The sequence below is a fragment of the Carya illinoinensis genome, chromosome 7 (assembly GCF_018687715.1).
Source record: "Carya illinoinensis cultivar Pawnee chromosome 7, C.illinoinensisPawnee_v1, whole genome shotgun sequence".
NCBI classification, from domain to species: Eukaryota; Viridiplantae; Streptophyta; class Magnoliopsida; order Fagales; family Juglandaceae; genus Carya; species Carya illinoinensis.
Window position 1 is genome coordinate 37,308,405 of NC_056758.1, and position 68,784 is coordinate 37,377,188.

At 35.5% G+C, this 68,784-nt stretch overlaps 9 protein-coding genes across 20 annotated transcripts; 2 read left to right on the forward strand and 7 right to left on the reverse strand.

Moving 5' to 3' along the window:
* Nucleotides 1-1,825: 1,825 nt before the first annotated feature.
* LOC122316566 (pyridoxine/pyridoxamine 5'-phosphate oxidase 1, chloroplastic) lies at nt 1,826-9,798 on the reverse strand. 4 transcript variants are annotated; one of them, XM_043133188.1, is made up of 13 exons: nt 9,162-9,795; nt 8,995-9,033; nt 8,745-8,912; nt 8,550-8,655; nt 8,052-8,233; nt 7,699-7,941; nt 7,425-7,513; nt 6,729-6,779; nt 6,539-6,629; nt 5,258-5,362; nt 2,901-2,971; nt 2,544-2,664; nt 1,826-2,145 (listed from the first exon to the last, which is right to left on the reverse strand). In XM_043133188.1, exons 1-12 carry the CDS (start codon nt 9,576-9,578, stop codon nt 2,547-2,549), a joined length of 1,680 nt encoding a protein of 559 aa, XP_042989122.1. In that variant the 5' UTR covers nt 9,579-9,795; the 3' UTR covers nt 1,826-2,145; nt 2,544-2,546. The 4 variants fall into 4 exon arrangements, with proteins under 4 accessions (XP_042989122.1, XP_042989120.1, XP_042989121.1 ...); XM_043133186.1 differs by having other exon boundaries at nt 2,569-2,664; nt 9,162-9,789; XM_043133187.1 differs by having other exon boundaries at nt 2,569-2,664; nt 8,052-8,218; nt 9,162-9,786.
* A 1,099-nt stretch (nt 9,799-10,897) lies between these two features.
* On the reverse strand, nt 10,898-13,098 carry LOC122316567 (esterase AGAP003155-like). The gene is made up of 6 exons (XM_043133190.1): nt 12,638-13,098; nt 12,400-12,498; nt 12,125-12,166; nt 11,879-12,008; nt 11,353-11,454; nt 10,898-11,250 (listed from the first exon to the last, which is right to left on the reverse strand). Exons 1-6 carry the CDS (start codon nt 12,857-12,859, stop codon nt 11,171-11,173), a joined length of 675 nt encoding a protein of 224 aa, XP_042989124.1. The 5' UTR covers nt 12,860-13,098; the 3' UTR covers nt 10,898-11,170.
* Nucleotides 13,099-17,553: 4,455 nt separating this feature from the next.
* LOC122316875 (bet1-like protein At4g14600) lies at nt 17,554-20,236 on the forward strand. The gene is made up of 4 exons (XM_043133704.1): nt 17,554-17,900; nt 18,078-18,201; nt 19,185-19,241; nt 19,780-20,236. The coding sequence occupies exons 1-4, from the start codon at nt 17,845-17,847 to the stop codon at nt 19,939-19,941; spliced, it is 399 nt and encodes a 132-aa protein (XP_042989638.1). The 5' UTR covers nt 17,554-17,844; the 3' UTR covers nt 19,942-20,236.
* Nucleotides 20,237-20,520: 284 nt separating this feature from the next.
* Nucleotides 20,521-22,391, reverse strand: LOC122316874. Its single transcript, XM_043133703.1, has 2 exons — nt 21,287-22,391; nt 20,521-21,002 (listed from the first exon to the last, which is right to left on the reverse strand). The coding sequence occupies exons 1-2, from the start codon at nt 21,665-21,667 to the stop codon at nt 20,610-20,612; spliced, it is 774 nt and encodes a 257-aa protein (XP_042989637.1). The 5' UTR covers nt 21,668-22,391; the 3' UTR covers nt 20,521-20,609.
* Nucleotides 22,392-23,426: 1,035 nt separating this feature from the next.
* On the reverse strand, nt 23,427-27,259 carry LOC122316912 (serine/threonine-protein kinase PEPKR2). Its single transcript, XM_043133757.1, has 4 exons — nt 27,053-27,259; nt 25,754-26,657; nt 24,621-24,917; nt 23,427-24,185 (listed from the first exon to the last, which is right to left on the reverse strand). Exons 2-4 carry the CDS (start codon nt 26,505-26,507, stop codon nt 23,812-23,814), a joined length of 1,425 nt encoding a protein of 474 aa, XP_042989691.1. The 5' UTR covers nt 26,508-26,657; nt 27,053-27,259; the 3' UTR covers nt 23,427-23,811.
* A 6,032-nt stretch (nt 27,260-33,291) lies between these two features.
* On the reverse strand, nt 33,292-36,016 carry LOC122317143 (pentatricopeptide repeat-containing protein At5g27460). Its single transcript, XM_043134079.1, has 3 exons — nt 35,859-36,016; nt 35,531-35,777; nt 33,292-35,272 (listed from the first exon to the last, which is right to left on the reverse strand). Exons 1-3 carry the CDS (start codon nt 35,891-35,893, stop codon nt 34,037-34,039), a joined length of 1,518 nt encoding a protein of 505 aa, XP_042990013.1. The 5' UTR covers nt 35,894-36,016; the 3' UTR covers nt 33,292-34,036.
* Nucleotides 36,017-36,483: 467 nt separating this feature from the next.
* On the forward strand, nt 36,484-52,254 carry LOC122315754 (chaperone protein dnaJ 1, mitochondrial). Of its 9 annotated transcripts, none has more exons than XR_006244107.1 (20): nt 36,484-36,768; nt 36,862-36,937; nt 37,121-37,210; nt 37,312-37,403; nt 38,599-38,682; nt 38,815-38,853; nt 39,084-39,191; nt 39,267-39,308; nt 39,416-39,503; nt 39,998-40,062; nt 40,217-40,279; nt 40,375-40,447; nt 41,207-41,295; nt 46,408-46,479; nt 47,250-47,306; nt 48,059-48,107; nt 48,227-48,296; nt 49,463-49,552; nt 50,272-50,436; nt 52,005-52,254. XR_006244107.1 is itself a non-coding variant. In XM_043131889.1 (19 exons), exons 1-19 carry the CDS (start codon nt 36,742-36,744, stop codon nt 50,261-50,263), a joined length of 1,305 nt encoding a protein of 434 aa, XP_042987823.1. In that variant the 5' UTR covers nt 36,484-36,741; the 3' UTR covers nt 50,264-50,591. The 9 variants fall into 9 exon arrangements, 2 of the variants coding, with proteins under 2 accessions (XP_042987823.1, XP_042987821.1); XR_006244106.1 differs by lacking the exon at nt 52,005-52,254 and adding an exon at nt 51,068-51,738 and having other exon boundaries at nt 36,485-36,768; nt 39,081-39,191; XR_006244105.1 differs by lacking the exon at nt 52,005-52,254 and adding an exon at nt 50,847-51,055 and having other exon boundaries at nt 36,485-36,768; nt 39,081-39,191.
* Nucleotides 52,255-53,499: 1,245 nt separating this feature from the next.
* On the reverse strand, nt 53,500-56,506 carry LOC122315755 (purine permease 3-like). Its single transcript, XM_043131890.1, has 3 exons — nt 56,072-56,506; nt 54,833-55,629; nt 53,500-54,146 (listed from the first exon to the last, which is right to left on the reverse strand). Exons 1-3 carry the CDS (start codon nt 56,145-56,147, stop codon nt 53,808-53,810), a joined length of 1,212 nt encoding a protein of 403 aa, XP_042987824.1. The 5' UTR covers nt 56,148-56,506; the 3' UTR covers nt 53,500-53,807.
* Nucleotides 56,507-58,599: 2,093 nt separating this feature from the next.
* LOC122314814 (purine permease 3-like) lies at nt 58,600-60,819 on the reverse strand. Its single transcript, XM_043130423.1, has 2 exons — nt 59,947-60,819; nt 58,600-59,233 (listed from the first exon to the last, which is right to left on the reverse strand). Exons 1-2 carry the CDS (start codon nt 60,691-60,693, stop codon nt 58,895-58,897), a joined length of 1,086 nt encoding a protein of 361 aa, XP_042986357.1. The 5' UTR covers nt 60,694-60,819; the 3' UTR covers nt 58,600-58,894.
* Between the last annotated feature and the right edge of the window lie 7,965 nt (nt 60,820-68,784).

Genomic DNA, 68,784 nt, shown 5'->3' on the forward strand with positions numbered 1-68,784 from the left:
ATACGAACCATTTTCTTGCAAAAAAGTTTGAAGCAACGTATTATTCCTTTTGACCAAAGAGGTTCGAGTCTTTGAGATAAAACAAAATAAAGATAAAAATAAAAATAAAAACTTATATCTTGTAGGAGCTTTAGTATGTTTCATGTGAGAAAAAAAGGAACAACGGATAAGATTATTCATGAGGTGCTTGACTTTGAAATTTTCTCAATCAGTCAAAAGTAATATTCGTGAAAGTGATTTCATGCATAAGAATACAAAGTGCATTTAGCAATTACAACCCTCTTTAGAAGCTCCTCGAGTTGCTTGGGGAGGTGGCCACTTCCACCCCAAATTGGGCAGTTTGGTCAACATCCATTCAGTGGCTGTCAGAGATAGGCTCTTATCATTTATAGAGTAATTGGGTCAATGAACGTCAAGTAGATACATTAGATTAGATTGTGTAATCCGAAATGCAAATGGTACTAACTCGTGGGTTTGGATCAAACAGCTTTGCCCACTGGTGGAATTAATAAAGCAGAGGCTCCAAAGCGACTATGGGTCATAGGCCTTTTTAGATGCATGATTTGAAAGAGAGAGGGAGGGAATCTACTAATCATTTCTCCTTTAGAACTATAAAAATTCCGCCACATCTACTTCTTGGGATCTTTCATGGCTGATGTGTACCTGCAGTGTCTCTGATTTTTGGCTCTATTTTATTTAATTTAATTTTTAAAATTTGCCCCACACTGGGCATCTGAAATCTTTGATATTCCACTCATTAAGAAGGAAAACCACACTTTCAAAAGAAAGTGGGGTGGTCACCCACCATCAACTTGGCCTTTCAGAGCTAAAAATAAAAAACTAGTGCTTCAGGTTTCAGCTTCAGCTGGTCAAAGAACATTAAAAAGAATTTCCTGATATTTTCCATGGTGGAGCCCGTTTTGGTCATGATAGACACCCTCTTTCAACACAACCACCATTAATATTAAGAATCATCCATAAAAATGAAAAGAAACTCCAAAGCTCGAAGAGAACTACCGATACACCAGAGAGAGAGAGACAGAGAGAAGACAGAGAGAAAGAGAGAGCAAAGTTCACCTTGATTAGAGAGATGGCCTCCTTCCCAGACGGTGTTTTAATGATGAATTTTGGGTTTAACGGCAAGCGCCGAAGTAATCATCTAAACATTGAATATAACAAGTGAACTTTTGATCCACTCATAAAAGCAACCTACAGGAAATAGTGTCCCAGCCTTGTGATTAAAAAGCCTTGTCTTTTACGTAACTGCCACCAAGCCCCTAAAGAAACATGGCAGTGATCGATGGACATCCAACATCGAGAGAGAGAGAGAGAGAGAGATAGAGCTCCCACTCAAACCTTCAAGCAAGAGGATTTTCAAAAAGTCGTTATCTGACAATCATGCAAAACAAATAGTGAAATTGCTTTAGAAGCAAAGGTGCTGGATCAACAGTAAAAAGGCACGTTGGGTTGAAATACAATTGAGTTTAGCTATATTTCCAACTTTGTACAGAGGAAAAGAGGGAGATCTTGAAGAACAGATAACATGGTCGTACAATTGTAGGCACTAGGTGGAGAGGAAAGGATGGTTGGGTTACAATTCTTTGCACCTAAAAGTAAAAACTACGAGCTATTTTGTCCAACTCATATTATATGATAACTTTTTTTAAAAAAATGACAACTTGTATGTTAGATTGTTTAGATTGATGTTGTACCACAATGGTGGCTACAGAAACACTGGTACCAATGTATTTGGTTCTATTTCAACTCTTGATCCACATATATTTTACCATCCAGGAGCAGTACTGAAATATGGTACACCACTGAGTGAAGACTCAAACCATGCACCAAAGATTCTAAGCATTTCTCACCTTTAAGGTGATTCTGTATGAAAATCACAACATATGCAAGAATCAATCTGTGTGATTCACTAAATTGTTCTCCTCTACAGATTTTAGAATCAGACCATGCATTAAAATTTATCACTCTCGGATACAAATGTAGCCTCTCAATGCCCATTGATATCAGTGCAAATGCACATCGCTTACAGTTGATTCACAGCAAACATATTGAACATATAATCAGGGAGCCAGTCGCTCGATATTCCACACACGCTGTCCATCAACCTCCCTAGGAGAGTACAGCAACCTATCAAGAAGATAGAAGAATAATAACAATGAGAATCATAGTTATAATAGAAGTTTCCAAAGAATCTTTGAGACACATTCCAAAATATGTCAACGCAAATTTCTTAAATAAGTTGTGCTTGAACTTCCACAACATGAGTTCCCAATATTCAAAATAAAACAAACAAGCAGTAAACTATGTTCATCAATAAATTCCTTCATTACTTGTAAAAAGAAAAAAAAACGTAGGATATCAAACAGATGCAGAGTTCAATACAGGTAGCCTCAATCCAAAGTTTTAAGGTTCAAACCCTGCATCCATCAAGCAGACATCATACTGACTTTGGCCCAAACCAGCTTCATTCATTCATCACAGGCCAATCACTGAAATTGCAGCAAGAATAAAAGAATAAAAGCCACCTTTCATAAATGGGATGAAAACCACCTGTCATGCAAGCGGGACTGCTGCCCTTGCCAAAACTCAAACAGCTCAGGTTGAAGCCTGTATCCACCCCAGTGTTTAGGTTTTGGAATCATACTTCTGCAGAACAAAACAAGAAGATTTGTAGTTACTAGATAAAAATGGCACTAATAGACCACAGTCAAGGGTCAATCATCTGAAGGATTTAGATCAGATGTCATTAGCAGAATATGTGCATAAGCCAAATTGTCAAGAATGAAAAATTTGATATTCAAACAACTTTCCATTCTTCAGCTGCTCCCTGCCCCACCTCCTTTTCTCAACACACACAAGTACAAAGAGAAAAGAAAACTTACCCGTCAGAAAATTTTTCCTCTAGTTCCTTATATTGTTGGCGTAGAACATGCCTTCCAAGCACTACAGTACTCTGAAGAAAGCAAGAAACTGGTATCAAACGTTCGAGCACAGATGTTCAATATACTTGGAGGAAAAAGAAATTTCACAGTCAAATAATTCCAGAAGAAAATGGCAGAATAGGAAAATATCATCATTCTTAAACAATCTGAAGTTTCTCAAATGACCCCTCCACCTCCAAGTTTGATTACTCTGAAACTCTTACAAATGACCTCCTTAACCGACTGACCTACCCACCATCCCTTTTTTACTTTCTGCACATTATTATTACTTTTTCAAAATTTAGTTTGAGTCTTACTCATTTTAAGACTCCCACTTTTACCAGAACACCTTGAAGCAATAATAACAAGCATCTCTCATACCATTTTAATAACTCTAAATTTCAATTGACTTAAAAGGGAAAATGAAGAAACATGTTAATATAACAAAGAGTCACAACAGAAGGATAATGATACTAAAATTTGCGGACATCCTCTATTGCTCATAAAAGGCGTTCTCAAATGTTTCTTGATTAAAAAAAGAAAAAAACCGTTGTTGTATACAGTTTAAGTGTTTCTGAAATTATTACACCATATGTGCATCAGTCTCTTTTTTTTTGATAAGTAAACGATAGTATTAATAAGAATAGGCATAGCCCAAGTACACAAGGAGGTATACAAGAGATAACACCTATCTAGTTCGCTAAGTAGGACAAAAGGAAATCATGTACATTTAGGCCATTGAAATCTATGGCAATGGCCCATTGAAACAAAGTACTGAAAAAAAGCAGACTCAGCTCCCCTAGTGTGCGCTCCTTCTCTTCGAAGGTCCTCTCGTTACGCTCTCGCCATAAGCACCACATAATGCAGATAGGGACCATCTTCCAAATATCTTTGATTTGTGAAGTACCTCCCGGCATCACCCAACTCGCCAAAAGCCCAACCACTGAAGCCGGCATCACCCAACTTAACCCTACACGACTGAAAATTTCGCACCACAGAGACCTGGCTGTCTCACAGTGTAATAAGAGATGGTCCACTGTCTCACCGGCTTTCTTACACATACAACACCAATCTAAAATGATTATCCTTCGCTTCCTCAAGTTATCAGTGGTCAAAATTTTACCCAGGGCTGCTGTCCATGTGAAAAACAGTGCTTTAGGAGGCGCCTTGTTCCTCCACAGTCTTTTCCATGGGAATTGAGGATTCGGTGAAGCTGTAAGGGCCTTATAAAATGAGCGAACTGAAAAAATACCCTTGCCCGCTGGTATCCACCACAATTTGTCGACTTGCAGTCCATTCGGTTTCTTGGAGTATAGCAAACGAAAAAAGGCCTCAAAATTGTCTATTTCCCAATCTTGCGCTGCTCTAGTAAAGGTCACATTCCATTGAACTTGATCTCCTGAGAGTGTCATGAGATCCACCACCGCTGCTTCTTGGTCACTTGCCACTCGAAAAGCTAAAGGAAAAGAATCCTTTAGTGCCACCTCCCCACACCAAACATCCTTCCAAAATTTTATACGCGTTCCTTCCCCCACCACCAAACTAGTACAGTTAGCAAAAGCCCTCCATCCTCGTCTTATATGCCTCCAAATCCCCACACCGATCGGCCCATTGCCCTCTCTAGTACACCAACCTCCCCAAGACCGACCATATTTACAATCAACTACTAGTTTCCAAAGAGCGTCCGGTTCCACATTGTATCTCCATAACCATTTTCCCAAGAGAGCTTGATTAAACAACCTCAAGTTCTTTATCCCTAGTCCACCTGAATGAATTGGTCTACACACCTTGTCCCAACCGACTAGATGGAACTTAAATTCTTCCCCCATCCCACTCCATAGAAAGTCTCGGTATAGTTTTTCAAGCCGCGCCGCCACACCTGCTGGGATAGGAAATAGAGATAAAAAATAAGTTGGTAAGTTAGAAAGAGTGCTTTTGATAAGGGTCACTCTCCCTCCTTTTGACAAATATAATCTTTTCCATCCTGCCAATCTTCGTTCTATCTTCTCAATAACTGTGTCCCAAATCGTTAAGGCTCTTGAAGCAGCCCCCAACGGTAAGCCCAGATAAGTCATTGGGAAAGAAGCCACTTTGCACCCAAGTATGCCCGCCAACTGCCGAGTATTACTTAAACTACCAACCGGTACCATCTCTGACTTATCAAAGTTCACTCTCAGCCCTGATACTGCCTCAAAGCACAGAAGGAGCGCCTTCAGAGAACTAAGTTGGTCCTGCTCTGTCTTCATAGTAGCTCAAACCACATGCTTCATGTTTATGGTAAGCTGGTATTCAATAAATTATAAAGAGGTGAAATAAACCTGCTTGCTAACTATTGCTCCAACCTGGCTTCCTCGAGGACGACTATGAAAGTACTGCTCAGATTCCTCATCAGAAACTTTCTGCACAGAGCCTTCAACCCTCACCTAGAAATCAAAGTTGATTTTTAAATTTGGTCTTCATCCAGGAAACATGATGATGCATTATGTCTTCATAGTAGCTCAATTACCCTTTTATGGAAATTTCAGATAGGTAAATATTTAGTAGCATGGCCCCCATACAGATCAGATATAATGTTTCAAAATGCCAAAGATTTAATCCCCATAAGCATTCGTTATGTAAATTTCAAACATTATCTAATTGCAAAGGTGCAGATTTCATGATTCATAAACATTGAGACCTGGATGTATGGTGTGGCGAGGCAGTTTCCTCACAAATGCCTCAGATGCTGAGACACAAATTCCTGCGATTAAACCTTAGGTTTGTAGTTTTTGTTGTGTGTGACCAGGCGTTGGCATCATGCTACAGTTATTTGTCACTAATCACATTAAGTGAGATGATTTTTAATTATTTTAATTGAGTTTCATTACCCTCTTCAGGTGTACATAAATGTAGATTAATCGTGAGGAACATCTGCATGCAGTCTAATATAGTTAATCATGCACTGCTGCACTGTGGTTCAAAAAGATGTCACTAGCACCGCTTAAAAGCTTCTTAACATTTCTTTCAATTCTCTCTCTCTCAACAAGTATGTTACTATGATACAAATCCTCCACCCACCATCTAAGGTTAATGAACCACCAATCCACCACATTTAGAGCACTAACACCCCATTGGATTCGGAAAATGTTTCATCTCATCGTTACAACTTCTCTAAATGCTTTAGAGTTCAATGGTCTCAGCTTCCATGATTTCCTTGTATCTTTTTCTAGCTCTTAAAGCGGTGTATTCACATGTATACTCCTAGGCTTACGCCTTCTTTACATTAATAAATTTTAATATTACTTACAAAAAAAAAAAAACTTCTCCAAATTCCCACACAAAATATAATAAATAATTCAACATTTTCAAATCCCAAAATAATAATAATAATATTAAAAAAATAATATTTTAACAATATTTTATTCAATTTTCATTTTTCATCTAAAACATATAATCTCATTTCTGAATCCAAACTAGCCAAATTGAACCAATACCCACTATTTCAGGCTCATAACAACAAGAGTAGAGCCACGTGGAGAACAGGAAAGCGATCACTGTCCCATGCTCTACTATGGTGTTGCACCGAAGACCTTATTCTAACAACTGAGAGGTCAAGTTACCTGTCGATTAAGACCATCCCAATAGAAAAGCAGTGATGCATGGAAATTATCAGATAATTCGCTGGCCTTTCGACTTTCATAATTTGTGTACCTGCATTTAATAACAGCAGTAATATAAGAAAAACAAGATTTCACAGGAAACCATTGCCAGACGTATGCAGTGCCACAGCAGTAGCAGATTAACACAGACCAGACAAAACCGTCCTTATCAAATCCTTTTAGCAGTACCATTCGTGATGACCTGCAGTAGAAAGACAAAGTATAGTCCATTATAAAAGGTAGACAAAGCTCCACATATGAACTAAAAATTAAAATGAACGTTTAAAACAATAAAATTGTGCATGCCACTTGCTGATAGTCATCAAATCCTCATATCCATTTCTTTGGAAAAATCCAAGAACACTGACGATGTGTGGATGTGTGTGGGTATGTGTGGGCAGCAGCTGCACCAAATTATCAATAAACGAACTACTTTAGATTTTTCTTCAATAAATCAGTTCAGAAGCTAATTCCTTCAACTCAAAGGCCTAAAAACAAATCTCAAAGTGAAAATATTAACTGGCTGTCACACATATGAGCATAACTGGGCCACCCCTATTATCTTCAGAATGAAATATTCTGATGATGAAAAAATGGTGGAATGGTGAAAGATGATGCTAACTTGACCTACACGCATGTTATACAATATATATTACTGATATATGAGCAAGTGTGTTGAATTTGAATGGCAAGGAGCATCAAATATGACACATTTTACAACTTTGAAGTATTGAAATTTAGGTTCCCATGTGAATCAATTTCCAACAGGTGAGAAGGTGCTTGGGAAAATTATAAACACATTTGATAGCGATGAAACAAGCCAAATAGCAAAAGAAGCAAATATTACGGTTTTCCTTGCTTCCCAACAGTTGACAAAGCCATTGCATTTGGTTCTCTCAAGCCAGCAGCCACTGCATCATCAAACCATTTGCGAAACTGCAAGATAATGAACAGCTTATTTTTTATGTGACCAATGAGTTTTACAATTGATTGGGACAAAATCATCGCGAAAATGTTTGTTCTCATGTATAATCAAGTAATCATTTGGCTCAAAACCACCAAGATTAAGAAAATATATCAATACCTTACGATCAGCAATACTGCTTTTCTTGAACTATTACCTGATCAATAGGATCAGCCTCCACCTGTTCCTCGAGGAGTTCTGGAGAAATATAGTTCTCTCTGAGTGCTGATATATCAATTTTTAGAGGCTTTCCAATCCTGACGCACATTGAATTTCCAGGATATGCTGGAAGACGAAGATTATATTTGTCTACAATAGATGGTGGGACAAATCTACCACCTAGAAAGTGGTGTGGACCACAAAACTTCTTTGCACACAACTTTGGAGCAGTCAAAGAAACCTAGAAAGATACCAATTTTGCATTACAAAGTTTATTCAATATATGCGTGCAATTTACTAAAAACATTTTCACATACAATAGCACAAGTGAGTTTTCCATAAGAAACATACCAACAAATCAGGCTTAATGCCTTTGCCACCTATGTCTCCCTCTTCGACATGCCACCCAGATGGAATGTCTACAGAGACAATAGCAGGGGATTTTTGGCGTGCTTGATCATAATGTCGTAAAGAAACCAGTCTTTGGATGAGATCATCAAAAGGCGGCCTGGGCGTACCTAAAGGATTAAAAGCTACTTGTGTTCAATAATTTAAAACACTAGATGTGGAGCTTCCAAAAATGCAAAACAGCAATCGTCAGCCTGTAATCATTCGCAAAATGGAGCCTAAACTACAAAAGAAGCAATGTAACAGAAACGTGTTGAGGGCTTTTATGTAGATGAGCTATTAACTTCTCGAAGAAATAGGAGCAAGTTGAATTTATTACGATTTTCTTGTCCTAAATAACATCCATACTACAAATACGAGCCATAAAAGCTCAAATGCCTAGTACCTATAAACATTACACATAAAAGTCAGAAAACACCAAAACAGAAACGGAGAAATTACCATGGAATGAGAACCCAAACATTGCGTCTACTAGAATGTCAAAGTCCTTTGACAAGTCTGAAGGCAGATCTTCCACTGATAAGAAAGGGATTGACAGTGATTCGATCTAACAAATTACTAACATCAAATAAGATAACTTTCTGGCAAACCCACACCAAAAATTCTAAGATAGAAAAATAACGGAACTATCTGTACCTGCGTAACCAAACCAGAATAAAGAGGCTTCGGAGTACGCTTTGGATAGCAAACAACCGGTTTGTAACCAAAGTGATGCAGATGACGAGCAGCCACGAGACCATCACCACCATTGTTCCCAGGACCGCAAATAGCGAGAACACGATTGTATTCACCTGCTTTGTAAACCTGTCCAAAACGATTCGCATTTGGGTTTTTACAGAAAGAAAAGCCTCATACAAAACCTGGAGGCAGGTTCCTAAAACCTTACCTCTGCTATGGAAGTGGCCACGCTCAAACCAGCCAATTCCTAATTGCACAAACCAAAATAATTCTCAGCAAAGAACGGATATAAAGTCGAAGGCTTCAACACGAAACGAAAACATAAAATGACAGAAGAAGAAAAATTGGATAACAAATCGGTGATTAGAGAATGACCATGAGCTGATCGACGCTAAACCCGAGAGGACCCATGAGGAGCTCATCTATCTCGGCGGCTTCTCGCTGCCCCAAGTACGATATAGAGTCCGGATTTTGAATCACTCTGTCTCCCATTCTTCCACTTACCTTGGAACAGAAGGAACGAATTGCAAGACTCGAACTTGGAAGGGGAAAACCCTGAGCAGAGAGTCGGGTTAACTTGTTGGCAGTTGAATTGGCAGTTAGATATGAGGGAAGTACTAGAGAGGGAGAAAGAGAGAGAGATGGGCTGAAGGGGGAGAGTTTGGAGAGAAGACTATGGGGAGAGCCAGAAGGATTGCGAAGGTTAGAAAGGTTAAAAATGGGAGGGACTAAAGAGTGGTGAGCGATAGATAGGCATGTCATTATTCGGCTTTTGCGACCCAAATTCCACATTCTTCTTTCCTTCGTAGCTTATTATGCTTTCCTTCGTGAGGTCGAATAATGTCTCCCTCCAGCCTCCTCTACTGTCTAAATAACGATAGGTGGTTTTTTTTTGTTTTTGTTTTTTTTTTCTCGGCAAACAAACTATTTTATAGTTAAATTATGTGGTTACAATGACCCAAAATTCAGTCAGGTGGTAGTTTTTAACAATCTTCTCAAAACAAATAAAAGTAGAACTAAAAAAAAAACAACAACAAAGCAGGTTTCGACATTTTACTTAAGAAGATGAATAATTATACTTTTATCTTTTTCATTTTCACACCATATGTTATATATATTTTTATTTTTATTTTTATAATAACTATGTGATGCATAGATGATAAGTATAATAATTTAATTAGTTTAACAAAAATAAAATAAAATAAAATAATAATTTAAAATATATGAAATATGTAGTATGGAATATCGAGAAGCATCCATCTTTATTTAGTTTTTGGCTGATCTGGTTCCTTGTACTAAATCATGAGCTTCAACTTTCTATACATATTGAACAAACAATGTCCGCTTAGAGTTTGCATTGCCCGAAAATCTCTTGCCGATAGTAATAAATGTGGTTGAGTTCACACGATGCACTCTATCTATTTTCTAAAATTGGACTTTTTTCCTTTCAAAAAAAAAAATTGGACTTTTTAATTCGAATTAAACAATCGAAGCCATTCGAAGGTGTTTATTTTGGAAACATAAATAAACTTGATGAGAAAAATAAAAATAAAAAGAATTGATCATTAATAAGAGATCGAGTAATCCTACATACAGTTACTTTAAAAACAAATACAAATAGAGTCTATCATTAAAAAATTAATTTTTTTTATGTAAATTCTATATTTATTCACTTTTTTAAAAATGATTGCACGACACTTATACACTTACGACTATAACTATCATTTCTATAAAAAACCACCTAGTTTTAGTTTTAAATTACAATTATCCAAATGTTGATTAGGAATTTCAACTATCGTCTGTTATTTTCCCAGTTAATAGAGTTGCTGTCTTGGATCGTAATCATTGAGAAACATGTATTCCTTGGGGTCTTTACACAGTGGATACGAACTCTACAACCCATTTAAAACTTGGTCTTTTCTCTTCTTCTCTCTCTTTCGATTGTCATCCCTTAACCTCCATTGCAAATGCAAGGTTCGCTGTTGATCTGAAAAAAATAGAAAACACGTTGTCTTGGCTGTTGAAAAGGCACCACCGTGGGTCCGTAAGTTGTAAGAATGATGTTAATAGAGACTGATTAATAGAGCTGATGATACAGAGATATATGCATATTAACAAAACATCAGCGAGATGTTATAGCTATGATTTCACACACATGAACCTTTGTATCAATATTTTCTAACAATCTAGCGCACTTTGTAATGTTATTACCTAAAAAAAAAAGGGAAAAAAATTGAAATTTTGGGGGCCTTTTCCCTGTATACCATGAATCAATTATTTGAAGGTAAAACATGTATATGAATCAGAATTAGCCCCGAAGACATTAGAGAGCGTGTAGATTTTCTTATGCCGGCAAAGCCTCCTCGAATAAGCATATAATATATTCACGACTCTTCTTCATCCTCGGACAACATCTTTTGAATCCTCTCGAGGACAGTCTCCACGGTCTGCGCAGCCTTTTCATCTGGATTATAAAAAGAGAAGTGTTTTAGATCGCGCACACATTGCGCCAGCCTGCAGCATTGTGGGAAAGAGACAGCAAGCAGAGAGATTTAAAGCAAATTACCGAGTCTGGGTATTGTATGGCCCTTGGGATGATGAATCACTACAGGGTCTACACAGCATTCCAACAGTTCCATTCCATATTGCTTCAAGTAATCTGTCTCTCCTGCAACAACGTACTTAATTTCAGCGTCTCCGCAAGCGCGATCGTTATTGGGTACGCTCGTCCAAGAATGTCCCGGGTGAAGCATGGATAATAGATAACCCAAAAATAAAAAATAAATAAAAAGTGGTTGTAAATCGGTGGAAGTCAAAGCCTAAAACGATGTTTCCACCCACATCTATGTTCGGGATTATCAACATGCATGCTCACCTAAGTCTAACATCTTATATCATCTCGTATATCATCAGTGTTATACGCAGCACGACAGTGGTCATTGTTTGCTCTCCTATGTTATTTTTATTATTTTAAAGAGATCATATGGAGTTTACACATCTCTAATATCTACCATTATTATATGTATATATATATATTATATACACATGTTATATAGGCGGTGGGTGGGTAGAATAAGCATGAAGCAAAGTACCTAGAAAGTGGAGGGAGGGGCACTGAATAGGAGACGCATATGCTTTGTCAGACATGGATGGCGATCTAAACTTGGCTCCCCCGATAATTATGAGAAACTTTATTTTAGCAACCTTAGTCAGCGCTACGCCCTGCAATAAAAAAGTCAAAACCCACAGCCCACCTACCAAGTCAGATCTCGATTTCCATGGGTCAATGCTCAAAGGACAACATACAAACTTCCTATGAACCGCCGCTTTCCACGTACCTGCGCTTGCAGCCCTGGCAGCGCAGCCGACAGTATCGCCCCCTATAAAAAATAATGGTTGCTTCATAAGACTTTAAACGATTGAAAAAGACCTCTTATCTGTTGAATATGAAACAAATGAATTCAGATCTTCTTTTTGTTTTTAATTTGAAGAGATGAGATATGATGCAAATTGGAGAGGATCTCTGTTGGAACGGAATTCTAAGACGATAAGAATAGGAATTAAAGTTTGTTGCATTTTTATTGAGAGAGAATTTCAGTTGGGACTTTCGTACCTGAGAAAAACCGAGGAGACCATCAAATGGTCCCTGCTTAATCATCAAATCTTCGATATACGCAAGACACTCGTCGAAGTTCGTGTACTCCGTAAATTCCTGTGAGAAAGAAGTACAAGACACTTTGTTCAGGAATCATGATAGTTGCTTCTCCGACCCGGATTCGGACTACCTTACAATCAAATTTTACTAGAAAAAACAGATTAAATCAGAGAAAAAGTGGTAAAGAAAGACAGACCTTATTGAATTGGAACCACTCGTAATAAGGAGGATCGAAAATTCCTTCGACTTCGGATTTGCCTTGGGACGGGAAAGGAGCGTCGGCGAATACGAGGTCGATCTTTCGGAGCACGGAATCGGGCCACTTGTTCAGCTGTTTCTTGATAATCTCTCCGCTCGTTCTGAATCCATGGAGGCACAGAAACCTGGGCTTCCTCACCGTCTCGGTGTAGCTTCCCATCTTAATATTTCTCGATCGTTTGTTTCTCTTCTCTGACTTACCTTAAAATCAGGACAACGTTTTCTTCGTATCGGCTGGTTTGAGGGAGGGTGGTGGTAAATGTCTGGCTGTTCGGCTGAATTTAAAGCCCGACACGGCGACAAGAAGGAGCTTTGGGAGAGCTCCCATAAAAAGGGGAGCTTCGAAACGGCCGCCTTGAAAATTAAGGGGCTCGTGACGGTGGCCTACACGCAGGCTACATGGAATATTATTCAAAGTTGGCATCTACTTTCTCCCATGTTCACTCACGACAACGTTTAAATTTATCAAAAATTTCATAAAAATTGAAATTTATAAATTAATATAAATATAAATAACTTAAATTTTAAGATAAAATATTAAATATTATTATTATTTTAAAAATTAATAAAAATTGAAATTATTTATTATATTTAATATAAAAATTTAAAAAAATTATAATAATAAGATGATAATTTCTAATACCAAACCGAATCTTAATATATTAGAGCATCCCAATCGGTACCGCAAAGGGTACTTTTTTCTATAATTTGATGAAAATATCAAGAATTTTATTAAAATCACCTCTACATCCGAATTCTCATTTTAGAGGAAGTGTTTGTGGAATGTACAGTGATTCTCCATATTTGGAGAATCACTGTACATCTCTAAATTATTTTTTATCAATATTTTATTCTAATTATTTACATTTTCTATCATATTTATCTACTTCCAATCATCTACATTTTCTATCATACTCATATTTATTATAGTTTTAAATAATAATTTTAAAAATATTATCATACCCACAAAAAATAATTTAAATTTTTGTTTAAAATATTCACTAGAGTAATAGTTCAAAACATAAAAAATATATATATATATATATATATTTAGTTAAGTTTGTAAATAAAAGTAAAAGAAAAAAGTAATAAAAAAATAAAAAAAAAAAATATTATTTTAATAAAATAGAGAAATAATAAAAAATGAGATATAGGAGATTTTTAAAAGATAAGTAAAATTTAGAACAAAATTTTAAAGAATATCATTTTTAACTAAATTATATAGACTTTGATGAAGAATCCAATACAAATGGTCTTCCAGTACATTTCAGTTTATAATTTTATTTTATTAGTTATAATTAGTTATAATTATAAATTAAGCCTTTCACTTAATTTAATATTATAAAATATAATTAAAAAAAAAAAGATTAGGAGAGAGAAGTTCGCATTTCTCCAGAATCTCTACGCCCAGATAGCCACCAAGGGAGCGAAGTATTGCCCTCAGCCTCCGTACACGATCTTTTGGAAAAGGATAGGATTATTATTATTTTACTATCTATTTATTATTTATTTTATATTTAATTTTTTTATTTAATAGTTAAAGAAGTAATTATTAATAAAATTATATATTTTTAAAATTTTTCTTAATAATTAAAAATATTAAAAAGATACTTAAAAATAATAATAAAAAAATTACTAATATCTTATAAATAGTAAATAGGTAGGACTACCCGTTCTTTTATTGCCCAAACTTAACTTTCCCAGAAAATGTAGAATATTGCTAACAAACCATTGCTCAGTTGATTGCGAATTGAGTGACCTGTACCGTGGTGTTATTACGTTGATTTTGATATTATTTATTTTAATTTCAGAAAAATTTAAGATGTATCTAAGTTTTATTTAACAATCATTATTCAACTTTATTACTAAAATTCCTTGAAATCATTATAAAATTCAATTTCGCGTGATAAAAAGTAGTGAACAACTTGATATTTTATTCCTAGAGTAATTATTAAATCAGAAGCCATAAGTTCAAACTAGATAAAATACTATAAATGAAAAAAAAAAGTTTATTTCATCATAAAAATATTTTGCAAAAGTAAAATTATTTTTGTATGTTGGATTATAAAATTATTTTTTTAAAATAGATTTAATGTATCATATGAAATTATGTCAATTTATAATTTTAAGTAAATTTTAAATATTATTAGAATATAAATTTTTAATAGATTTTTATTTCAAAATTTGAAAAAGTAATATTATTTTTTATTTTTTGTTCGAAAGTTTTGTAATAATTAGTATGGGTGTAAGACTGACCGGACTGATAGTCTTATTGGTCGATCTTGAAATGTGGTTTTTTTAGATTTGACCGAATCGAGACTGATTGAATGTATATATATATAATATGGTAATTGTATAAGTTAATTATATAATTTTTATCCAATGAATTACTATTGATCATATATACAATAAAATTATTTAATATTCATTAACCATATATAAAATGTTAAAGAAATCATTTGATATTAATTTTACAAATTTAATTATTTTTTATTAATTTTTCTGTTAAAAAAAAAGAAAAAATAGGAAAAAAATGTTCATAAATCGAATTGGACTGATAGTTAACATTTCGGTCCGACAAAAATGATGGATCGAAATTTTCAGTCCATGACCTCCCTGGACTGAACCGATTACACGCCTAAGGATTAAATGAACAATTTTGAAATGAAAAATGAAAAAATATTTATATTTGAATGATGTTTAAGAAAAAAAAATTAGAAGAGATTTTGAAATTAAATTAAATGATCAAGCCATATTTACCAAACAACCCTTAATCCTACCGATGGGGAAGTCGTTGCCGTTGGGTAGGGAAGGGATCCCCAACCCATAGACGCATAGGATTTTGAGTCGAGTTACTGTGCTATCCGGCTCTTGCTACTGGCCTGCCGTGTCATGTCATCCAAACCTCTTTTTTCTTTTCACATTTTTTTAATATACTTAAATATTTTTAAAAATAAATAAAATACATTCATATACTCACAATCACTTATTTAATCATTAAATAAAAAAATATATTATAACAGTACAAGTTGGAAGGTAGACTAGCTTTTTCCCAAGATTTTTTTGAATACTGTACAATATTTAGGTTAAATGAAAATTTTAAATTTAAAAATTAAATATTAAAAAATTAAATTATTTATTATATTTTATATAAAAAATTAAAATAACTTTTAATTTAAAATAAAAATTTTCAACTGCCTAACCGAACGTTAGTGTACGCTGTTCATGTCCAAGTGCAAAGCAATCACGTCACGCGTTGATATTAACGAAGTCGCGTTCTCTACCTTCTACAGGGTATAGACACCTCGAAGTTGTTGACTTTTTCCGACGCGTCGATTCAAAAGCATAAAAATCACGTTTCTATACAAAACTTATATTGATTTAAATATTTTAAAATATAGATATATTATATTTATAACATATCATTAAGAATTCGATATTATATAAATAATTTTGATGATATAATTGAGTAATGCTATATGGATAGGATATTTGAGTTTCACAATTTTAATTAAGGGATAAAATCAAAAAGGAACTCACACTTTTATTAGGAGATAGACTCGTACTTGTAACATGAGATAGATTCACACTTTTAAAATGAAAAGGTTTCACAATATAAATTAGACTCTATCACTTTAAAGAAATAATCTCTATAAATAGTTTATGGGAGATAACAAATAGGAGACTTAAACTTGATTTACTTCATCTTCTACATACATTTATTCTCATATTATTATTTTGACTTTGGTATCGAAGTGTCTCCAAGGCAATTAATACATCTCCTTTGTTCGTTGCAAGTCATCCATATGGTTGGTGGTATGAAATACGTCCTTAACATTAATATAATAGTGAAGTATGCAAGAGTTATATAGTCATTTTGAAAAAAAGTGAGGCTCATTATTAAAAGAAAATTTATTTTATATAAATTTTGTATTTATTATTATTATTATTTAAATGATTACGTGACGCTTATATTTGATGATATTTTTAGATATTTTGTAATGAAATCTCTTACAAATACGAATGGATTAATAAAGATTTTGAGATATAATCGTTTTTTAGATTTGAAAAGGTGGAGGCATCCATTGAAAAATATTCGATGATTTTTTTAGATTTTTTGTGAGGGAATCTCTTACAAATACGAATGGATTAATAAAGATTTTGAGATATAATCTTTTTTATATTTGAAAAGGTGGTGGCATCCATTGAAAAATATTCGAGGAAACGCTTTCGTAAGTCTTAATTCATTTTCTGAAAATTATTTTGATTTTGATTTAGTACGAAAAAGACAACATATTATGATTAAATGTAAAAAGAATTATTTTATATTTTATGACTTTTAGATTCGATTTGGCAAGTGAAAATTTTGATATCAGAATTTTGACTTTTAAAATAAAATATTAAAATCTTATTATTATTGTTTTAAAATTTAAAAAAATTAAGAAAAATTTAAATTATTTATTATATTTTATAAAGAAATTTGGTAAAATTTTAATGATAAGATAAAAATTTTAAATTTAAAATAAGAATTTTTAATGACTAAACCGAACCTTAATTGCATTTGTTAATATGATAATATTTTGAATAATTTTATATATATCTAAGGGAAATGCTTATCCTATTCCTACAGTTGCATCCCTATGTAGGAGTAGTACCACCCTATATTTAAATAGACAACCACATGAATGAATCTCATTGATATAGCAAAACCTAAACTGATAATAATAATTTTTTTTTTTTTTAAAAGAAAAAACTGAGAATTCTATATTTAGTTAGGGGCTGAAATTGTATGGACTCTTGTGTGAAACTAAAGTCCTTGCGGGCTGAGTCGGCTGACCCAACCGATCCGAGTAGTCCAAGTCCGCAACCACAAGATTTGAAACGGGTGTCGTCAAATGAAAACCAACGGTGGATTACTCTTCCGACAACATCACCATTCCTCGAGCATTTCCGTAAGGTAAATTTCCAAGTCGCCCAAATCGCGTAACGTTAGCAGCGAGGCCCGCCCTCCATTATCAAAGCTTCTCCTGAATTCTTGGCGTTATTCGGTTGAATTTGACCCCCGCGATTCCATACTGCCGTCCTCTCTTCGTTTTTGGATTTCCATTTTTCGCTTCTACCTCTTCTTCTTCTTGTTCTCCTTCCATGGCGTCCAATACTGGCGGTTCTTTTCACGGCGGTGCTGCCCCTTACCGATCAAGGTGCTTTTATTTCCACTTGGTGCTTATCTACTTTCGAAATTTTGGGTCCGGTTATTTCGCAAGAGCGGAAAGTCATGTTGCAGGGTTTTCATCCTCTTTTATTTTTTTTTTCAATTGGATGATTATTGTTAACGATGACTATGTTTGTAAAAGTGCTATGTATTTTTGGGTTTGCAGAGAGGGCCTTAGCACGAGACCGGTGGCTAGTTCTGATGAAATTCAGTTGCGGATCGATCCGATGCACGCAGATTTCGACGACGAGATCACGGGTCTCCGTAGCCAAGTCAGAAAATTAAGACATGTGTGACCCTCCATTTTCAAACTTCTTAACTGTTTTTATATGCTTTTTCTGAATCATTTACGAAATTGGGTGCATAAAAGACATTGATTGAGATTGTGAAAGGAAACAAATAGTTACAACATAAATAAAAGGGTTAATAATGTTTATTAGGGGACAAGTTGGATATCTATGCGTATGTCCGAATTTTACAAGTTGTATCTGCTCTTTGTAATTGCTTGTTCCCAAGTATATTGCCACCACCAAGAGGTCCTGTTTTGTTGTGGTCCTCTAAGTGCCATGCGCACTACTATGAGGAATGAAATTTTCATTGAGAGGTACAAAGAGCACTAATTATGAACATACGCATCTTTTTAGCATTTTCACTGCACCACCTAAAAGTAAATGATGAACTCAATTCAGTTTTGTGGTTAGTTCCACGTTAGCAAGTATTTGAGGGTTTGAAATGCTTCTCTCGTGGTAGCTTCATTCTGTAGGTTGAACTCATTAACAATTATAAATATGCATATTTTTTTAAAGTGTTGTTACAGATTTCTTAGATTATGGTAATGTTGCATTAATGAGATTCTCTTTTTCTGATCTAAAAGCCCCAAAATTCTTCAATACTTCCTATGTTGGAAAACCTATCTTCTTGAATGGTAAGTCTCCATACGTTATTCATTCCATTCTTTCTCGATCAATGTTAATTTCTGACTCATCTAAATGTGGTTTTGACCACCTACCTTCTCGAATTGTGTTTGTTCAGAGATTCAACCTTAAATTGGTGTTGTGTCTAATCAGCCTGTTAGAATGAAGTATGGGATTTGTTGCCATAACTCATTATACTTCTCATTGCATGTTTTTCCTCCAATATTGTTTTGTTTGCTTGCAATTTATTGTTAGTATATACAGTTTTTTTTTTTATTAACCTCAGCAATCTGATTGTTCAGTTTTTAGATTTTATGTTGTGCCCTCGGTGTCTCTTAATTTCTAGTGTTGTGGTGCAGGTTGCTGAGGAAATAGGGACAGAAGCAAGATTTCAGCAAGATTTTCTCAATCAGCTGGTACACCATTAAATTCAAATTCCTTTTCACACAACACTTCCTTATGATTTGTGGTCAGCTCTTAGTTGTTTCTGTGAGGATATATACTGAGTTCTGTTCGGGAACTATTACTTTAATTAGTTAGTTTTTGAATTGAATGAGGCTATTAGATAATATTCTTAATATCAGCAAATCAGGATGCAAAACTGTTTAAAATAAGTGCAGGCATCTATTATCTAAGGTTTGTAACTTTGTAGACAATTGATTGGAAGAAGAAATTTAACAGTAATTATTATGATTACCAACAAGTGTGTTTTGCTATTGCGACTGTACAAAATAATCAAACTGATGAGAATTGTGTGCTATTTTACCATGTGTATTTACTCTCTATCTTCAAGAAAAACAAAAATTTTTTTGGATTAACTTGTTTCTGATACATCTTTGGAATTGCATGTTTGCTTTTGCGATTAAGTGGATGAGCATTTTGCATTCATTTTCTTCCGGACAGAAAAAAGTTAGAAAAGTGTTTCAAGTCATTCCTTAATCTTGTTTATTGCAGCAATTGACAGTAATCAAAGCGCAAGCAGGGGTCAAGAACAATCTGAGGAGACTGAACAAAAGCATCATCCAGAATGGCGGAAATCATATTGTTCATGTCGTTGTTTTTGCTCTAATTTGCTTCTTCGTGGTTTACCTATGGTCCAAGATGTCCAGAAAATGAGGATCAGCCGTCCTGCTGCGGAATTGCCCCATCAAAGAATTTTGACATGATCTTGGGACTTGAAAGGCGTGACATCTTTTAGTTGTTTTATAGAAAGCTAATTTTAGATGTAAAAAAAGGAGGGTTATATTGGTTCTTATTGAATTTGATGATAGTATGCCGTGTGCCTGGTTTTTTGAGACATGGTCTTCGTATAAAAGAAATCGTTCACTTATCCATTTGTAAGCGTTTCAGTTGTGCAATGGCAGCTGATAACAAATTATGTTTTACTGGTAAAACTTACTCTATTTTTTCTCGGTTGTGTCTAATGCTGAAAAACTATTTTTATCATTCTTTCAATCGTCTCTTGGTGTGGTATTGAATTATTGGTAGATAAGAAAACATAGCAAATAGTTCTCCTTTAGGATATTCTGGTTAGTTTTGAAGCCTTTCCACTAGTTAGTTGGCAATTACGCCTTTCAAGATTACGGTTCCAAGCCCAAATTGAGAAGGCAATAGGATCATGCAACACCAATTCAGAACTCACTGAATAACGCGGTGATAGTTTCCAAATATGCTAATGATGTATCGAATGTTTTTCGCATAGAAGGAATTGCTTGATCTCTAAATCAAAAGAAACCAATGTCACAAGTGAGTACTCTTCAAGTCTGTAAGAAGGGAAATGACAACTAGCAAAGACAAGCGCTTGATTTCAGTGGTGCAATCTTGGTGGCTTCATCCAATTTGCTTAGTCTGACTTGTTTGAGTACGGTTCTTGTCCACTCTGCAAAGAAGGTTTCGTTGTGACCAACTCGGCCATTTTTGTAGAAGTCAAAGCAGCTCGGACCTTGTTGGGGAAATGGGCATTGCTTTTCGCCTATTGGTTCCCACCAGGCACCCTGGTGTTTCATCCCAGATAGATCTGTCATCCAGTGATGTGCATACTGGCCTATGCCTGCGTGTTCCAACCATCCTTTGGGGAAAAATTCCATTATGCTGCTACTTCTATCCATGAAGAGCATATTTGTTAGCTGAGCTCCATGAGGCGATGCAACGATGTCGGTGTAACTCATAACTCTCACCTGAATAAAACATCAGTTTTTGTCATTTCTCAGAAGTCTGTTTGGTACTTGCACCAATTGCCATCTAGCTTTTGTTTATATCATTACTTCAGGTCTCTCTATGTATTGATATTATTTTGCTTAATAAGAGGATTATCACTCAAGTAGTTTCGCTATTGACATCATGATTTGTTTCTTTCTAAGTCGATCATTAGCTGAAAAGGCAGAAAACGAAACATGTAAGAGCCTACAAAAAACAGAAGACAAAACTGGGCCCAGAAGCTTAGATCTTCCGACTGAGCTACCTTCAGCAAGCATCCCTCCACCCTCGCACACTCCCTTGCAAATATGTCGATCACCGCAGTTGCATTCTTGAATGATCTCGAACCTCTCCTCATTAGGAAAGTTACCCTTATGATTGGCTCCCCTTTTTCATTGACTTCTCTTTCCCTACCAACCTGGTTTATGCTGCAAAAACCCCTTGCTTTACATCTCAATAAATCGAAACCCTGAAGCCTCTTCTCCTTCCCCATGCTCCCCAAATTATGCCTCATCACCACCGCCCTCTCGAAACAGTAAGGTCCATAATGAAACAACACCCATCTTGTTGGTCTCAAGCAGCCATTTTTTGATGGACCAACCAACAAATGGAGCCACAGTGCACACCCCATGCCATAAATTTTCATAGCAAGTGTCTGACACAAAGGTCAAGCCCTTCATGAACACTGCGGATTCCGGAAGACTTTCTGGCCATGCCAGGCCGTACGAATTTTCGGAGCCATCGGCAGAGTTGCCCGTTAATACACAGAAGCCTTCCCTTGGATGTTTGTGAAGGGAAGTATAGGTGCTCTGCTTCGTTTTTCTCGTAGGTATCATTCAAGGAGCTCATAAACCACGCGTTCCCTGTCATAGCTGTTTCAGCAAATCTGAGGTCTTTCAAGGGAAGGAAAGTAACCGAGTCTCGGAGCTTTGAGGCAAGAGTGTTCGTTATATTGGAGGGATTCCGAACTTGGTTGGTACCAAGTACCATTCCTCTCCATTTCTCGAAGAAAACCCAAGAAGCAGCAGAGGGCGAAGAAGAAGACTTGAAAGGGGAGGTTTCTGTGCGGAAAAGGACGAGAACAAAAAGCAGTAGAAAGACGCCTATAATGAGCTTGGTTGAGTAGACTGAACTCTTCCTTTTGATTAGGCTTTGCGCCTTCTTTCCCCATTCATCAGTTAGCTCAAGGTGAGTGACGAAAGAGTTGCAATCTCGAAATTGGGATTCCAAAAGAATTAAACAAAAGTAGTTGCTCTTTATCTGGTTCTTATTTTGGTGGGGAGTGAGATACATTTTCGAGTTTGCGACTTCGCATTAAGGGGTGGGTTCGACTCGCAATTGATATCGCTAGCATAAATTTATTGTTCCACGTACCTGGCATAGACAATGATAAAGTTAAAAACAAATATGATAAAACAAATAGGAATGGTACGTACAGTCGTAAAATTATAAATACTATGTAATTATTTTGAAAAAAAATAAAATTTACAATTAAAAAATTAATTTTTTTCAAAAAGATTCAACCACGACTGCAAATATCATTTCTTAAGAAAATATCGAATTCTCTACTTTGATCAATGGTTCTTATGAAGGCCAACGTTGGGAGAGAACGTTGTTTAGAGGTGTGTTGGGATCCACCATTAACGGTGGTTCACTTCCAATATATCCAGCATTAAACAAACGCAAGTGGGGGAGCAAGACACGGAGATATAGAAGCGTTGAAATTCCAAATTTCAAGAGTCACTCAGTATAACAAAAAGTAAATAATGTTGCGACACGATCGATCAGAACTTAATCTATAAGTTTTTCTTTATTTTATTTTATTTTTATTATTATTATATATATATATTTTTACAAGAGTCCGATAATTATAAAGCACTTATGAGTGGGTCTTTATTACTGTAAAAGTCTAATAAACACTGGGAATACATATATAAACTTATTGTAAGCCGCCCATTGCACAATATTATGCGCTAATCAATTTTGAGATTGATGAATTTTTTACATTTTCTAATAAATTATCTTGTCGAATAATGAAATTTGAATAATGAAATGCGATGAAATAAAATAATAATAAATGAAAGTTAAAAATTGAACCAAATATTATTAAAATATTATTTTTTAATATTATTATTATTTTGAGATTTAAAAAAATCAAATTATTTATTATATATTTTATGAAAATTTAAAAAAATTATAATAATAAGATGAAATAACTGAGATAAATTGAAAGTATTTGTGTATCCAAACCTAGCCTAAATCATATCCAAAAGCGCAACTTAAAAAATAGGCTGTTTAAAGCGTGAATCGAAACTTATTGATAATTGTGGACACAGTATTGAAAACATGTGATAATTTGTGGGTGAAAAATGTAACTTCCCACCATCAACCACCTTGAGGACATATTTAGTGCAAGAAGTACACCCATATTTTTTTTTTTCAAGGAGATAACTACTACAATTTTTAACAAAGCGGGGAATACAAACTACTGTATTTTGCCCACTCCGCGAGAACAAATCAAATAATTGAACACGACTTATCTATTTTACATACCCTGTACATTGAGTGTGTCAGTTCGTATATTAGAAACATTATTAAGTCAAATTAGAAAACAAAGAAGAATTGCTATGAATCTCAAACTAGTATGGATGAGGATCAACACCAAAGTTGTGATTTTGACCTGGTTACCTCAACTTCTATCATCTTTGACACCAAGTCATGTTAATTTGAAATCCCCACGACAAAAACATCGGAGATGGTGATATCAGTGGTGTCACTGTCTCGGCAGCATCAAAATGCTTTGCAAAGATTGTTAGCCTTAATGTTAGATGAAATCTGCTGCTCAATCGGGCCTGTAGAACTACACAGTCTAGTCCTCTTTGGTCCGGAAATCCTAACATGTGAGATTGCGGTGGCAAGGGCATCAACCAAACCAAAATCATCCTGATCCTCTGATCTGCAACTTTCAAATGATGAGGGAGAACTTGAACCCTCACAAAGAGAGCCACTACATATCCTATTTCCTTCTGACTTCAATCCAGGTGTCATTAATCCAGGTGCAACGACACGTTGCTGGCTAGATGCTCCTATATGGTTCTTTGATCTCAATTTAAGGGGTAGAGTCTTGGGCGTTGTCGCTGTGTAGAACAATAACCATGGATGCCCTGAAGCAACGCCAATTTGAATCTCAGTAAATAGAAAATTAATTTCAAAAGAATCATGACACATCCAGAAGTTGGCCATCATTCAGTCCAAAAACAGACTAGGTATTACAAATTATTTAGAAACCCATAACCAAGACCTGCTCAAGTATGTTAAAATGTTAACACTAAAAAGCAAACAAAAGAATATGGGCCAAGGCAAGCAGATCTATAACATGACCTTTGGTGATGGACTGACCAGCAATGCACATCAAAGAAGGAAACAAAAAAAGCATTTGGAGAAACTTTGTTTTACAACATTTTGCAACATAGCCAATATGTTGCAGATTATTTCCGCATACAAGGTAAAAGGGAACAGATAAATAGAGCAGTTAGCATAGACCAAATTCAAAAGTTTCCTATGATTAATGTCTAAAAAACAGTGCATCACAAACTTACTTAATACTTCATCTGCATTTATCCTCACTGAAACATCTCTTGTCAACATTCTACCAATTAGATCCCGTGCAGGTTTTGATATTGACTCCCATACCCCACTGTGGAAATCAAGGTTGTCATTCTTAATTGCTTCAAAAATCACTTCTTTGGAATGTCCACGAAACGGAAGATCACCAACCAATAGAGCATGGAGGAGGACACCAGCACTCCAAATATCGACCTTCTCAGAGTACTTTCCAAAAAGAACTTCTGGGGCAACATAAGCTGGACTTCCAGCTAATCCAGTCAAGCTCTGGCCTGCATTATTGTAATGGTCTCAATTTCATCAGCAAAGCTGACAAAGCTTTCATAGATATCCAAGCAATGTATATGAGAGGCAATTTTAATTCCAAGAAAACCAAGGAAACCTACGAATTGCTTGTGGTCACGTTTACACAAAAAAAAAATAATAATAACTACCCACAGGAGGATAGAACACAGCACCATCAATATAAGTGGTACTTAAAAAGGATTGTATAAACATATGCTTATTTTTGTAGAATATTGTTATCTTATACAAACCAATATATAACCAGGCACATCACAGAAAAAGAATCAAACCACTCTTTTTAGAATCTCAAATTAATGCCATCTGTTTTTTTTTTTTTTTGAACGTTTTTTCTTGCTTTAGTTACACAAACAGGACACAAATGATCGAAGCCACACAAAATCCTAATACTTCATTTATTCAAACAATAAGTGAAAAGTAAAAAATGGGGATAACCTTCCCTTCCTTGATTAGTATTTTATGACTTATCTATTATCGTAAACTCCTTCGCCCCACCCTCAACCTCTGTGTTTTCGTGTGCTTGGGATATCAGTTGCTGATATGGACGCATTTAGAAATTTTTTATTTGGTTAAGTAGCATAAATTTCTTATATAGGTGTCTAGCATTTAGAAAGATACTATCATTCAAACTATACGCCTGAGTTGCTACAAAGTACATAATCAGGTGAAGAATTTCTATTTTGATAAGTAAAAATCATTTCATTACAAACACTAAAATAAGGAATAAATTTACATATTCAGGTGAAGAAATTAACTAAAAGGGAACAAAATAAACAGTTCTTCAGAGCAGGTATTCAAAACTTACCGTTATAAATTCTTGTGGCCAGGCCAAAATCAGCAAGCTTTATCTTTCCTAAAGTTGTTAGAAGAATATTCTCAGGTTTTACATCTCTATGCACAACTCCCATATCATGACAATATTTGATAACCAACATCACTTCCTTGAAAATATTGGCTGCATGGTGCTCCAAATACCGAACCTCTTGGGCCATCTGATTGATCAAACATCCCCCGGAGCACAGCTCCATCACAAGATGAAAACAGTCAGACTCCTCGTACACAGCCTGCAATGTCACAACCCCAGGATGACCAGACAAGTGCTGCATTATCTCTACCTCCCTATGAACTGTTTCCTCACCCTTTCGCAAAGTCTTGCATGCATATTCTACTCCACTAAACCTAGATTGACACAAACAAACAGACCCAAACTTGCCTTGCCCGATTGTTGCACCCAAAACATAATCGTCCTCAATCTTATTCTTCCGGCCCATTTGAGTGGCAACATCTATACACCCTATCTTCCTCTTCAGACCTCTCCCTGATCGGACCAAAGAAGAAGTCCCACATGGTGGAGCAGTGGCAATACCTGCGAGCCTGCTTTTACAAGAAACAATGGATTCAATATCACCATCTTCTTTGCACCTCTTGTTCAACCTCGTAAAATCTTCTAGCGAAAAATGAGAGGTAAAATTCGATGGTTGTGAATCATGTCTTGATGTTAAAGTGGCAGGTAAGTTTGAGCTCGCATCAGTTTCGCTACCTTTCCTCTTCTTCCTCATTAAGTCGGAGTAACTGACACAATTATCTAAAACAATCCCCTTACTACATTGAAGTTCCAAAAATCAACAAAAAATCTATTTTTGTTGAACAAATACACCCTACTTTTCTTCTTCTTTCTTGTTCTGATGAGCAGATTATGGGTCCTTTCCCTGACCCAAAAAAGAAAAAAGAAAAAAATACGATAAGCGAAATCGAGTCTTAGATAATCATACCCTTTGTTTCAGAAAATGCTGAAGAAAAAGATCATAGGAACGAAAATTATATCTCCATACATCATCCAAAATTTCCATAGAAGAAAACTCAAAACACAGTGATAGGTTCTCTAGAAAATGGAAATTAAAAGAACTCGCTTTTATTTTGTTCGAATTGCACTTTTATTTGCGTTGAATTACACAATATAGTTTCTTGGCATTTATTGCGCTTTCACGGTAAACAACAGAACGTATATTAAAAAACACGCCGATTTACGATAGCTTTCCGACGAATCTGCGAATATTTGGCAAAGAAATCAAGGGTGACCAAAGTATCAGGGAAAAGAACAAACCTTGGCCCAGAGCCAATGCTCCTTGTGACTTTGAGAAACCAGAATCATGGATAGGATCCACGAGATCTAAAAGATACAGAAACCTCTGATTTATAGAGGTAATCGGAAAAGAAAAAGGCAAATCCGAAGCGGTGAAGAAAGAAACCCTAGACACATCCGACGGTGGTACAGAGGGAGTGAGGAGGGGTCTTTATTGGGGTTTGGCGCTTTCGCTGGCTATTTAGTATTTACGTAACCCACGTGTCCTTTATTAAACGCTGCTCAATATTTTTTTATTATTTTATAATTTTTTTAAATAAGAATTATATTTTCATAAAATTAAAAATTATTTATTATATTTAATTTATAAATTTATTATTTAATATCTGAGAGAATGGTGAAAAAAATATGAAAAATAAAATATATAAAAAAAATATGTAAATGTGAATAGAAATAAATTTTTTAAATAAATTTTTTCTAAGCCGAAACGCCGACGATTGGGTGCGGTAAGTTGGTAAGAACAAGAGCCGGGATCTGCCGTTGGGGGAAACCCACGCAAAGCTACTAACGCCTGTAGTTTTATGACAAGTGGGTGACAGGTTGCCGAAGATGGTTTTCGATAAGAAAAAGAAAAAATCTACACAACTTCTTCTTATTCACATAATTTTTACACACTATACTTTTTTTAATTATTATTTTTATTAAATATTTAATATATGAATAATAAATAGAAGAATTGAATTAATTTAAGAATAATAAACTAAAAAAATATTAAAAAAGATTAAAAATTAAAAAAAAAATGATGTGTAAAAATTAAGAAGTTGTATAGCATTGCTCAAAGGAACACTATTTTATAAAAAAATCTTTATTTTATTTTATGCATTGCATAAAGTATTATGCGTATATAATTACCAATTTTCCTTTCAGTAATAGACGATGTTAGGATGTTTATTAAACGTGCCCATCAAATATGTAAATTAGCATAAATTAGTTTTTTTAAATATTTTTATACATCCTTAATTATTAAAAAAAAATTAAAAAAATATATAAATTCACTAATAATCATTTTATTAATCATTACAAAAATAAAAAAATAAAAATATGTGAGTGGGCACATTTAATAGTCATAGTATCATTTTCTTTCAATAATTATTACCGGAAAATTATATTTTTATTTTATAAAGATATTATATCAATTCAAATTAGTAAAATCAAACTATTCATATCTTGTGATATTTTATAGAGATATCTTGCGATAAAGTAAAAGCAACATGTCATTCATTGTTTATCAGATCATCTACACGTTTAGGAATGCTTACTAGTTTTCTTAATGTTTACTCACGGGTTAGATCTTAGTTCGAGGTAAGTTTGCTATTTGTTATTGCTCGCTTATTTGATAAGAAATAGGATTTTAGGGTTAAACTTATCAAGTTTGCTAAATTTAACGCAAATTCCAATTGATCCGCTGGTTTAGTAACAATTTTTGAGTCAATTTGTGTTATCTGTGAGTTGACTCATTCGTTTAATATACAATTAATTTTCATACTACGTTGCTTGATTTGGTATTTTTAGAGCACTACTATTAGCTTAAAGCCTTAATCATATAATAATATTAAGTAAAATTCAGCTAATCAAATAATGAAAACCTTTGTATGGGATTATGCACAGTAATCTAATTTTATTTGGTTATAAGTTACAGTTAGACGATAATGATATAACTAAATTAAAAAATGTGTGTATGATTATTATTGAATATTATTAGATTATCATTTGTTTTTGGATCGAGCGAAGTTGTCTTTAATTTGGATAGTGATAAGCTTATTACTTTATCACTACCAATTTACTACTTACAAAGAAAAAAAAAAAAAAAAAAGTAAATGAGTAGTAGGATGGTTATAACTCTATTATTTTCCATGTAGTAATAGACTTACTATCTTATCACTACTTATTTACTACTTCTAACATATTAGTCTATTAGACATTATTTATTTTTTTATCATTTTATTTTAATTATTTTTTTAACATATTTAGCCATTAAGAAAAAATTTAGAAAATATATAATTTTACTAATAGTCATTTTCTTAATTATTAAATAAAATTAAAAATTAAAAAAATATATAAAATGAGTAATAAATAGGTAAAAAAATACTAATAATCAAATCATTTTCCTTATTTTCCCTTTAATTTACTTTGGAGAGCGGATTTGAATGGAGCCTCTTATATGTCGTACCGTATCTTCATGTTTGTCGATGTTGGTGGGCAATAATTGTTGTTTACGTTGATTTCAACTAGGTCTTTGTTAGCACGCGTGGGCAGCCGTACGTGCGTACATGGTCTTCCATCGGCGGCGAACAGGACTTGTGCTGTCAATATCCTCGTTATTCTCGAAATTGACTATTAATGCTAATCCGTTATTTTTATTGTCATGTGACATAACTTTGTGTTTTCCTTGCAATATCCAATTCGTGATGGAATTTGTTAAAAGAGAAATACTTACCGTTCAGTGTGTAATTTTTTTGTGTAATTTTTTTAAAAAAGAAATAGATAAATTGAAAATTTTATTTTTTAATACTAACCACAACCTTTTTTGAAAAAGATTATGCAGAGACTGTATATTTCATGATTGTATTTATAATTACCATGCTAAAATAAGCGGGAGAAGAAACGACAAATTCTACTCCTAAAGAAAGTGACGCACATTTGATATTGGGAAGCACTGTGAGTTGCTGATCTTGGACGGAATTTTCCATCTGTGGTGCAACGTTTTTGGACTCCGGAGGCCTGTCATTAAACTTGGATGTTTATTGTTGAATCGGAGGTATCTTTAGACTAGGAAAAAAATCATGAAAAGTGGTTGTAAGTGGATTTTGAACATCATCGTGTGGCCATAATCTTCCAGTGTATCTGTCACTATCCGATAATTACTTTCACGGATTGGACTGAAAGAAGAGTCGCTTACATTTCAGACTTTTCTTCCGGTTCGTCATTTTATAAATGGAAAATTCTTTTTATCATTCTCACACTTCACACACCACACTTATTTTAATTTTTTTTATTATTTTTTTTATAATAAATATATAGTGTGTAGATGATAAATATAATAATTTAATTAGTTTAATAAGAATAAAATGAAATAAAAAATAAAAAAAATAAAAAATATTATTTTAATATATAAAGTGTGTGGTGTGGGATGATGTGTAGCATTTCCCTTTATAAATAAGTTGTCCCACTTGGTCGATGACTAGTTGGACGATTCTTGATCTATAAGTTTGTATATATGATTGGTTTGGACGTGTCAAGTCACTGTTTCCGATCCTCCTAAAGTCCAAATAGGTGGGTATGTTGAATGCTGGGCTCAAATGACTGGGGAAATCGTGGGCATAAACATGATCGATGCAGAAACCATGCCTGTAGTTAGTGCTTGGTTCAAAGATTTTCTTGAGGTTCCTGTTATCAAGGAATGCATGCCACCTCTAGACAAATTGCTAGAGCACAACAAGGGCTTTCACAAATTTTTGACTTCTGCATCGACTTGAAGTCTTTCTATATTTGAGCACAAATATTCTTAGATATTACTTATCATATGCAATAATGTGTAATCTTGATCTCAGTATCATATGCATGTAAACGAGTTACAAAATTTGATGAATAAAATTTGCAAAATTACTTGGAAATAGTTTGATGCAGAGACCACGCCTGTACTCAGTGCTTGGTTTAAAGATTTTCTCGAGGTTCCTGTTATCAAGGAATGCATGCCACCTCAAGATAAATTGCTAGAGCACATCAAGGGCTTTCACAAATTTTGACTGCTGCATCGACTTGAAATCTTTCTATCTCAGAGCACTCTTATATATTACTTATCTAAAAATGTCTGAGCACAAGCTTTACAGGTCAGTCCCTGCATATGGCATCTGAATGATTGTCGGTAGATTGCATGCAACAATGTGCAATCTTGATCTCAGTATCACGCATGCATAAGTGGCAAAACTTGTGAATAAGATTTGTAAAATTACTTAGCAAATAATATCTTGTAACAACAAATGCAAGGCTGCAATACAACAAAATGACCACAGGCAACATATAAAACTAATAGTTAAAAATGTATTTCTGTTGATTGCCAGATTCTCCCTGTAGAAAAAGTGCCCAGGTGGCATCTGTCTTCCAAAATCTACACAAGTTTGTTGCACATATAACCAGGGCACTCTAAATGACCTTCAGCATCAAACATTTACTTCATCTAGACAATAAAGAACAAATCTCAGCAAATAGAGGGACCTCGCATGTTATTCATAAGCCGTTATGCTTTCCTCTTCCAGTGAATCTTCAGCTGTATGTCTTTTCCGCATCAAGTCTTCCTTCCTTGTATCTTCGATCCCAAAAGAGAAAAGCTTTTCGGTCCAGAAACAGTCCCAACTAGTCTTATTGTATTAATTCTGGTCAAACAAAGAGCCAAGCCGTTATTAGCGGCTGGGATATTGCTGCTTCAAAGGAAGGCAAGGCAGGCTGAACTACAAGAGCATCTGGCAACTATCACTAAAAGCGGAAGCCAAAGTCAAAAGGTAAGTTACTCAACTCACTACAACAGCTCCACCAACTGAGCTAGCATGTAATGTTGCCGGGAGGCCTGAAGTCTGGCCCAAATCTGTTCCCTCAAACTGAGCTAGCATGTAATGTTGACTATTAATGCTAATCCGTTATTTTTATTGTCATGTGACATAACTTTGTGTTTTCCTTGCAATATCCAATTCGTGATGGAATTTGTTAAAAGAGAAATACTTACCGTTCAGTGTGTAATTTTTTTGTGTAATTTTTTTAAAAAAGAAATAGATAAATTGAAAATTTTATTTTTTAATACTAACCACAACCTTTTTTGAAAAAGATTATGCAGAGACTGTATATTTCATGATTGTATTTATAATTACCATGCTAAAATAAGCGGGAGAAGAAACGACAAATTCTACTCCTAAAGAAAGTGACGCACATTTGATATTGGGAAGCACTGTGAGTTGCTGATCTTGGACGGAATTTTCCATCTGTGGTGCAACGTTTTTGGACTCCGGAGGCCTGTCATTAAACTTGGATGTTTATTGTTGAATCGGAGGTATCTTTAGACTAGGAAAAAAATCATGAAAAGTGGTTGTAAGTGGATTTTGAACATCATCGTGTGGCCATAATCTTCCAGTGTATCTGTCACTATCCGATAATTACTTTCACGGATTGGACTGAAAGAAGAGTCGCTTACATTTCAGACTTTTCTTCCGGTTCGTCATTTTATAAATGGAAAATTCTTTTTATCATTCTCACACTTCACACACCACACTTATTTTAATTTTTTTTATTATTTTTTTTATAATAAATATATAGTGTGTAGATGATAAATATAATAATTTAATTAGTTTAATAAGAATAAAATGAAATAAAAAATAAAAAAAATAAAAAATATTATTTTAATATATAAAGTGTGTGGTGTGGGATGATGTGTAGCATTTCCCTTTATAAATAAGTTGTCCCACTTGGTCGATGACTAGTTGGACGATTCTTGATCTATAAGTTTGTATATATGATTGGTTTGGACGTGTCAAGTCACTGTTTCCGATCCTCCTAAAGTCCAAATAGGTGGGTATGTTGAATGCTGGGCTCAAATGACTGGGGAAATCGTGGGCATAAACATGATCGATGCAGAAACCATGCCTGTAGTTAGTGCTTGGTTCAAAGATTTTCTTGAGGTTCCTGTTATCAAGGAATGCATGCCACCTCTAGACAAATTGCTAGAGCACAACAAGGGCTTTCACAAATTTTTGACTTCTGCATCGACTTGAAGTCTTTCTATATTTGAGCACAAATATTCTTAGATATTACTTATCATATGCAATAATGTGTAATCTTGATCTCAGTATCATATGCATGTAAACGAGTTACAAAATTTGATGAATAAAATTTGCAAAATTACTTGGAAATAGTTTGATGCAGAGACCACGCCTGTACTCAGTGCTTGGTTTAAAGATTTTCTCGAGGTTCCTGTTATCAAGGAATGCATGCCACCTCAAGATAAATTGCTAGAGCACATCAAGGGCTTTCACAAATTTTGACTGCTGCATCGACTTGAAATCTTTCTATCTCAGAGCACTCTTATATATTACTTATCTAAAAATGTCTGAGCACAAGCTTTACAGGTCAGTCCCTGCATATGGCATCTGAATGATTGTCGGTAGATTGCATGCAACAATGTGCAATCTTGATCTCAGTATCACGCATGCATAAGTGGCAAAACTTGTGAATAAGATTTGTAAAATTACTTAGCAAATAATATCTTGTAACAACAAATGCAAGGCTGCAATACAACAAAATGACCACAGGCAACATATAAAACTAATAGTTAAAAATGTATTTCTGTTGATTGCCAGATTCTCCCTGTAGAAAAAGTGCCCAGGTGGCATCTGTCTTCCAAAATCTACACAAGTTTGTTGCACATATAACCAGGGCACTCTAAATGACCTTCAGCATCAAACATTTACTTCATCTAGACAATAAAGAACAAATCTCAGCAAATAGAGGGACCTCGCATGTTATTCATAAGCCGTTATGCTTTCCTCTTCCAGTGAATCTTCAGCTGTATGTCTTTTCCGCATCAAGTCTTCCTTCCTTGTATCTTCGATCCCAAAAGAGAAAAGCTTTTCGGTCCAGAAACAGTCCCAACTAGTCTTATTGTATTAATTCTGGTCAAACAAAGAGCCAAGCCGTTATTAGCGGCTGGGATATTGCTGCTTCAAAGGAAGGCAAGGCAGGCTGAACTACAAGAGCATCTGGCAACTATCACTAAAAGCGGAAGCCAAAGTCAAAAGGTAAGTTACTCAACTCACTACAACAGCTCCACCAACTGAGCTAGCATGTAATGTTGCCGGGAGGCCTGAAGTCTGGCCCAAATCTGTTCCCTCAAAAAGAAGAAACTACATCCCGCATCTTTCCAAGAAGCCTTTAGGACTTGATCCATAAAAAGGATTTTACTTACACATTTAATGCTTGAACAAGGGCAGAAGTCTCATCATCTATCTCAATTTTGTCCTTTTCCATCATTTTAAGGATGTCAGAAGCTGGTCTCCTAGCACAAAGGTGCATTCTGAGCAATGATTTATAAGAAGGTAAACTCGCAAGACCAAAACGATGGATAAGCCTAATGAACCAATTGGCATCTTCAAGATTTCCATGCTCCTCAAAATGATCTACCATGGCCATTAGAATATCGTGTGACGGCCTCCAATCACAATGCTTCAACATGGCAAACCCTTTCTTCATGGCCTTAATGGCTTTTTCCATGTTTTGGCTTTTCACCCGTCCCTCTGTGAGTATCTCCCATGTCTTATAATTTGGACGTCCGCCTCTCTCCAATGTGCGGAGATGTAATGACTCAGCTTTGTCTATCATTCCACTCCGTACATAAGCACCTAGAAGGATATTGGAGACTCTAATGTCATAACTCTGGCAACTAGATTCCCATTCCACAAAAATTCTTTCGGCCTCTACAAGATCGCCTAGCTTTACCATACATGATAGTACACACATATAATTGGCGCATGTGATTCTCCCACCTACTGCTTTACTACCTTCCCACAACCTCATAACTCCCTCCTTATTGTTCAAAGAGGCATATTGTGTAACAAGGAAGAAATAACCAAGGCGGTTACATGTAGATAGCTTATTTTCAGCATTCTTGAGGACCAAAATAGCTTTGTCAAAAAGCCCTGCTTTTATGTACACATTAGCTAAAGTAGAAAGGGTGCTCCATCCTACTTGTACGGTCTTATCATTCGCTATTTCTTTGTAAACCATTTCCGCCGAAGAGACCCCCGATACCTCACCACACGCAACCATCCAAAGGTTGTAGGACAGAACATTTCGAGGTATATTGTTCCACTTCATTTGCTGAATCACAAGGGACACTTTCTTTCCTTGAGATGTGGCCATATACAATTTCATCATTTCATTGAAAGCATGAGGGCTCACAATGAGCCCCAATTCATTCAGCTTCACCATTAGAAGCTCTGCTTTTTCAGTGTCCCTCTCTTTGACATAACACTGAAGAAGAGGGAGACAGGAAGCTTTCCGTGAAGCAGTTTCAGTTAAACGTGTAAAATAGTCTTCAGCCTCTCTTAGACCATGCACTTTGATGATTAAATCCACTTTTACAGCATGATCGGCCGGTGACATTCGGAAACTGTTCTGTGTTTCTATCCATGTCAAGATCTGTAGTATCAAACAAACACCATCTATATTATGCCAAGAACTACCTATTGAAAACAATAACCATCATCATTATTAGTGACTTCATCACCAACTATACTTGGAATTGAAACATTATGGAATTAATTTTGAAACAAAAACCAAATCAATTCATTTTTTTCATTGACTGATAACATATAACCAAGACGTGTAAGGGCAGAACTGATTAAAATAAGGACAACAAAAAAGTTTAAGAAGTCAGTGTTAAGAGGAAGCTGGGACCTGAAGGGCGTCGTGATAGCGCTTATATTTCAGGAGTTCTCTGGTAATGCGTCGAAGTTCCGAGAGCGAGAGCTTATGGCCCTGGTCCAAATGGTTTTGAAGCAAGGAGGTGGCGTTCCCTCTGGGGAATTTCAGTTTCAAAATATCGCTCCTAAGGTCGTCCTTGCCGCTGGCACATCGTGCAAGCGGCGACGAGCGGGAGCATATCGCTCTCCACTGAATTGTTGCTCCCAATTGATGTTTGATGCTGCGTCCAATACAGTCTTTCAGAACTGAAAAGCTATTTCAGAGAGAGAGATAAAGAGAGATACGAACTGGTTGGTCTTACCGTTTAAGACTGGCGAAGAGCGAGCGGTCCGCCATAGAAAGCCAGCTATTTCAGACTTTTCACCGGTGCTCTTCCTTCCCGTCAGTTTTCGTGGAGTACGCTGTACACAGTATAGTCGAGCCTGGCACGGGATCTGGACCTTCCGCTTGTGTGGGTCTGAAGAATTTGACGGTCAGGATCTCTTCAACGAAATAAATTAGTCCAGAACATTAGGTGAAATAGAAGGGTTTATTTTGTGAAAAATTGTTATACACATATTTACATATTAGTATATGTATCAATTTATTATAATTGGTTATAAAATAAATTTTATTAAAATAATATTAATTTAATTTTTAAATATAAAAAAATTAATATTAATATATAAATTAATACATAACTTTATTTATATATAACAAAATTCTTATTTTGTAAATTATCCTAATATAAAAAGACAGGAAAATAGCACCGTTGCTTCAGTACGCAACCGTTACATAAAGGAAAATACTGTATTCCCGCTGGGATACCGCTGGAGCGGTTTTTATTTTTATTTTTTACCTTAGTGATTTAAAAAAATTATTTAATATTATTGTAAATTTTTTATATTTTTTTAAATATTTAAAAACAGTAAAAAAATATTTTTTACGGCCTAGCGGAAGCCCCACGGTGGCCGTAGCACTCCCCTTACATAAAACCCTAAACCCCAGGACCAAGGATTTCTGGGTCCACTTTGTGGAACCGGCGAATCAATTCCTTACCGTCGGTCGTCAGCTCTCCGATTATTCTTTTTTCTCGCATTGAAATGCAACGAGCTTTTTTCTCATATTTTACAGGTTTAATCAAAGACGATTACTCGAAAACTTTTGACTCTTAAATCACAATCTCGGTGTAATTTCATCTTCAAATGGGAAGATTCAGTTGGTTAAGACTGGTAAATAGTCCGTACAACTGAAAATCCCTTTATTCAATTAGAAGTTGTTACCTCTGCCGTTGTCGGTAATTAATCGGCGAATTTATTTTGAAGTATCGGCGGCATTTGCTCGCATCTGCGGCTAACGATAAAGACTTCTTTGCAAGGGTCTCTGAATTGCGCCCACAAGGTATTTCTATTCATCGCCAACATAAGCCTTGCTTACAAAAATCCTCTGTGATGAGCTTTGCTCTTGGCCTCTTTTTTCTTTGGGGTTTTTTTTGTTGTTGTCTCAGTGTCGTACTTATTGCCAGGTTACGCTTCCTTGTACGTCTAATTAATAATATCTTTGGTTTATGCGTTTTTCAATCAGCTTTGCACAGATTTGGTTTTCTTTCTGGGAGATCTGTTGAATATGCAACTGCGAGGCTGCCTTTGGGAATTCGTTATATTCATGCCACAGGTTTCCCATTCCTTCTCCTTCTCTTAATGATTTTATCCCTCGAAACTTTTTTAACCGATCGGAGCCATTTGATTTATTCCTTTGTTACCCCTTATTTCCAGGATTTTCTTCGTCGGCTGAACGAAACTACTATGAAATTCTTGGTGTTCCAGAAAATGCTAGTCGAGATGAAATCAAAAAAGCTTTCCATTCGGTGCGGACATTTTTTAATTCATGAAATGCCATATCTAACAATTTTCAATTAATTTTTGGTATTTGCAATGTGCATATCAGCTATATTGTGTGTCAAAATTGGGCCTTCACACAAATCACGTCAAGAAGCTAATTTATTTTATCATGTTCCCATCTTTACCTATCATTGCAGCAGCCTTAGTTTGACCTTGATGACTCTGCTCATATACAAAAAATTCTGTTGAGATGCCTCTAAAAAAATGCTGTTGAGATAATTAAGGTATCGTTCGCATCAATGTGCTATGTGATGCTAAATTAACAACTGTTGCTTGTGTTGTGATTTAAAACAATCCTGATTTAAAAGTGTTGTGCTGCAGTTGTGGTGGTTGCTGCCTGATATCTGGCTCGTTAGATTATGGAACAGTGTGCGGTGGTTAAAAAAGAATAGAATGGCACTTGCAAAGAAGATAGTGTGAAATTTAGTTGTTAGATGTTGGGCTATAGAATGTATTATCCCCCATACCTTTTGGCCCCAGGGGGGAGCAAAAGTGAGGTCAACCTTGTAATCTTGGAACATTTGTCACCAGGGTCAAATTTGGACCAATTTATTCTTTCAAGAGTTTTAGACGCCTTAGCATTAACTTCCTACATGGTACAATAGTGTTAATTAGGTCTGTTGTTTCTAATGAAGGGTTAACAAAGTGCAGGTCTGTGTGGTTTTTGGATTAGTTTCTCATCAGAAGTTCTGGTAATGGGGAAGAAATATTGGGGCATATATTAGTGGAATAACCATGGGATGCATTTTTTTTTTTTGTAGTTTAGCTCATGGGAGATTTTAAGGAAGATGACATGGGTTCTTTAGTAGTATGAATGTGACTAATACTTTCTTTTTTATGACATGGGACCTCTCCTTGGAATCCCTGGAGACACGACTCCACCCACTAAAACTGTGGAAAAGGTAATCCAGGGGAATTTCTGGTGTAGAATCAAACCTAGGACATTTGAGCCTACAACTGAAACCAAACCCTTCCTTTGACCACTAGGTTGTAGCCTGATGGGTATTAATATAAGTTTGACATTTGGCAGACTGAATTTTAATTTTTAACCCACATTTTTGGTCATTGTATAAGCCATTGATATTTTGGCTAATGCACCTGCTTGTAGCAATCATGGTATCATCCTCTGTTCAAGTTGCTGATTTTCATTCTACTATGCAGCTTGCAAAGAAGTACCATCCGGATGCAAATAGGAATAACCCTTCTGCAAAGAGGAAATTTCAAGAGATTAGAGAAGCCTACGAGGTTTGTAGTGGTGTTTGGGCAGCCCCCTCTACACTACTATTGAAAGTATCAAAATTTTAATGGATTTTAAATTGCGTTAGTTTTTCATATAGTTGGTAATCTCATTCACCGTTTGGTTGTGGTGAATCTCAGACTTTACAAGATCCTGAAAAGAGGGCACAATATGACAGGGTAATGGCTTACTTCTTTCGTATTTTTAGACTATTATGGTGTTTGGAGTCTATTGTTAGATTTTGTGGTTATTATCTGGGTTATGCATTCATCATCTGGCATCCATCCAGTAGTTTGTGCTAAATTTGAGTTTTGAATATTTCACATTCCTGCATTTCAAAGTATTTGTCTCCCATTTAAGCTTCTCAATCTAACCAGATTCTTCTCTCTCTTAATTTCTAATAAAGAAGCGCACCCAAGGTTCAGAAAATGTAGAATATGCTGGTGGTGGTGCAGACGGGTTCAGATATGCTTACCGAACTCATTTCTCTGATTCATTCCATAAAATATTTTCTGAGGTAGTTTCTCATAAACTTCAAAATTAATGCAGTCTATTGCCAGGAATATACTTACAGTCTTTTTTATTCCTTCAGATCTTTGAACACGAGACTGATCATTTTGCGTCTGATATCCAGGTGAACTTGTTTTGCCTTTGGTTCCAATTGTTATATAACTATATAAGAATAGTTCCCATAATACCTTGGTGAAACATGGGTGTTTTAATCTGTTTGAAATTTGTTAGGTTGAGTTGTCACTCTCCTTTTCTGAAGCTGCAAAAGGATGCACAAAAAATCTGTCCTTTGATGCATTTATGCCCTGTGATTTTTGCCGTGAGTAAATTCATATTTTCTTTTCATCATATTGTGTGTGACCCTTGCAGAAAATATGCCTTTTATAACTGTACAATTTAGTCTTTTTATGTGCTGCTAATCTAGGAACTCCTTTGCACTTGCTATGGCTTTGGCCATCAAATAAGTTGGGGTTACATCCGTTTCTTCTAGTAGCAGTAGAGGAAGCACATCAAGAGAGCGAGAAAGAAAACTCTTGGAATATATTCACCATGTCGGGCGTAATGGGCTTAACCTAAGTCAAACTATCATATTAGCTTTATTTTGGTCAATACCACCATCATCTTTGGTTATTAATGAAAAGCGAACTATTGCCTATTTTTATTATAAGACTTTTTGCCATTTATGAACAGTTGAATATGTAAATTGCTGCTTTGTTTAATTGACATATTTAAAGTAAAGCAGGCTTTGCTCTTATAATTCTCCTGGTATAGATTATTGCTTTTCTTTGTCCTTTTGTCTATCTCATGATGCAGATGGGCGTGGCTATCCACTTGATGCCAAGACAAAAGTTTGTCCAACTTGTGGTGGCATAGGGAGAGTAAGTGCTTTGAAGATCTACACTGAAGATTGTTAGTTGATAGATCATTCTGAAAGGACTCATGTTGGATAATTTCATTTGCCTGTTATTCTTGTAGTGGGTTATTAGTTTTAATATTTCTTTCATTTCTAATCAAAAATACATAATCAACCAGGTTACAATTCCTCCATTTACATCAACGTGTGGCACTTGTAAAGGGTCTGGCCAATATATTAAGGTCTGGTGTGAGCTTCACTGAATAACTTTGTCAAGATTTATTTTCTTGATATAAGCAAACGATTTAATATTTCCTTTTCTATTCATCTGGAACAGGAATACTGTATGTCATGTAAAGGATCAGGGGTAGTTGAAGGTGTTAAGGAGGTTAAAGTTACAATTCCAGCAGGTTGTTCCAAGACTTTTCTCTTGCATGAAATCACATAAAGATGTAGCTGAGTTGGCATAGGAGTGTGGTGAATCCTTCAGTCTAATTCTTACCAAACAAAAGGCAGGGAGGGGGGAGAGAAAGAGGGAGGGAGGGAGGGGGGAGAATTGCAAATAGGTTATGTTTTATGAAATCGCCTAAAGAAGTAGCTCAGTTGGCATAGGGGTGTGGTGAATCCTATGGCTAATTCGTACAAGACAAAATGTGGAAGAGAGAAGAAGAGGTTGTGAAGAGACAGTAATATATCATGTCATTAAGTAATAATCAGAAACATTTATTTTTATGAGGTTGGCCCAACACATTTTCCTGACAAGTCTACACACTACATGCTGATGTAATTGGGATAATCATTTCAAGAGGATACATGGTTTTTGGTGCAATTTTGTTTTAATTATATGTTATTTAGTATTACACGATTGAATTTTCTTTATGACCAGGGATTGATTCTGTGTTCGACATGAATGCAAGGTGTACATAACGCAAATTTTGAAAATTTGATAAGCGATATGACTGTGGACCATATAGGAGTTTGGTTTGAAACTGTATTTGAAGTAATTTCAGGGTGACAAGAAGAGAAAAACATAAAAAGTCCTTACTAAACAACTTAGTTTTTGTTCATGTAATGTATGTCTTGTGACTAGGAACTTCTGCATACATATCTTATCGGTAGATTTCCTTCTGTTTATCTATAACTGTCACTATTTTTTCAAAATGTCTTAGGTGTGGATGCCGGAGATACTATTCGTGTACCAGGAGCTGGTAGTGGAGGAAGGGGAAGTCAAGCTGGCAGCTTATTTATTAAAATAAAGGCAGAGTTTTACTTAAATTTTATATTAAAGTTTTAGCTTATTTATTATAGTTATGATTTCAATTTTACTTATAAAAAAAAGTTATGATTTCAATTTTATAAAAACATTATGTGATTTCAAATTTTTTTTTTTTTTCAATTTCTATGATGCTAAATTAGCAAAGGTTCATTAAAGTTTCTAGGTTGTGGCTGTGGTGGGAGGCAGCATATAAATTTTTCTTGAAAAAGAAAGGGGAAAAGGAAAAAAAAAAAAAAAAAAAAAAACTCATTAATCCTGCTCTACTTTTCCAGTTGGGTATCCTAACAATCTATCATATCATATAAGCCCAATATTTTGGGTTAGTGGTTATGGCATTATGCCATGGAGAGAGAGTGGCTTTGTGGAGATTGGTGGTTGAAGTCAAATATGGTAGTATGCCAGGGAGGATGCTCTTCAAATGAGGTTAGTAAACCCTTTAGGATTGGGGTGTGGATAAATATTAGGAGGGGTTAGGGGATTTCACTTGTGTTAGATTAAAGGTGGGTGATGGATCTAAGATCATATTCAAGCACAATGTGTGTTGTGGGGATTAGCTTTTAACAATAGCTTTCCCGTCATTGTTTAGCATCTCTTGGTGTAAGGAGACATCGATAGCTGAACATTTGCATATCTCTGATGATAAATCCAGTGGAATGTTACGTTGATTTGATTAGAGCATGATTGGGAGGTGGAGTTGATCTATTCATTTTTACTCTTTTAGGTTGGGAGGGGATGGTGATGCTAAAAATGTTGGATCCCTTCCAAAAGATGGGCTTTTGAGCTCAAGTCCTTCTACCGGGAAAACCCTAAGGCTCCCAAACTCGCCTTCACCCACCCTAGCCGGCGAGTGACACCTCACCATCGTCACAGACAAGGCTGACGGGCCCCGGCGACTTCATTGAGGGCCATATGGCATCGGTCCTCCCTCCGGTGACTTGGACTTTTGCAAGCTTCTCTCTCTATCGTCTTTTAGAGTGAGCCTGTGTGTAGTGGTGCTTACTACCGACGGCTCTGTTGGCCATGCTGTCAACACAGAAAGAGTCGCCGGCTTTCGGCGAGTCTGCTGGGAGTACTCTGACTTCAAGATCTGTCTGTCCCATGAGCCCTATCCTCAGCTGGGCTCCGTAGTTCTTCAACTGTGTCCTTCTCGCAAATCTTTCTTTCAACCTGCCTCAGATCTGCATCAAAGCTTGTGATCGTATCTTTGCATAAACATTCGACAAGAATGAAGCTTGGGAAGCCCCTGCATCTGAAATTGAAGGTTTGAAATTAATATGGGTCAATTGGTGCGCTTTTGGGTGGAATCGAAGGCTTTTGAGTTTTTACCAGAAGCATGAAGGTCCTCATTAAAAATTGTGTAGAGGAGCAGAAGGGTTTGGAGGTCTGTAGCTATGTGTCGTAGTGGTATAGGATGGCTGGTGGCTACTGTGGAAGTATTATTACAGGTGGGGAGACATTCAGAATTCATAAAACATTTGCGCGAAGGAAATAGAGCATTCATGGCTCAACAATGCTCCAATGTGCATGGTAGTTATCTAATTGTCACTGAATATGATGGAGGAGGCCGGCAGAGTGTTGTAGTAATTCTTGAAGGGTATGAAGGTTTAGGTTGGGAGAAGTTTGCTGTTGAATTACGTAGAGCCGTAGATATGTTTCTTTCCCTTCATGCTAATGGATCAAGGGAGGAAATCCAGAAGTGGACATCCGATCATGAGAACATCAACTTCGAGTTGAAACAAAAAGACCCAAGCACAACCATGGTGGTGAGGCGATCATATGTGGCAGCTCTAAAGGCGTCATGCTTTGTGACTCAGAGTGAGGGGAACTGTGAAAGTGGTCTACAGATCATGCAAACTCAGAACCAGCTTGTCGTGATGCACAATTCATTAAAGGAGATGGAAACCTAGCTTGTCGAGTTAAAGAAAGCGATTTTTTTTTTTAATAATATATCGGGGAACCTTTCCAAGGCAGGGCCCTTCGGACCCATCCCTGTAGAGTAAACCCCGGTCCCGTATCCCACACCCTTGGACCTTTCCAAGCGATTGCTTTCTTGTCTACAAAAATAGACTTGCTTTCAATTGGAGGCAACATGGTCGTAAGAAACAAGCCTAAGATAGGCCTAAATCCTTTAAACTCAGATAAAGGAAAACGAAAAATCGGATTCAGCCCTATCGCTATGACCACTAACTAGATCCAGGAGAGCGTGGCCAAAAGGAAAACCGGGTTATATGAAGTGGGTTCGACGTCTGTTATGGGCGTAGAGAATCAGTAATGGAATGCCCTTCAACACAGGTGACATAGGAAAGACTGATAGTCGGTGCTACACCCTTGCTCCCCTAAGAAAACTATGGCTCCTACGTCGGTGTTGAAGGAAAATGGTGTAACGCCAAGGTCTGAAGGAGATGTAGGGTCTGTCGAAGTTGCACATAAAGGGTTGCCAAAGATGAAGGGACTTGTTGCTAACCCAGAATCTCCAATGGTGACCATGACCTTACCATTGGAGAAAACCAATGGAGTTGTTGAGGAGATACGGGATTTGAATATGGGTTTGTCGTTGGTGCCTTGCGAGGATGGATGTTTAGGACCCCTGGTGTTCAGTTGGGAACTGTGGCTGGGGAAGATGTTGTTCCCTTGTTATCTCTTCCACCATTAAACAATATAGCTGGATCATCCTTGGATTGGGTTTTGCAAGAGGTTAATGAGATATAGAAGTGTGTGCGGATTACATATGGAGGATTTGACGATCAATTCACAACAATACTCACTGCAATTGAGGTGGGTCACTCGCTTGAAACAAAATCAAGATTTAAGAAGAGCAGGGAGTTAAAGTGTCTTACTTGGGCAATCAACTACGATGCAAAGGGACGTAGTATAAGTTGAGGGTGGACTAGAGGAAAGGCATAAAGCCTTCCTCAGTCCTCGTAGGATCATTCGGATGGAGTATTAATTGTGTGGGAAACATACTTATCAAAAAAAAAAAATTTAATTGTGTGGGAAACAAAGGGTTGGGGTAGTTACAGTGACTTGCTTTGCTTTGGGAAGGCATGTTTTGTCCCAATATGACTTGGTGTATATTGGATAGGTTTCTAATTTCTCCCTTTTTGGGCAACGTTCATTAGGAGCTCTCTATTATGGGCTAGGTGTTCTCTCTTGTATGCACTCAGTGTACTTTATTACGCCTGTTGATATTAATATTTTTTTACTTATAAAAAAAAAAGTCTTTCTACCGTGCTCTCTTTCCCCAAGTTGCTCTTTCCTTCCCTTAGAAGAATTTTTGGAGAAATAAGGTGCTGTTGTGAGAACCATTTTTTGTCTGGATGACTGTCTTAGGGAAGATTCTGATGGTGGATAACTTTTTTTTTTTTTTTTTATAAGTAAGAAATGTATTGAGACCATGTAATTAGGCATAGCCCAAATACACATGAAGTATATAAGAGAAAACACCTAATCACAAGCTAAAGCTGAAAAACAGCAAAGTCATTGGGACTAAACCCATCCATTACAATAACTGAAGCCCAAAGCAATAAAGAATGTAAAAAGAAAGCCCTAATCCCATCCACCAAGCGTTCTCTTTGTCGAAACAGTGAGCATTCCCCTGTTGGTGGATAACTTGAGGAGGGGAATTGTTGTGATAGAATGGTTTTGCACATGTAAGCATGACAGAAAAAGTATAGATCATCTTCTACTGCATTTCAAGGTGGCTACGAAGTTATGGGTATTAATATTCTATACTTTTTTTTGTTGAGTCGGTCTGCCCAGCAGGTGGGAGATTTGATGGCTTGTTGGGGAAGTCCACTCAGTAGTTTTAGCAATTTAGAAGTGTAGGAGATACTTCTTTTGTGTTGAATGCAGTAGTATATTTGGTAGAAACATAATGCTAGGACGTTTGAAGAAGTCTTAGTTGGTTTTTTTTTTTTTTAATTGTTAATGCATTTATTAAAAGCATTAAGGGGTTGAAGAAGTCTTTTCATAGGGTGTATACCAAGGAAACACCCAACTAACAAGAAGAAAAAGAGCAGAAGTCTTTGATGTCTTAAAAACTGAGAGATACAAAGTTGTGGTGAGCAGCCATCCAAATATAGAGGGTGTTGAAGTTAATAGCTATTTACTCATGCGCCATCCTTTCTTGGCCTCCAAAAGTTTGAGCTTTGCGTTCTTCCCAAATACACCACATTAAGTGTAGAGGGGCCATCTCCCGAACACTTGAATTTCTATGGTCTCCAAAGGTATTCTGTCAACATGCCAACAATTCCACTCGTTGGGGCATAACCCACTCAGTCCCAAAAGTACTGAATATTGCTGCCCATAACTCCTTAGCAACTCACAATGTAGCAAAAGGTGATCAATGCTTTCCCCATGTTACTTACACGTACAGAATGTACCTCTTTTTCAGATTATCAGTGGTTAGGATCTTCCCTAGTGTTTCCAACCAAACCAAAAAAGCAACCTTTGAAGGTGCATTATTTCTCCGAATACACTTCCAAGGAAATGAAGAGCCAATTGAAGGAATGAGCACATTGAATAGGATTTAACATCAAAATTACGCCTTTTAGACAGGATCCAACATATTATATCATCACCTCTGCTTCTCCATCTGAAAGAATACAACTTGTTGAAGAACATCTTGATTCCTTAATCTTGGGCTGCTTTTATAAAATTTACATTCAATTTGGGCACGCTGATTGAAATTGGCAAATGTTTTGCAACTGAAGCCTCCTTGCATTGGAATAACAGATGCAACTCCAGGAACATAGTAGGTTATTGCTTATTTCATCCTTATTGTGTTCTTGGGTTGCACCCTTTTGTGCTTCGAACAAAACTGCCTTATTTATTAAATTTAAAAAGTTATATTATATATTACACTCTCATCTCATAAGTGGTGGCTATCTTCGATGTGCAATAGCTTTTCTTTTCAAAACTTGCTTCCTTGGAATGGCTGTATACATCTATATATAAAAGCATAAGATATGAATTTACTTGAAATGGTTAAAAGAAGGCTTCTTTGTTAAATGGCTTGTGTCTATGGTAGAAGTAACAATGATTTGCTGCTTTGGGATGCTTCCTTCTGAACTTTCTGTTCTTTTGGTAAATTAGGTTACTGAAGATCCTGTCTTCACTAGAGATGGTGCAGACATTTATGTGGATTCTAATATTAGCTTTACACAAGTGAGAAATGAATCTTTACTTGAGTAGTTTGTCACAGTTATGTGGTCTGTAGTTTACAAGAAATGCTCTTTTGAAACTTTCAAGATTTTGCACTAGTGTTGTGGTCTTTATTTATTTATTAGTTCTTATGACTAATGCTTTCAATCCTTGAGTATAGGAGTAATTCCAATTTGGCCCCTAAATTTTAAAATGATTTCATCCTCTTTTTTTTTTATCGGTAATCAAGAAATTTTCTTCATAATAATAGGCAAAGCCCAAGTACAAATGATTTCATCCTTGAACTTCTTAATTATTTAGCAATCTAGTGGTTCCATCCAAATTAATGACCATCCATCATTTGATGGGCTGGCTTGTTTCAAAGTTTACCACATCATCAATTTTGTGATGGCATCATCAATTTTATGGAACTGATTTAAATATTCAACTTAAAAACTTCAGGGATGAAGAATTTGTAAAATTCAGAGACTAAATCGGAACCTACTCTGTACTTCAGGGACTAAAAATATAGTTTAGCCTTTATCTATTTAGGTTCTCGTATACTTCTTGTGTATTTGGGCTAGACCTAATTATGTGGGTTAATAAATTCTTACAAAAAAAAATCTATTCAGGTGTTTGAGGGGTGGGGTTTTTGAAGACTTGATTTGCCCTCTAAACTTGGCATTTAAAAATACGAACTTCACAATCTATTAACAACTTATTTGCATGATGTTATATAATCATGCACAAAAAAGTAGCCCAGTCTTCAAATTTTAAGTTTGAACTTTTTACAGGCTATTCTTGGTGGCACAGTTGATGTTCAAACTTTATCTGGGAAGGTGCAAGTTAAAGTAATACTTCTATCTTGTGTATTCTTATTTTTTTCTTGTTTACCATAATGTCACTTTCCTTTCTATTTTCCAATGAATCCGGTTGGCTTTTGATATGCTAGTAATGAGCAATTGTATCTGTCAAGAAATGGCTTAAGTTGTATTTTTAAAGAAACACAGTGAAGGCATGCCCAATCAAACTTTTAGCTTAAGCATGTTTATGAATCTGATATCATGTGATCTTGATCCTGGCAATGAGTTTGAGGAACCAAAAGTAGACACAACACCAGAATCTCTGGTGTTGTAGTTTCAAAAGCCGGAAAAAAATGTAGAGAGTTCATAAGAAAAATGTATTTTCCCCTTTCAGTCACTGACTGTCCTTGAAGGGAAAATGTTGTCAGATAAAAAGAACTTTGATTCTGGCTAAATGGTGGGGAAAGTTTTGCTCAAGCATGCTCATGATAAGTTATAGTGAGGTTTGAGGAACCGATGTAGACAAAACACTGGAATCTCCACTTCTCAATTCCACCCAAAGCAAAAATACACAGCAGGAAGATAGCTCTTCTGGTTTATACTAGAACTTTTATGTTTGCCACCTTAAGACGGATATGTTGTTGGAAGTCAATGCTGTCAGTAAGTTCAGACTTTTTTTGTCGCAAAAAATAATATTTTGTCATATAAAAAAGATTCCAATGCCGCATTTGGTGGTGCACACAATCTCCTTGCTCAGTCTGACACTGACTTTTCATGCACTGAAATAATGGCCTTCTCAGATACCAAAAGGAGTTCAGCCAGGACAACTTCTGGTACTAAGAGGCAAAGGTATACCAATATTCTTCTTCTTCCACCACCCCGCGCCCCCCCCCCAAAAAAAAAAAAAATTCTCCTTGCTTGGTATTTGTTTCTCCTCCAAATATGCTTATGATGTTAAGTTAGTGCAGGACTGCCAAAGCATGGTTTTCTTGTAAGCCACGGAGATCATTATGTGCGCTTCCGTGTTAACTTCCCCACGTAGGCTTCTTACTCTTACATGTGTTACAAGTTTAGCTAAATTATTAGTTCGCCTTTTGGTTTTCTCTACAGTTATACTGTTGGCAGTGATTTATGCCAGAGCTTTTACCCACAGATGACAATGGTGAATTTAATGTGTATCTATGGGGTGTTGGTGATTGTGATCTCCGGTATTGGTGATAATAATCTCTGTTTTTGCTGCATTGGTTTGGTATGACTGATCTATCATGGTGTTTTTGCAACTCTGTCTTGGAAAATTAAACTTAATGAGCAAATTTAAACCTTTTGGTGATCAGGGGACCTGCTAAGAATACAGTTGACATAAATCACACAGTTGAAGTGATCCTAGGAGATTAAGTTCCAACTGCCTTTTTAAGAAAATAATCTCTTAGTTGCAACAGAGATATCTCCTGGAAAAAAGATTCTTAACACAGATAGGATTTATCATCTTCTACTGTTATCAGTTTCTTATTCTTAATAATTTGAAGAGTTGTGAAAATGGGCATCGACAAATTTCTAAGCCACAATTGAGCTGCTATCTACTGAATCCTGAGCTAATATGTTTAAGGTGACTAAGGTTGGGATTGCCAAATAAGTTTCAAGTTCAACCAGAACGAGCTTCTTGTTTCTACCTGTCTTGTTTATACACCTTGAATATTGCCTCTACTTTGATTCACTTGTGAATATTATTAGCTTTGAGGTGCCATTTGTTATGAAGAAAGAAAAAAAGGAAAAAAGAAATGATATTATTATTATGCGGCTGATTGTATGAGGAGTACTGTGTTTTCTTTTGTCATGCCTTCTACCCTTTTCTTCGTTATTTTTAATCTTGTTTACTCTAGGTTCCCATCTGAGCCATTGGATCATATGCTTCCAATGATTTGGTTCCACTGGAGTTTACCAATGTCATGTAGGCCGGATGCTTATCACTTGAGCTTCTTAATGTCTTTATGAATATTATCACCCAATTGGAGGACTGTCACATAATGAACTCTTTGCAATGGCTGATTTATGTTTTTTCATATTCACAAGTCCATAATAAAGATAAATTTATTATCAAACTTATTTATTCTCTTTCCTGTGATTTCTTTTGAGGTTTCGGATCTGCCTTGCTTTGGCGAGCTATATCAACTCACTTTTGTGCTGTTTCATTTTCTATTTCTTAGTGTTCTAAATGAACGCCAACGTGCCATACTTGAAGAATTTGCACAGGAGGAGATAAATCATGCAAACAGTAACTCTATTGAAGGAAATTGGTGAGTGTTTTATTTGTAGTTACCCATGTGGTTGTTAGATGCTATTCCTTTTTGTGAACTCTGGTACCCAAGTGTAAATTTCCTTTTGTAAACTAAGTCTAGGTGTAATATTATTGTATGCATTAACCACCATTGTGGGTATCTTGCATTGCATACTGCAAATTTTTTAGATGCTCCCATCTTATACTGCTTTGTGTCATAGGGGATGACAATTTCGAACCAGTTGTCAGTGATGAACCAATGCGTGAATAATTGTTTGACATCAATGGTACTTAGTAAAACACAATGTCTCGTGCGCATATACTGTTTCTTAGGTTGTAAAGATGTGGGGTGTTAGGTTTAGATCTTTGGCATCCAAAAGAAAAATAACAAAAAAGGAGAAATTTCCACCACCAATACATGTTATAGTTTTGGAGTTTGACTTGTGATTCTGTGATGAAAAACACACAGTTCACTGGGTGTCGTTTGTGAAAATGAACATTGTTTCTTCAAAAGATGGGCTATATTGCTGCATGGTAGAAAGTTATCAGTAGTATGATAGACTTGGAGCAATTAGATTGCATTCAGAAATTATATTATCGTTACTTGGTACCAAAGATCAGTTGGGTGCATGCCTGAGTGGAGATTGTCGGTTCCTTTTGTCACTCTTCTGAATGTAATGAGGACCCTGAAATGGATAACAGGCTTTATCAGCAGCTATCTACTGGTTGAACTTACAGGTGGCAGCCAATTCTTGAGCATATAACGGGTCCTAGGTTTATGCTCGAACTATCTCTAATCATGTTGATCCTTCTATTCGTGAAGAAAATCATGGGCTGAATGGTGATTCAAGATGATTTGATGGATGTATCTGGCGTTATCCTTTGGAGTTTTGTTGATTGAAGGTACACAATCATTCACTACACAACTTTTGTTCCCATTCTCAATTCATTGGCATATTTTTGGTTTTAATCCTATCCTTGTATGCTCATTATATTGTTGTATAGAACGAGTTATCTTTTATGATAATAAAGCTCATCTAGTTATTTTGTGGTCTTCCCTTTCAAATCTTTCACACTGGTTTTCTTATCTATTGAAAAGTCTCCCTCTTCATAGCTCAATCCTGAAGCTTAACTTTGACTAATGTGACTCTTTTTTTACCTTGGAACGGCATTTTTTCAACATTTCTCTCTCTCTCTCTCTCTCTCTCTCTCTAAGTTGGTGTGAGTAAAAGATTTAGTGGTTGGCATGAAAAAAAGGATCTTTGAACCTTGGCCTTTGAGACCTTACTATCAGCCTTGATGGTACTTTTCAGTTATTTTCAGCTAAGTGAGACAAGCATTGGAGTGCAACATAATTATGGCTTCTAATCTTGAATTAAGAACCTGCTTTCAGCAATATGCCTTTCGGAAAATTTCAGCAATATGACCGTACTTTAGAAGTGCTGGTTTTTGGAAGTCCGAGGTGGTTTGATATATAGGGGATTTCCAGGTCGTCTCATTAATTGGAGACTGGTGTCTCTTTTTTATGCTATAGATGGACAATCCATTTTTAGAAGCTCTGGAAGTATCTCGCAGCCCTTCTGGAGAAGCATAAGTTCTTCTTTGCCAAATGTGTGAACTGAAAGGTGGCTCCAATGGCATTTAAGACAAACCATGGCTAGTTAATGTGGGGAGATTGACAATGCCTTGGTAAACTGTTTAAGCCGCTCGACCATGCTTCTGTGATTATTTGTATTTTTAAGATGGTTGCTTTTTTTGTTTGTTCATCAAAATTCCCTTCCTTAGCACAGTTCCTTACCAATCGTTCCTTAAAGAATGACTTATCATTGACCTAGGCTCTCAACTTCAATGGCGCTCTTTAACTTATGGCTCTGCCAATATTGGGTCCACCAGTAACTATTTTTCTCATTATGCCTGTCCAATAACTAGGCAAGTTTTTGGAATGTGATTTCATCAGACCTTGCTTTCCTTTACTATTAGGGTGACTATTGCAGTTATTAGCCTGATATTTTCCGAGTTATTGTAAGTTGTACTCTCTGTACACTTTATTTTCCTCGATATGCTGCCCCCACATTGTTGATTCTTTCTGCACAATACTGATATCAACTACGAATTTGTTTTCTGCTTTCCTTCTTGGCGAAAGTTCATATGTGGTTGAAGTTTTTTGACAAGTTAATTGCAATGGAGCCCTTGAAAGTTTTGATATTTCTTCATATGAAGTTACTTGTTGATAACATTGCTTTAAGATCTCTCAAAACACGTTAGGGGATGTGACTGTGAGACGAGTTTGGTGGGTGTCATGACCCGTTTTGAGAATGGAGTTCTTAGAGGGAAGGGTTTTGGGGTTGGTTTTAGCATTTGTGTAGGATAGGTTTGGATTCCAGTTCTCGGGAACTTGAATTCTACCCAACTAAGTTAATTATTGCATCATTCCTAATATTACTTTGAAATCGTATGTTTTCTGCAACCAGGGCTGGGCAACCGGGTTGTAACTTGACTTGCAAGGGAAATGGGCAGAGTTTCCACTCAAAAGTAGCGGTGGACGTACGAGGTTTAAACTTTGTTGCTTTAGGCAAGTGGGGGCTGGCCGGGATGTTATCTAATTTCAATTACTAAGGGATATGGCCCTTAGCATTCTCAATAATAATTTGGATCGTCAGGCTAAGATTATTCCCGTCTGAATGCAATCAAATAAATTGGCAAGTTTAGGGTTGGTTTGTAGTGTCACGACTCTGGATTGAGTTTTGCTACATACAAAAAAAGTTGCATGCTAATTTATTACTAATACTAATTTATTCATATTCAAAATTTAAATTAATAATATTTTTAATAAAATTTACTTTTTAACCAATCATATTAGATTAATATATAAATTATTAGGTGATTGTCCTTGTAATTAAATTTTTCCTATTCATTATCATCATTGGTCTGCAATGTAAGAATGATGTGATGATTCATGGTTTGCATACGAACGGATTTTCTTTTCCTATAAATAATTTTAGTTGTAATTTGTAATGATTGTTGTGTATGGAATTAGTTTGGTCAGACGACTGTAACACGTCCGTGTTCGTAGGTCGTAGGCAATAGCATGATGGTTGTGCATGATTGTTTTGTATTGGTTGGTTGCTTTGGATCACAGATTTTCCGGTGCCAAGGATCTGCTGACAATCTTAGGCATCAGCAACCCCGCTACACCCCAAAATTAAAAATAAAAAAAATATAAAACTCCACCCAAAAAAAAAAAAAAATCATTATTTCGGATGATAAATAATGATACATTTATAATTTTTTAATAATTATTTTACAACCCGTTTTGTACTTGAGCAATACAATTATATACAGAAATACTTTCAATTTATATAGAGTTATAAACTAATTATAAAAATCTTGTAAGTTGATCATTTTTCAATACTTGGTAACACTAGAATGAAACTCTCGTTTTATTTACGTATTCATTTACCTTTAAATGGGCAATGTTGGAAAAGTAGTTGTGTACAATATATATGTGACACCCTATGTGACTGAAAACTCAAAAGGTAGGTAGTATATGAAATTTTACATTGATTGATGAGAAAACGTTTTTATTCTTTATAATATTTTTAATGGGATTCTAATTATATCATTAAATAATCATTTTAAAGTATAGGCATAGATTTGGCTTGTGCCTCCTTTAGGACGTCACAAATAGTATTAAAGTTTATTCCAATCATAAATGCGGGAGTTGAGCTATGTTACATACGATGAACTGACCTAAAGAGGATGTCGGGAATTTAAGAATGAGAGATTGTAATATTCTATATTGACTAATAAGTGAGGAGGATAAATGATATAAGAGATCTCGTATTATTTAAAAATGAAAACTTATTGTTTTTTATAATGGTTTCAATAGTGCTTATAACTATACCAAAAGTGGGATCGGAGCAGCTTCTTTGAACAGAAAATAAATGGACAAAAACCAAAACAAGATTAATTAGACTCATCTATTTGAACAGGGATGCAATATGAAAAACTAAATTATATTTCTTATGCGATGTACATTGACTACTATTCTTATATTCTGAAGAGATAAACATAAACATACAGGACATATTGAACGTCGCCTTCTTAAGGTTTCTGCATGAAAGCCAAATATATATACAGCTTTCGCAAATGAAATTATGAGATTTGAATAAGCAGGCCACAACCTTGCTTATATTCAAACTTTAATATTAAATGTCCCCCAACAGGAAAAATTAAGATAGATACAAACTTCGTTTTTTGGGAGTGGAGGGAAATCATGGACCAGGAAGTTGAGACATCTCTTCTTCTGGAGTTTGCTTCTTTTTCTTGCTGTGTTTCATCTCTCCATAAAAGAATGAAGCAAATCCCCAAAGCGAGAGTGCCAAAGCAACTCCTTTTTCAGCTTGAAATTTCTCTTTGTAGAAAATGACTGCTAGGATCTCTGTCACAGGGAGTAGAACGGCAATTATAACACCGGAGAGTAAAGACGAGGAACAAAAGATTACTCCTATTGCTCCCAAGAAGAATGCCTGCGAAATAATTGCATTCCAAAACATCACCACATAGTACTTCGTTTCCCCGAGTCCGAATGCCTTTGCTTCTCTCGGTATTGCCTACAACAAATCAAATAAGATCATACTTCATCGTCTAGTGTTTTTTCCTTGATAAATTAAATCAAATAAGTTACTAATATTCAAGATATATAGTTTGCTCAAAAGTTCTTATGTATACTAAAATGTTATAAACAAATTTATCGATTTAGAGACATGATATGACACACGTTTTGTAGTAGTAATAAAAATTCTCGTGTATTATGTAAATTTTACATTAAAAATTCTCATGCATTATGTAAATTTAGTCGCATTAATTTATTTATCCTCTTCTTATTATTTACACATGTGATCAAACAAACATTTAACATATAACATATCATGCGATATTGATACCATATATCTTTGGATACTCAAGAATTTATTTTAATTTTTTTTAGGAGGTTAAGAATAATATTTTTATAATTTCGGAACCGAGGTAAAGAGGATTTTTCTTTCCTAAAAAAAAGAAGAAAATGGGGGCGACGGTCCCTAGATTATCTCGAACGTCAGCATGCAGAACGCAGTGATATTTCATTATTGGCTGATGAATTATATGTAGCAATCAATTTGGGACATGTACTGCGAAGTGCGAACCCAGTTTCTGACACAATTAAGGAGGGAATTAGATATATCGTGTTTTCAATAATTTCCGACTGTAATTTCGCCGGTGAGAGGGAGGAAATTGAAAAGGCTAAGTACGTACGTACCTGGAAGTCTTTGTTGATCAGCATCCCTACTGTGCAAAAAAGAGTGGCAAAGAAAGACAGCACCATCTGAATCTCCATCACCAGCGAATACGTCATCTCCTGCCTCGTTTTCTTATACGTCAGCTCCACCAACGGCAGCAGAAACCCATACAGCGCCGACGCTCCCAGAGTCATGAAAAACCCTGCAAGATACTCCTTATTCGATTCGCCCTCCGGACGGTCATTACTCGTGTGCAAAGCCAAGACCGCTGCTCCAAAGGTCAGCAAAAACACCGCGTTGATCGAGTACGAGGTGAACTTCTGCTTCACCAGAAGGAAAGCGAAGCCCGCCGTGAAAGCGAGCTGACTGGCGATGATCAGAGAGGAGGTCGAAACAGGAAGGCGTGACACTCCGTAGGCATAGAGGTAGTCGTCCAAGCCGGTGAAGATTCCTATAAAGACGGCGGCAAGGAACAGAGGTGGCTTCATGAAGAAGAGCTCAGTTCCCGGCCCTTGGGTGGCACGGCGTTGGAAGTATACGAACGCGAGGGGAAGGAGGATGATCGGAAAGCCACCAGTTAAAAGCCAGCTCTCGAGCCACACTCGCTTGCCGCCATGGATGAAATAAAGACGTATTATCAGTGGGCTGCCACAGTTGCCTATGGATAATAGGATGCAGTTGAGTATGAGAAGGAGTTTCTTCATGGAGGGGTTACCTTGAGCTTTGGGTTCCATGGAACCGTAAAATTGCCCCTCCTTCGCAACCTCCATCTTTCTCGTGTATGGGTCAGTACTGGTCAGTGTGTGCGACTCAGAGTCTGAGAAATAATTGGGACGAGAATTGTGACGAAGGGTTACGATAAGTGACAAAAGCTAGCAACTGTCGATGTATATATATCTTGATCGAGTGGTGGTTACTGGTTAATAATAAAAGAGAAATGATATTTAGTGTAAGCGATGTGCAGTTATTTTGAAAAAAATAAATTAATACGAGATATATATAAAAAAATTAATTTTTTAATAATAAATTTTATTTTTTTTAAAATGATTACGTAGTTTATAATTTCACAATTATATGTAGTATTATTATTAGTGCTGAAATGTTAAATAAATTATAATATAAACATCAGGGTTGGGGTATCTATAATCCACGTCAACAGATATATTATTAAAAAAAATCAAAACTAAAAGTAGACAAAATGTAACCTAGCGTATGAGAGAGAGAGAGAGTGTGCCGTCGCGCGTTGGGGGAGTACCAACCATATCTGTCGCCGTCGTCGTTTGGTAGGATCGAATCTACGCCGGTGGTCATCATCGTGGCCTGCAGAATCTGCATATGTCGTCATCGTCATGGATATAAAGTTTCGAATGCATCTGTGTTTGTCGCCATGGGTTGAAGCTCGGATATGCTTGCCTTGAGATTTTCTTCTTCTTCTTCTTGTTCTCCAAGGACTTGAAAAAACAAACGAAGAAAGCAACATTTTTTTATTGAAAAGAAAGTGACCTTCTAACCCCAACGCTCCACACTCCTTCCGCAATCTTGGGGGGTTTGGCTTCTCTCTCTCCATCTCTCAAGAAAAAGATGTACATTTTGAAGCCAAGAAATAATGTGCTTCAAACCACATAAAGATAAAAGAAGGACATGAACCTCCACATTTAGAAAGAAGGCATAACACCCAATCGTTTCTTAACATGAAAAATCAAAAATTACCAGACAAGAAGAATTTGCGCATTCTCACTCAGGCGTTCTTGAAGAATAGAGAATTTCAAGAAAAAAAAAAAAAAAAAGAGAGGGTGGCAGCACACGAGAGAGGTTGACATCCCAAATGGGTTTTACCAAGAAAGTCAACTGCTTGGGCAAGCAATTCGTTTACTATAAACATGCAATATTATAGTGAATGCTAGTTTCCTGGAACCATAGTAGAATACATAGAAAATTGAGTTAGATGTGGGGAGACAAGGGAGAAAAAAAAAAAGAACTTAAATATTCGATGGTCTAGAAACGATACTCTGTATGATAGCGACAATGGACTTAATGGCTTAAAATTGGGTCTTCTTCCAAGAACTAAATGGACGAAACCAAAGAGGCTATAAGATTTACATGCAATGAGGACTTGAGATTTTCTTCATGGGGAAAATTAAAGGGAAAAAAAGGGGGAGGGGGGGGGGGGGGGGGGGGGGAGCGGTATGATTGTGATCTCTATTCTGGAAGGTTTAAGGCATGCGAAGAAGAAGATGAGAAGAAGAAGAAGAAGAAGATAAGAAGAAGAAAATTTATTTTTCGTCTTCGCGTTCATCTATAGGAAGCTGTGTTCATCTGTGGGAATCTGTCTGTTCTGTGGGAAGACGAAGGAAAGGTCATTTTGTGTATATTAAACGCACAATTTCATTGTACACGTGGATGCTAGTTACGCGAGAGTTTCTCCAACCGGTTGCAACAAGAATTCTTCTTGTTTTATATTGCTATGGGCTTGTATAGTTGTATTGGTTGGTTACTTTGGATCACAGATTTTTCGGTGCCAAGGATCTGCTGACAATCTTAGGCATCAGCAACCCCGCTCCACCAAAAAAAAAAAAAAAAAAATTATTTGGATGATAAATAATGATACATTTAGAATTTTTTAATAATTATTTTACAATCCATTTTATACTTAAGCAATACAATTATATACAGAAATACTTTCAATTTATATAGAGTTATAAACTAATTATAAAAAACTTGTAAGTTGATCATTTTTCAATATTTGGTAACACTAGTCACTAGTATGAACCCTCGTTTTATTTATGTATTTATTTACCTTTAAATAGGCAATGTTGGAAAAGTAGTTGTGTACAATATATATGAGACACCCTATGTGGCTGAAAACTCATAAAAGTATGTGGTATATGAAATTTCACATTGTTTGAGGAGGAAAAATTTTTGTTCTTTATAATAATTTTAATGGGATTCCAATTATATCATTAAATAATCATTTTGGAATATAGGCCTAATGTGGCTCATGCCTCGTTTGGGATATCACAAATGGTATCAAAGTTTACCTCAATCATAAATGTGGGACCTGAGCCATGTCATCTACGGTGAACTAGCGTACAGAGGACATCGGAAATTTAAAAATGGGAGATTATGATACCTTATATTGACTGATAAGTGATAAGGATAGATGGCGAATAAAATCTCACATTATTTGAGAATGAAAAATTCTTGTTTTTTATAATGGTTTCAACAGTAGCCCAATCGTATCATTGACTAGTATTTTTGAAATATAAGCTCAGATGTGGCTTGAGTAACACACATATATATGTATGAATGTGTTATTCATTGTCATTCTAATTATTATCATTATACTATTCTTTAATATGATATTAAATTATTACATAATTAGTTTTTGATTTTTATTTATTTATCAATTATTTGATACCATGTCACAAATGGTAAATAATGATAATTAGGAAGGAGCACAGCATCTTTTTCATACATATATATTATTTATTTACTTTTCTAGTATAAAAAGTCTGCAATTTGCTTCTTATCATTTTCCGTTTTCCTTTTTCCTTTCCATAAAAGATGCTCTTTCGACTCTTATCCCGCAGCACTTTGGAAAATGACTGCTTATAACTATACCAAAAGTAAGAGAAAGGAGCCGACCACAAAGGAGGAAAATGACTGCTTATAACTATACCAAAAGTGGGATCGGAGCAGCTTAATTCTTAGAATATGAGAAAACAAATGGACAAAAACCAAACAAAATTAATAATTAGTGCTCTTAATAGTAATATTTTGACTCATATATTTGAACAGGGAGGCATTATATATTAAGAACTAAATTATATTTCTTATGCAATATACATTGACTACTATTCTTCTATTCTGAAGAGATAAACATATAGGACGTATCGAACGTCCTCGTCTTAAGGTTTCTGCATGAAAGCCAAATATATAGAGCTTTCGCAAATGAAATTATCACATTTGAATAAGCCGGCCTCAGCCTTGCTTATATTCAAACTTTAATATAAAATGTACCCCACCAGGAAAAATTAAGATAGATTTCAACATTTTCTTTTTGGGCTGCGGGGTAAATGTAATCATGGACCAGGAATTTGAGACATCTCTTCTTCTGGAGTTTGCTTCTTTTTCTTGTTGTGTTTCATCTCTCCATAAAAGAATGAAACAAATCCCCAAAGAGAAAGTGCCAAAGCAACTCCTTTTTCAGCTTGAAATTTCTCTTTGTAGAAAATGACTGCTAGGATCTCTGTCACAGGGAGTAGAACGGCAATTATAACAGCGGAGAGTAAAGACGAGGCACAAAAGATTACTCCTATTGCTCCCAAGAAGAATGTCTGCCAAATAATTGCACTCCAAACCATCACAACATAGTACTTCGTTTCCCCGAGTCCGAATGTCTTTGCTTCTCTCGGTATTGCCTACAACAAATCAAATAAGATCATACTTCATCGCGCGTCTAGTGTTTTTTCCTCGCTAAATTAAACCAAATAAGTTACTAATATTCAAGATATATAGTTTGCTCAAATGTTCTTATGTATACTAAAATGTTATAAATAAATTTATCAATTTAGAGACATATGACAGTACACGTCTTGTAGTAGTAATAAAAATTCTCATGTATTATGTAAATTTTACCATAAAACTTCTCATGTTATATGTAAATTTCTTCGCGTCAATTTATTTATCCTCTCCTTATTATTTACACATGTCAAACAAACATTTAATATATAACATATCATGCGATATTGAGAAAAGATTAATACCATATATTTTTGGGTACTCAATAATTTATTTTAATTTTTTTTAGGAGGTTAAGAATAATATTTTTATAATTTCGGAACCGAGGAAAAGAGGATTTTTCTTTCCTAAAAAAAAGAAGAAGAAAATGGGGGCGACGGTCCCTAGATTATCTCGAACGTCAGCATGCAGAACGCAGTGATATTTCATTATTGGCTGATGAATTATATGTAGCAATCAATTTGGGACATGTAATACGAAGTGCGAACCCAATTTCTGACACAATTAAGAAGGGAATTAGATATAGGAAAATGCTTAGATATATCGTATTTTCCATAATTCCCGACTGTAATTTCGCCGGCGAGAGGGAGGAAAAAGCTAAGTACTTGCGTACCTGGAAGTCTTTGTTGATCAGCATCCCTACTGTGCAAAAAAGAGTGGCAAAGAAAGACATCACCATCTGAATCTCCATCACCAGCGAATACGTCATCTCCTGCTTCGATTTCTTATACGTCAGCTCCACCAACGGCAGCAGAAACCCATACAGCGCCGACGCTCCCAGAGTCATGAAAAACCCTGCAAGATACTCCTTATTCGATTCGCCCTCCGGACGGTCATTACTCGTGTGCAAAGCCAAGACCGCCGCTCCAACGGTCAGCAAAAACACCGCGTTGATCGAGTACGAGGTGAACTTCTGCTTCACCAGAAGGAAAGCGAAGCCCGCCGTGAAAGCGAGCTGACTGGCGATGATCAGAGAGGAGGTCGAAACGGGAAGGCGTGCCACTCCGTAGGCATAAAGGTAGTCGTCCAAGCCGGTGACGATTCCTATGAAGGCGGCGGCAAGGAACAGAGGTGGCTTCATGAAGAAGAGCTCGGTTCCCGGCCCTTGGGTGGCACGGCGTTGGAAGTATACGAACGCAAGGGGAAGGAGGATGACCGGAAAGCCACCGGTTTCGAGCCAGCTCGAGAGCCACACTCGCTTTCCCCCATGGATGAAATAAAGACGCATTATTAGTGGGCCGCCGCAGTTGCCTATGGATAATAGGATGCAGTTGAGTATGAGAAGGAGTTTCTTCATGACGGGGTTACCTTGAGCCTTGGGTTCCATGGAATCGTAAAGTTGCCCCTGCGCTCCCTCCATCTTTCTCGTGTATGGGTCAGTAGACTCAGTACTGGTCAGTACTGTGTGCGACTCAGTCACAGATAAATAATTGGGATGAGAATTGTGACGATCGAAGGGTTAGGATAAGTAACAAAAGCAAGCATCTGTCCATGTATATATGTCTCGATCGAGTGGAGGTCAATAGTCATATATACATGTGGCTGAAATATTAAATAAATTATAATATAAATTATTATTTTTTTAATTCATGAAAATGATATTAATGTTGGTATTAAATTTTTTTAGAGGATGAAATTAATAATATAAAAATTAAGCAGTAGTACTGATCTCTTTCGTTTCTTAATTGGAACAAGAACAAGAACAAGCTAGCTGATCAGATTGGAGAGACACAATAAATGCAAGAAAAAAAGGATTTGGGGACTTCACATTCATTAAGTTAATTTAATTTGTTCTAGTGATCTTATTCTCCCGCTGTAACATAGAGTAACAGAAACTTGAGTACTCTGTATATATTAATTAAACCTCATTTATAGCAAAATTTACTCCCAAACCCATATATCGACGTAAGCCACAATGGTAAATCAACCATATTTAATCTCACCGGCCCATCTTCATCCAACTAAGATACGGGATCAAAAAAGGCATCACCAACACGCACATGCATTCAAAAGACGAATGATTGAATAATGTTAGATATAATTATAAAATATATAAATGTAATATAATTATTTAAAATAAAAATATGATTTATTATTATAAAATTAATTTTTTTATATAAATTATATATTTATTTATTTTTTAAATAAATTACGAGACGATTGCTCTCTCCACTGCAAATATCCTTTCTCGGATAATATTAATATATGAATGTGAAAGGTACTATGACCCTGTTGTGGTGATAAGCTAAAGATCACAAACATTTATAAAAAGATCGACCCATGCATTCCACTAGTGTCCTTTTCCCAAGATACTTATCATTGGATCTTATCCCAGATAGAATCGTACTCATGATGGTCTCGTCTCGGGATATTATTGAGAAGCAAATAATTAAGTTTCCACGTCTGCACGGGACTAGATCATGATGTTCTTGATTTGATTCATGTTCAGAAACAAATAACGCACCTTACAGTAAAAATGGGCGGCGGGGGTCCTTATCCCGCGCACAGAATTTAGGAGTAGCTAGCAATTATTCTTGTATCCTAATTAATTAGCAATGCATCAATCACTCATCAGTAATTCTGATCTTCATACATTCCGCGTCTGTATTCAAATATATCAACACATTTCTTTGAATATATCAATATATGTAAAATGCTATTCTTTCTAGATCTACCGGTGGCTCCTACTGAAAAGTTATAATTGAACGTTTTTTATTATTTTTTTACCCAATGATTAAGTAACTATTTTTTATAATATTATGAATTTTTTTTAAATATATATTTAAAAATATTAAATAATATATATAAAACATAAAACTACTAAACCCAAGCTCACAGCTGTGAGACTAGCACCGCCCATCAATGCAGGTATCGTGTATAATGGATAATCATTAAAGTCACGTGTATATTAATTAATGGGCCCGTATTCTGAATTTTAAAATGGTCAGCGTGTGCATTGCATTGTTATATATATCTATATCTTCTTCTTTGCCAGCTTTTAGGTCGACGGTAGACAGTAGACAGTAGACAGGTTGGTTTGGGTATTGTCGATCACTTTCATCAGTGACTACTTGATCTCGTCTTCCTTCGTAGAGTCCGACGTCGGACAACGTGTGCCAGATTAAACTCTACTGTCATTTGTTTTGTTTTTCAATTTCTTGTCTAATAATATCTCGTTGGAGATTAAGGTTGCATGCAATGAGCTGGTATTGCCTTTTGATTTATGTAAATATATAAATATATAGGATAATAACTATTTGAATGAAATTGGTTTCACGTAATTGGATCCAAATTATATGTATAAATATTTAATCTTATATATATATCGAAATTAATCATTTATTTTTTTTAGAATTTGACAATCCCAAACATACACTACGACAAAAAAGAGATTTTGAAACAATTTTAATTTGGGACGAAATAAAAATCGTCTCAAAAAGTTAGATTTTGAAACATTCTAAAAAAATGACAGAATGTCCAGACCGTTTGAACGGTCTAGTTAGGGACAAAATATTTTGTCCCAATGTAGTTAACTGTTTGAATACTAAAGATTCACCATTCGAACGTATAAATTGTACCGTTCGAACGTAATTTTGGCTCGTTAAGTGCATTTTTTTAAAAGGAAATTAATGCATCGTTCGAACGTTAAAGTTTAACCGTTCGAATGATACTACGGCACGATTCAAACATGATTTGAAGGAGTCGAACGGTGACCCAGGGTTTTTTTTTTTTTTTTATAGAATTATATTTATATTAACTAGTAAATATAAAAAATTGGTTAATTAAATAATATGAATAATATAAATTAATAATTAGTTCAGAAAATATAAAATAATACTATTTCATAGTTAAATACTGAATTTACAAAATATAAATTATTGTCCATACTTAAAACAAAAACTAAATAAATAAAAAAGATAGAATGTACTAATTAAGACCCAAGTCTTTGCACATTTCCTCGACTGCAGCTATACGTTCTTCTATTTGTGTCGGTCGAGTACTGATGGTGACTTTGAGTCACAGACATGGCATCAAACTGTGTACAAAGCACAGATACAGCAGAATGGATCTTCATACGCATTACATCGATCACCACTGATGTCTATTTGCTGATCGCTGCACGCACAATCTTGGCCATCTCCTCACAAGTAACATTGTTTACTGATGCCTCGGCCTGTGTAGATGTCCCAACAGCTAATACTTCATGATCTCACAGCTCTGCATCTTTCTGAGGATCAACCGAATCTGGAACATGTCCACGAAAACGCAGTCTCAAGTATCCCGTGCTGCGTGAGAGGGTGGTGCTGTTTATCGGTCCCATCGGCTCCTGTTTACGCTCGGTAACATCAGGCACAACACCAGCAAACAGTAGAAATCGGGTGATCAGGATCTCGAATGGCAGTATATCTATCGAAATGTACCGAGACTCTGATCGAATCCTATCGAATATATATCCCACCAAGTCGATAGGAATGCCATGAGTGAGCCGTATCATAAATTTCGTCCGATCAATGCTAACCTCTGTCTTGTGCTGCCGAGGGTCAATGTTGTTGGCAATTATCAAATTCAAAATCTTGAAGAAAGAACATAAATCTGCATGTTTGATGCTTTTCATCCTTTATACGGTGGAGCATCTAGACCAACAACCAAATCCCTCACCTCATGATCAGCAAGGGTATCAACCTTATCAGTATAAATTGATGCCTCATTCTCAGCTGTCTCCTCCTCAGCTGTCTCCGCCTCAGCTGAAAGATTAGACTCTCTAGGCACCACATTCGGATATGCATCTGGTAGCTTAGAAATACCGAGATGCTCAGCAAGTCCATCCCATGAAAATACAACGGGTACTCCTCGGATAGAGATCCTGTAGGCCCCTCCGTCATCTGGGCTGGCACTACCGAGCTCTCTATAGAACTCATCAACAATGTCAATATAGGAGACTGGCTCCTGTGCTTCCTCCCGCGCGTCTAGGATAGGTTCCCAACCACGATCGCTGAAGACTGTTGGAAGTGAATGACCATTCCAGACAAGATTTTGGAAATCAAAAATTTTCACTGGTCGCTCCAGTGAAACAGTCCTCTCCCTGACCGGACCACTACTAGTCTCACCAGGATTACGTCGCTTATGTCCCACTCTAGAAGAAAACATTATAATCAACCTGAAATTTACAATTAAAAATTAGATACACAACATTAACAATAAAAATACATTAAATAACTATTCACAGTACACATCAAAGAATAGTAATTTAATAAATTGAGACATTGTGAACAAAATAACTTTTAATAAATAATATCACTTTATTTAATATTAATGTGATTAATATTATTAATAGAAACATTAATATTAAATTTTATAATTTTAAATTATGGCATTAATTGTATTATAATATAGAAATTATTTTTAATTAAAATTGATTAGAACTATAATATGGAAAAAAAATTAATAAATATTACTAAAATCTTTTATACAGTTCTAATGTCTAAAATAGTGCTCGAATGGTAAAGCTGTATATTTTAACCTGTAAAAAAACGTTCAAATGCATAACATTTACCGTTCAAACACCCGACATAGAGATCGAACTGTCTATGTAAGGTTCGAACGTTTACATGAACGGTCGAACGGGTTACCACTTGGCCACAATATTTGAACGTCTAAAACAACGTTCAAACATTCAAACGATATTACACGAACGGTCGAACGGTTGCATTGTTTTGGGCTGAATGTTTGAATGCCTAAATAAACGTTCAACCGGTCAGTGAATACCGTTTGAACGTTGTTTATAGCGTTCAAACAGTATTCGAATCGATTTGGGTTTCCAGACCGAGTCGACTCAGCTATTGAAATCTATGGAATTCCATGGATTTTTCACCCAAATAAATCAAATAGAAACCTAAATAAACATTTCTACAAAGGATTAAAACAAATCTACAGTGAGTATTGATGGATAAATCGGTTTATCCTAATTCAAACAAATAATCCATCAAAACCTAAATCTAAACGGTAAAATGCTTTGAAAAAAAAGAATACCGATGCGTAGATCGATAGTCTTCGAGTGGGTATTGTTTACGGCGAAGAAGAAGGCGTTAAACGGCGGAGATCGACGGTTAATGGCGGAGAACGTTAGAAATGCACACGTTTGGCTTCCGACCGTTCGAACGGTATTAGATTACCGTTCGAATGTATTAACCGTAATTACGGTTATTATTAAAAGATGATATTTTTATTATTATAATTTTTCATGATTACTATATTTATTATTTTTAATATAGTATATAGTATATTTTCATTTAATAGATTATATTATATTATATATAGTATAAGTTATATGATGTAGTATAATAGAGTATACTATATAGAGCTCTCTATATAATAATATTATATAACATATAATAGTGTATAGTAAATGCATGTTATGACTTGGTTAGTATATTAATATATTATATTTTAGTTTTAAACTAATTAACTAACACTCTCTATTCTAGCACTATAGATGACACTATATATGATAGTATATATATATGTTATATATAGTTTAACATATATTAACATATTAACATATATAGTAATATTTGATTATAATATATAATCAAGCATATATGTTATAGCTACTGATGTCAAGTTGTTCATTAAATCAAACTAAACAATCGTATGTCAAGTTTATTCATTCCTTCTTGACATCAAAGAGACTCTGCAGTGAAGTGCAATATCCGAGATAAGATATGCATTTTTTTAAAGATAATTTTTAATCATTGTCTCTGAGATAAGAAGCTTGTAAGCATTTATTCCGTCTTATTTAGCAATTTAACATTATTATTTTACTTGACATCTCGAATTTGTAAAACTAATCAGATAAAAAACAGTTCATTTCGATTATAGTTTGATTCCACAGCATGATGGTGATCTCTTTGTAATTGATATATCAGTGGCCTTTCTAATTTATTTATTTTTTTTTAATTTTAGACTGTAAAGCTCTTGTTTAGTGCTATAATGCATGAAACTGACATTGTCAATCACCAATATCAATATGAACATGGAATGTCTTAGGTTTGTACTCCCGAAAAAAAAAATTTAATTTGATTCAATTTGGTTTGGAACTTTTAGAAGATATCAGTAGCTATAATCTAGTGCAAATCTAATTTATAATTGAATAAAAAAAACCCACTGACCAAGGGTGTGAAAATTGTTCGAACTCTTATTAATAAGCTTTTGAACGTTTTTGTACCCGGGATATTAACGTTCGAACGTAATATTTCATGTTTGAATGTTAAAATCACGGGAAAAAACTTTCTTGCAAAATAATTTTACGTTCGAACGATTAATAAGTGACCATTCGAATGTAAATGTTCTACATTTAGACGACAGAACCTCACAATCTGGCGCTCGTCTCACTGCTTCAAGTGTCGCTCCCAGTTCATTTCTTTTCAACTAGCGCCATTCTCTCTCAATCCAGTCTCCAAATATTAATAGCTTTCATCCATCTCGTATATTTTTGAATTGAGAGGTTATTTTTACTTTTTTTTAATAGCTTTTTCAAGGTTTTGGATATTACGTGTGCTCTTGTAATTTCATCTATCAAAACTAGGTAGTTATGCTATCTTTGACTTTTTTTTATTTGAATATGAGTGTTTACGTTTGCTGCACTGAGTTTGTGATATTGTGTGCTTTCGTTTGATGTAATGTGTAACATATATGTTGGAGTTTTCAGAGGTTGAAGACGACTGGTATCTGTTCCAAACCCGTTCGAAAGGTACACATTTACCGTTCGAACGTTAATATTACATTCGAACGGTTATGGTCACCGTTTAAACGTTATATTGGTCAATGTTAAAATATTAATTACAAATTAGAATACTACTAAATCTTTAAATCTATCAATTTCAATATTAATTAAACTACAAATAATTAAGATTCAACAATACTTAAATACTTAATTTTTAAATTAAGTATATGAATTTAGTTTAAAATACGAATAATTAAGAGTTTATAATTGAACAAATACTTAAAATTTAAATTAATCAACTGAATTTAAACAAAATACAAATAATTAAGATTTAATAATACTTAAATACTTAATATTTAAATTAATGAATTGAATATTAATTAAAATACAAATAGTTAAGATTTAATAATACTTAAATACTTAACTATTGAAATTCATAAAATTAATTTTATTTAAAATACAAATATTATAGATTTAATAATACTTAAATACTAAATATTTAAATTAATAAAATTAAAGTTTGGAATTGAAAAAACAGTTAAGATTTAATAATACTTAAATACTAAATATTTAATTTAATTAATTGACTTTTAATTAACATATCTTATATTGCTTGTTCATTAAAATAAACCTTAAACCCGTTCGAGAGTTATCAATCCGAATGAATTGAAAGATTGATAACTATTGAATTGTCGAGAGTGGACAGTTTGGAATTGTAAGATTATTCTCGTAAACTATCGATCTATATCTGTTATACGTCCAGCATTCAGATTTTGGTAGATTCATTCATCCCTTATTCTCCGGATATGCATTTTTGGTGATGGTGTATGGACGTATTAATCGTCGGTGCATACAACCAGACGAGCATATTTGGAGAACTATGGGGAGATGCTGTCAAAATTTTGTTGGACGTGATAGATTATAGAGGATAGGTTTGAGACTATAATCTTACAATTCCGAATGGGATAGGACTAAGTGTAAGATGGCATACTCCTTGATTGATACATGATACATGATATATGTTTGTTTGTTGATGCACACGTGATTGTTTGTAATGAAGATAGTTGGCATGAATAAAAGTTGGATGCGAGTTAGCGATCGATTGGGTCAGAATTATAACGTATATGCTGAAGATGTTAAGAAATTCTTAGAGTTTGCATTGGGTACATGTGATAGTGATGGGCGTATTAGATGCTCATGTAAAGAATGCAGGAATTTGCGTTCTCATAAGATAGACTTGATGAGAGAGCATTTATTTGTGAAAGGTATTGACAAGGGTTATACTGATTGAATCTTGCATGGCGAACCATATTTAACTTCATTCGAGGATCCACATGAAAAAGAAGAGATCGATGAAAATGTATAACCAGATGTTGTTGGAGATGAATATGATGAGGATATGGAGGAAATGTTAGGTGACATTGGTGCGGGAATGTTTATGAATGAAGGTGACCCAGACACATCAAGTTCAAATGATGGGGGTCATAACACTTTTGCACGATTGTGGAATGATTCACAACGTGAGCTATATCCAAGATGCAGAAGACACAGTAAATTGTCATTTACCGTAAGACTGCTTCACATAAAATTAATGTGCCGATTATCAATTAAGGCTGTCAATATGTTACTCCAGCTATTTAATAAGGTACTATCATCAGATAATACTTTACTTCGTAACTTCTATGAAGCAAAAAAATTGAAACGAGGATTTGGATTTGATTACAACGT

What these genes read in the sequence shown, in the direction of transcription:
- LOC122316566 (XM_043133186.1), bottom strand. Translation starts at nt 9,578, where the DNA reads ATGTGGAATTTGGGTCGCAAAAGCCGAATAATGACATGCCTATCTATC. An exon ending in TTAGCGTCGATCAGCTCATG is followed by an intron (nt 9,034 to 9,161) that starts GTCATTCTCTAA and finishes TTGTGCAATTAG; the next exon opens with GAATTGGCTGGTTTGAGCGT. An exon ending in ATTCTGGTTTGGTTACGCAG is followed by an intron (nt 8,656 to 8,744) that starts GTACAGATAGTT and finishes GTAATTTGTTAG; the next exon opens with ATCGAATCACTGTCAATCCC.
- LOC122316567 (XM_043133190.1), bottom strand. Translation starts at nt 12,859, where the DNA reads ATGGGAAGCTACACCGAGACGGTGAGGAAGCCCAGGTTTCTGTGCCTC. An exon ending in AGTGGTTCCAATTCAATAAG is followed by an intron (nt 12,499 to 12,637) that starts GTCTGTCTTTCT and finishes TCTTTCTCACAG; the next exon opens with GAATTTACGGAGTACACGAA. An exon ending in CCATACAATACCCAGACTCG is followed by an intron (nt 11,251 to 11,352) that starts GTAATTTGCTTT and finishes TTTATAATCCAG; the next exon opens with ATGAAAAGGCTGCGCAGACC.
- LOC122316875 (XM_043133704.1), top strand. Translation starts at nt 17,845, where the DNA reads ATGGCGTCCAATACTGGCGGTTCTTTTCACGGCGGTGCTGCCCCTTAC. An exon ending in GCTGCCCCTTACCGATCAAG is followed by an intron (nt 17,901 to 18,077) that starts GTGCTTTTATTT and finishes TTGGGTTTGCAG; the next exon opens with AGAGGGCCTTAGCACGAGAC. An exon ending in AAGTCAGAAAATTAAGACAT is followed by an intron (nt 18,202 to 19,184) that starts GTGTGACCCTCC and finishes GTTGTGGTGCAG; the next exon opens with GTTGCTGAGGAAATAGGGAC.
- LOC122316874 (XM_043133703.1), bottom strand. Translation starts at nt 21,667, where the DNA reads ATGAAAATTTATGGCATGGGGTGTGCACTGTGGCTCCATTTGTTGGTT. An exon ending in TGGAGGGATGCTTGCTGAAG is followed by an intron (nt 21,003 to 21,286) that starts GTAGCTCAGTCG and finishes TGTTTTATTCAG; the next exon opens with GTGAGAGTTATGAGTTACAC.
- LOC122316912 (XM_043133757.1), bottom strand. Translation starts at nt 26,507, where the DNA reads ATGAGGAAGAAGAGGAAAGGTAGCGAAACTGATGCGAGCTCAAACTTA. An exon ending in GGCCACAAGAATTTATAACG is followed by an intron (nt 24,918 to 25,753) that starts GTAAGTTTTGAA and finishes ACAATAATGCAG; the next exon opens with GCCAGAGCTTGACTGGATTA. An exon ending in AAATGCAGATGAAGTATTAA is followed by an intron (nt 24,186 to 24,620) that starts GTAAGTTTGTGA and finishes GCGTTGCTTCAG; the next exon opens with GGCATCCATGGTTATTGTTC.
- LOC122317143 (XM_043134079.1), bottom strand. Translation starts at nt 35,893, where the DNA reads ATGGCGGACCGCTCGCTCTTCGCCAGTCTTAAACG. An exon ending in CTCTTCGCCAGTCTTAAACG is followed by an intron (nt 35,778 to 35,858) that starts GTAAGACCAACC and finishes TATTGGACGCAG; the next exon opens with CATCAAACATCAATTGGGAG. An exon ending in GCTATCACGACGCCCTTCAG is followed by an intron (nt 35,273 to 35,530) that starts GTCCCAGCTTCC and finishes TTGATACTACAG; the next exon opens with ATCTTGACATGGATAGAAAC.
- LOC122315754 (XM_043131887.1), top strand. Translation starts at nt 36,742, where the DNA reads ATGGGAAGATTCAGTTGGTTAAGACTG. An exon ending in CTCTGAATTGCGCCCACAAG is followed by an intron (nt 36,938 to 37,120) that starts GTATTTCTATTC and finishes TTTTTCAATCAG; the next exon opens with CTTTGCACAGATTTGGTTTT. An exon ending in TTCCGTGTTAACTTCCCCAC is followed by an intron (nt 48,297 to 49,462) that starts GTAGGCTTCTTA and finishes TCTATTTCTTAG; the next exon opens with TGTTCTAAATGAACGCCAAC.
- LOC122315755 (XM_043131890.1), bottom strand. Translation starts at nt 56,147, where the DNA reads ATGCAGATTCTGCAGGCCACGATGATGACCACCGGCGTAGATTCGATC. An exon ending in CGACGACGGCGACAGATATG is followed by an intron (nt 55,630 to 56,071) that starts GTTGGTACTCCC and finishes ATTATTTCTCAG; the next exon opens with ACTCTGAGTCGCACACACTG. An exon ending in TGATCAACAAAGACTTCCAG is followed by an intron (nt 54,147 to 54,832) that starts GTACGTACGTAC and finishes GATTTGTTGTAG; the next exon opens with GCAATACCGAGAGAAGCAAA.
- LOC122314814 (XM_043130423.1), bottom strand. Translation starts at nt 60,693, where the DNA reads ATGGAGGGAGCGCAGGGGCAACTTTACGATTCCATGGAACCCAAGGCT. An exon ending in TGATCAACAAAGACTTCCAG is followed by an intron (nt 59,234 to 59,946) that starts GTACGCAAGTAC and finishes GATTTGTTGTAG; the next exon opens with GCAATACCGAGAGAAGCAAA.